The sequence below is a fragment of the Carya illinoinensis genome, chromosome 11, assembly GCF_018687715.1.
Source record: "Carya illinoinensis cultivar Pawnee chromosome 11, C.illinoinensisPawnee_v1, whole genome shotgun sequence".
NCBI lineage: Eukaryota > Viridiplantae > Streptophyta > Magnoliopsida > Fagales > Juglandaceae > Carya > Carya illinoinensis.
This window is the reverse complement of record NC_056762.1, coordinates 22,830,938-22,903,026: the sequence shown is the minus strand read 5'-3', so window position 1 is coordinate 22,903,026 and position 72,089 is coordinate 22,830,938. Positions and strand designations below refer to the sequence as shown.

Below are 72,089 nucleotides of genomic sequence, written 5' to 3'. Positions count from 1 at the left end.
CAAGTGCTTGCTTGGCCAATTTTCTCCCCAACGTAGCCCAATCGATTGACACAAAGAGAGGCACACTTGAAAAACCATTACCCAATTCGCCCCTTTCATTTTATGCTCTAGCATGGTCGCTTGGAAGCTACTCATGCCACTCTTCCTCACCTGTAAAAGCCTTCAAATGATGGTCATAAAGCCTCCAAATCATACCAAAAGGATGGGACAAAAGACGATAAAAAATTTGGACAGCTTTGAAGGAAACCCAAAACCTTTGGCTATGACTTGCTTGCCTTGTAGATTTTTGTTTCAAAAATCAGAATAAAGCAACCCCTACACCCATGGATGTCTTCTAGCCCTCTTAAATGATGAATTATGACACTTTAGACCACTATTGAACTGAACCAAGTGATGTCACCCTTGACATTTGCACTCAAGCACTCCACCTCCCACCTCCACCACTCACATTCACTTCCTTGTAGCCAAAACCAACGTCCTCCTTCCCTCTTGAAGCCAATAAACACCTCCCTCACTTTCTTATTTCTTCTCACCTCTCGTCCAAGACTTCTCTTCAATCTTGAAAGTATTTTTCTCTGTTGGTGAGCAATAGAGTGAAACTGAGTGAAGTTTTTGAGTATTCTTGAGTGAAGTTGTTTTGAGAGCTTTAAGGGCCACAAAAATTGTAAGCTTTCTTGCCTTAGATCTTAGTTTTCATGTCAAGTCTTTTAAGTGTTGAAGTGAAATTTGGTTAAGTTTAGAAAAAGGTTACTATGCTTAATTCAAAGTGCTTTAAGATGATAGGGCTGAAATAAAGCTTGAGTGATGGTCTTTCTTACCTAATTAAATACAAGAAAATCACCCAAGATATTTCCTATAAGTGAAGTGTAGTCCGTGAGTGATAAGATTGGCTATGTTGACAGACTAAGAACGATGTGAGTGGTTGATTCCTGAAAACTTACGGGGATGTTATGAGATTCCTAAAGCCTATAGAAATTCCACTCTAGAATCTGTAGCGGGTTGTTACAAAATTAAAAGGAAGGAAATGAAAAAAATTACGTAGTGATCAGTTGACATTCATATGCTACTTGAGAAAAAAAAAAAAAGATCTAAGAGTTGAAAGTTTCATTAAGAGTTAAAAGGCCATAAAATCATTCTCAATAAGGGAACAAGAATAACACCACCACAAAAAAAAAAAAAATTATTATCAATAAAAATAATATTGTATAATACATCTGTAAAACATTTACAGCTGCATCTATCCCAGTTAACAAAACTCAGCTAACATGAGATCACAATTTATGGTTTCTAAAACTCAGATAACCACTTTTACCTATGCTTCTTAGTTTCTCTAAATTTCCTCACAACAGTGCTAGGGAAATATCAATCGTCAATTGTAGAAATTCATGTAACTTGAGTAAATCTCCAATTGAACAATTACCTTGTAATAGCACCTGAAATATCACTTTCTAAATTTATCAATAACCACTTAATCAAATTCATACTGTCGAAAATGATAGAATAAATATTATGTTTAACACGAAAATCGTAGAATACAGATATGGTAAATTATTTAAAAAGACTAATAACATATAATAAATAATAGAATACTTTGGCTACTTTAAATTCTACATGCTAAAGAAATTTGATACAAGTTTACAAAATGTAATTTGATAGAAGTTTCGAAAATGAAGTGAACTTTAGAAAATCATACTATACTACCGACAGATCAGCATGTTTAATATTTTTTTGTAGAATCAATTTATAGATATTAAAATTCTTAGGACGCTATTTTTCATTTGGTCTATATATGCGCCAACCTGGATTATCAACTCTTTTTGCGAGGTTTCTTTGGCTATATTTTCCAAGAATGGTAGATGGTTCTACAAAGAAATAAAAAATCTAAATGTATAATATTGAAGGTTCAAAATATTCTAAATAGGAATATTTAGTTATTATAAAAATTCATACTTTGATTTATAATTCTATCATTTGAATTGAAAGAGTTAAAAAAAATGTGATTTTATGTTACCTCGCCAATATGATTCATAAAATCAATTGCTGAATAACCCAGTGCTTCTTCTACAATTCCATCAAATATCACTACAACTAGTTGTCCTGTACCATCATTGACTTCAACATATGCTCGACAACTATTAGCAACAAAAATCTAGTTATTTGTTAGGATGCATAGAAAGGATATGTTAAATGTTTTAAGTGAGTGATGTAAACTCAAGATTTAGAAAGAAAGTACATATCGTGGTAGTGCAATGCTTGTGTGTTTACAATGGTAATACATAAAAGTTTCATTGTATTTATAGCCTGTTCATTTATTACATCCTATGCAATAGATATAAAAGAAGATTTGTTGGAGGTTGAGCACATTTATCCTCCCTTTTACCCAAAATTTTGGTTTCTACATGATATGTATATCTACGTGAGGCTTGTCTATTTTTTCATGTATGCTTATGGTTCTAGGAAGATTTGCATGATAAATTATGCAAAAGAGCCTAGGTAATATGTGTTTCAGTTGATCTAGCATGTCATTCTAAGGTTTGATGCGTTATTTCTATTAGTTTTATACTCTTATAGTGCTAATCATTTTAGTGTACTTTATTTATTGCATCATATGTAAATTTTATTCTTAAAACTCCAATATGTTGGTTAATAGAGTAAAATGGCCTTATGTAGTTGCTAGATTGGTCATTTGTTTCTTTATTTTGTGGTTTATACAGATGGATCGCCATAATGAGTATGTGAAAGTTGTCTACCATGGATTCAAGGAGTTGTCAAAGGAAGAAAAAGTGGGGACTGATGGAAACAAATTGTACAGGACCGGAAGGACCTCGATGATGGAGAGCATTTGCTCCAAGAATTCGTCGTGGGAAATCTGGACTTGGTGGTGAATCTTATAGCTTTGGATCTGTGACTGTTGTTGTTGGTCATGATTGAATAGATATATTTGAAATTATGAGTATAAAATTAGTTGACGAGGTACTGTGTTGTTGGATCATAATCAAAGTACATAAATTTTTATTGAACTTAAAGTGCTGGTTGCACTCACGTATCGGTAATCCTTTTTTTTTTTTTTGTGTTAGTTTATTTGCAACGGTGCCCAAAAAAAACAGTAAGATGGATGCAAACTGGTAATTCTAGTCCAACTAGGAGCTTATATTACAATAATGTGGAAACTGCTTTTGTTAACAGAAAATTTCAACTTAAAAGACAATAATAAAATTCTTACAACAAAGAGGAGGTAAATTTCAACAACGAAAGGGAAAATCATATAAAGACATCAATGAAGCTTACACCAAGCAACATAAGAGAATCCCCAATTAGAAATCTAGCTCCAAAATGTTTGGCAAGCACCTTTACCAAAGTATCTTGGTATATCAAAGAACCAATAAAATTCCTTTGGAAATATCTCATAGCACTGTTCAATCGGGCCAAGTAATTCAGAACCCAGGAAACCAGATTCTGGTTCTGGGTTCTGGCCACAGATAAAACCCAGGCCAAATTCCAAATTACAAAACCACACAAAACCCGGACCTACTTGGTCCGGGTCTGGGTTTAAAACTCAAGTGCCGATTTTAAAACCGAGTACCTGGCTTCCATTTTTAAAAATAAGTTGCAACTCAGTAAACTCACACACTCTCTCTCTCTCAACTTCTTCACGATAAACGCAAACATATGACGAATAACCTAAATCTACTTCTAAACCTGGCAAACAAAGCAAACTTAGAAGTTAGATCCTATTACCCCATCATTCTAATAGACAAACCAAAACAAGTTTTGTAATTAAGACACATTCTGCCATAAGTTTATAGCATAACTAAAGCGAACCTCATATTTAGAGGAGGAATTTATTGAACAAACTCACCGGTCAAAACTTCAAGATTATGAAGCTTTTGAAATATAGAACTTAAAAAAAACAAAAACAAAAAAACAAAAATTATGGCGTCTTAAGATTGAAACGAAAATTCAATCAGTGCATGACCGTGGCTCTTTGAATGGAAACCCAGAAAATTATAGCTCCATTTATGTCCCAGAAACCCTAAAAAATGGTTAACACAAAAATGTTTCATTATATTCATAGCATGTTCCTTTATTACATCCACAAGACATATAAAAGAAGATTTGCTGGAGATTGAGCACATTTATCTTCCCTTTCATCCAAATTTTGGTTTTTGCATGATATTTATAACAAGTATTAAAATTATTGTGTCGTAATATTTGATAATTAGCAAAGTATTGTTAAGAATATAATTTTACTACCATCGGTTGTTGTAACACCCCACCTAAAATGCTCCTAAGGCATTGACTTTAGTAGCCTTAATCCTAGTTAATTAGGAGTTGGGCTATTGGGAAAAAGAACATTTTTAGATTTTTTTAGTTGGTAAGATGACCATATACACTGGGTTTAGTTAGAATTATTAAGGTTCTAGTGCAATATTGATTTTCAGGAAAATGCAATTTTTGGATATTGATTGGTTTAATAGTATTATTTCGAAGAACTTTTAGTGCTTAATTAATTTTGAGAAAATGTGTCAAGAGGTCAATGTTAGAATGACAAGTGGCATATTGGACATTTTGCCACCTTATTGGGCTAAATAATTTGGGTTAAACCTTTTATGTATTTAGGAAGAACCAAGAGATTGGTTTATTAAGGGCCCAAGCTTTTTGGGTACAAAGGTTTAGGAGAGACACTAAGGCCTTAGGCCCAACTTGATGGATGTATGACTTTAGGCACTACTAGATGGACATAAGACTTGAGACCTTACTTGATGGACATAAGACTTTATGGCTCTAATTCAAAAAGGATGTGATGGGCTAAGGATAAGATGTTAAAATGCCTTAGGCCCAATTTGGAAGATATAAAGTTGTAAGCCTTTCTTGGAAGACACTAGAAAATAGATCCAATGTAAAGGACATAACATCATTGGGCCTAACTTAGTAAGAGTGAAGGCCTTAGGCCCAACTAGGAAGACATAAGATTTTAGGCCTCACTTATTGGATACAATAATATTGGCCTAACGTATTAGGCACGTGCTATTAGGCTCAACTTATTAAATACAATGCCATTGCGCCTAACTTAGTAAGACTCAAGACTTTGGCCCAATTGAGAAAAGACCCAAATTTTAGGGCCCAACCTAGTACGTCTTTAAGGCCATAGATAGGCCCCACAAATCTAGACATACGGTTCATATAATAGTCCACTCCAAAGCCCACATCAAGGTTTGCACTTTCGGCCCAACCAAAGCCCAACCCTTGGAGCCCAACGCCTTGTCTTTTATATCATACATCCAATCAGAGCCCACATACACCATTCCATTGGTTTTTCTCATGTCCAAGATGTGCCACACACCCCTAGGGTTTCCACTTGACTATGATTAAGCTTCTAACTTTAGTTAAAAAGCATTAATCATCTCACACTTGATTAGTAACCTCTAAACCATGTTTCTAACTTAATTTTTCTTTGATTTATTTTTCCACTTTTATAATCTGAAATTTTGGTTTTTATTATTGATTTTCAATATTTTTAGACTAATTTAGAAGTTTAACCTTGACCCAATACATGTCAATAAAAGCAAAGCCATGTCAATGCCCCAAGTCACCACCAATCGGCACCTAGGTGCACCTTCATGTGCATTGCAACAAATCACTCCTTAGCACACACCTTTTACACCATTTTGTCAAGAAAAATTTCATCATTTACACCTCACCTTAACCCTCCTAGTTCAGTTCTAGAATTTGGTGAAGAACCTCCAAGAAACCAAACCAAAATCTAACCATTTCCTTAGGAAATCTAGTTGGAATCAAACCAAGTGCCTTTTGCTTCTTCAAGGATTTTTCTGCACCAAAACCAGCCACTCCCACACGCCACCACCCTTGTATTTTTGTCTCTTGGAAGTGCTTCAAATCACTCAAGTGCTTGCTTGGCCAATTTCCTCCCCAACGCAGCCCAACCAATTGACACAAAGAGAGGCACACTTGAAACACCATCACCCCTTTTGCCCCTTTCATTTTATGCTTAAGCATGATCACTTGGAAGCTACTCATGCCTCTAATCCTCACCTGAAAAAGCCTTCAAATGATGGTCATAAAGCCTCCAAATCAGACCAAAAGAGGATAAAAAATCTGGACAACTTTGAAGGAAACCCAAAACCGTTGGCTGACTTGCTTGTCTTGTAGATTTTTGTTTCAAAAATCAGAATAAAGCAACCCCTACACCCATGGAGGTCTTCTAGCCCTATTAAATGATTAATTATGACACTTTAGATCACTATTGAACTGAACCAAGTGATGTCACCCTTATACAATACTAACAGCAATGTCCACAATCTATTAACTAATATATATCATACATAATGAGAGATAGTAGGTTATACCATCGACAGAATAACCTATATGTTGCTTGTTGCCTGTCACGATCAAGGCGTCGAAGGAGTCATGCGTGGCAGTTAAACTATGTACGGTGGTTGTTTGGGCTACTAGAGGTGGCTACGGGTGTGGATCTAAGCGGGGAAAGGTTTGGTCGTGGTCCTAGTGTGGTGGCCTTAAGGCGGTGCTAAGGTGGCACACGGAGAAGGCACGGTGATCCGTGGAGGTGTTTTGGGCCATATATTTCAAAGCATGGAGAAAGGAAAGAGAGAGTTGGTTGGCAAGGAGGAGCCATGGTGGTCAAGGGAAACCGTTGGTGGGGCTAGAACCCACACATGACAGCGCTAAGGCTATCGGTGGTGGTGACACAGTGTAGGAGACCCATTTATGGGTCATGTGCATGTGTGCTATGGAGAGAGAGAGAGGAGGTGAGTTCGGTGAGGGTTGGTCACCAGTGAAAGGGGAGGTTGCTGGTGAGGTGCGGCAGCCTGAGCTACCGTATACGGTGGTGTAAGGGTGGTAAACCTATGCATGAGGAGCTGCGTGTGTGAGGTGGACCAGTGTAGAGAGAGAGAGAGAGAAAGAGAGAGCTGGGTGGAACAGAGACCATGGAAAGGGAGCCCATGGAGTGGGGATGTCACGTACGGTGGTGCTAGGAGGAGATAAATGGGTTTTCATGCCCATTTAGTTGAAGGGAGGAGGAGAGAGAGTGGGTTGCTGGTAGGATTTACTATCGGTGGGGATGGACTTGCCAGCAAGAGGGGGAGCTGTCGGTGATGGAGGTGAGGTTGGGTGGCATGTGGTGGTTCTAGCTGGAAGAGAGAAGCCACACGGTGAGAGGAAGAAGGGGCACGTCGAGCTGGGAGAGAGGGAGAGGAGAGAGAGAGAGAGAGGAAATAGAAAAATGAGGAGAAAAAGAAAGGGGCTTGGGTATTTAATACAGGTCATTCATTTCGAGATCTACAAAACGATCTAACGGTTAGTTTAAATACTTATTTGAAAATGCGTAAGCATTTTATTTAATTTAAAACACTGAGGAATTAAGACAAAAAATTATTTTATAAACTATATTTTATAAAATAATATTCCTTCATCATTAATTAAAATGATGAAGTCTCGTTAATCACTTAAAAAGAATAAAACCATTTAAATTAATTTAGAGTTTTCAACATTAATTTAAATCTCGTAATATTTTTAAATAACTAAAATATTTTAATTAAATAATTTTTCACAATAACACTAGAAATATCACATATAAATATTTTCAGAATATTTAAAATATCCATAATCTTTAAAATATCGAACTTGTTTTAAAATCTGTTTTATATCTTTTAAAACAAGCCATCGAGATACGACACGTAGATCGAAATTCATAATTAAAAAAGAAAGAATGAGCGGGTTATTACAAAGAGTGTGTGTGAAGTGACAAAAAAGTGTAAGAGTAGCACAACGGAAACATGACGGGCGTCGTGACGTGACTCGGGATTTGTCTCGAGCTACATGACATGACATAGGTGCATTTGTGGATGCAGTCCTCTTGTTAAGTATCGAAATGAACTTGTACAAGGCCGAGAAGTAAGAAGAGTCATATCGACCCAGTCTGAGCAAGTTGGTATCGAAATATGGTGCTTATTAATATAAGCAAGCTACCAATGAACTGTGTTGTAGCCTTAAGTGATAAAGGGATAAGGTACATGTGCCTCTGGCGAGACACATGCCGAATAGGCTTACCATATATAATGTGTAATTTATCCTCAGCATGGTTGCATGATATTTAAGCCTCAGAGTTGGCTTAAAGTCATGTGGCCTGTATGGATGGGAATGAGGATTGAGTATGGGCTAGGATACATGAAGGTATTAATGGGTAAGTTGTCTAGGATTGAGATGCGTGACTTAGTCAGTCTGAGTCATGCGTCAATATGTGGTTGATAGAAGAATAAGATGAAAGTCTTAGTGTCTTAACTTTAGGGTGAATTACGGAAGTTCACTTTAAGGAATAAGACTCTGAAGGTTTTAGCATAGTAAATGGCACGTAACAGCCTAGGGATAGATGGAGAGTGTTCCAAGGGAAGTATAGTTCTATTTCTAGTATAGTTGTTTATGCATTAGATAGATAATGACGTAAGGTTATGTGTATGCATGTAGGTTGCCATCTGATATGCACACAAATGGATTGCATGGAATGAGTACGGCATGAAGTCCCGGTAAGTATTGCATTCATACTCTTCTAGAGTTTTTCTAAATAAATGAAAATGAAACGCTTTTCCTTTAAGATGCTTTACGAACTGACATGAAACATTATTTTAAGAAAGAATGCTAAGCATAAGTTTTTACATTTAGGTACGTAATGGCCCTCCTTGGCAGCCCCTTTTCACGCATCCAAAGTACGCAAGTATATGTATGTGGATGGATGCTATATGTGGTACGTATTATATATATTTTTTGAAACGAAATGAGAGGCCTTAGCCCTATACTTTAAACGACGCGAAGAAAGTGTTTTAAAATATCCATATGAAAGATGATGTTTTAAATGATGCCATAAAAGATATTTAAGCCTATGCTTTTTAAATAACTTTTATGAATGAAATGACTGAAGGACTGTAAAAATTGTAAAGAACTGTAAGGACTGAAATAAATGAATGGACTGAAAAGAAATGAAAGAATTGAAATGAATAAATGGACTGAAGGCTTTGTTGTATGAAAATACGTAACGACGACATAAACGAAAATGAAAAGGAACCGAAGGACTTGACTGGGCAGATTACAATGCAAGGTAAGCAGTATTGGTGGTGCACTCAGTGCTCCACCCTGACGGAATGGATTCCCAACTCGTGGCCATGGGCAGAGTCAGGTCCAAAAGACTGTTAACCCTAGCACATGGGCGCAACAGTGTGCAATGGCCAATGAAAGTGATAAGAAAGAATGTATGCATATTAAAAAAGAATGCATGTATGTATGAAAAGATGTATGTATGAGAAGACACTTTAAGAAATGAAGGCAGCGAGACGTGTGGAACTATTTTACGAGAAGAAAACATTTTAAAAGAAAAACTCCACCTTGCAATGTTTTAAAATGAATTGAATGTCTATGTATGATATGTATAGAGTGATGAATGCATGATTGAAAACTTATGTTGTTATATTTTAACTGTATGAAGTAATGCTTACGAGTCATTGACTCATTTTAATTTTTATGTGTGCCCTCCCAGTGACAAGATGAGCATGACGCATCAGGATGGGCACAGCTCAAGAGAAAGAGCACGAAAGCCTAAATATGCTATTTTGTACGAGAGATTTGAATTATAAAAATTTAATATTTTTCGTTGTAATGTTTTAAATTAAGAAAACAAGTCTTATTTATAAACCTGGAGTCTTTTGTATCATGGCATGAAAGGAAAAGAAAATTTCAAAATAAACCGTAATTCTCGTTTATTTTTTTTAAATCATTTTCTAAAGGATCCACCATATAGACGAGTGTTACAACGACTTCCAATGTGCACTATGAAATTTGAATCCAACTATCATTAATAGTGACCTGATGACATAACAGACAAGGAGTAATATTGATAACCTCTAGCGTGATACTCTTCCACTATATTTGCTCGTCATATTAATTCCCCTCATCACAGTACTCGCCACACAAGCGGATGTGAAGCACTAACAGTCCATAGTCCAACAAGGATTAGCAAGGATTGGGTCGTAAGGCAAGTCCAACGAGGTCAAAACACATATCAAAGGTAACTTCACAATCTAAAAATTGAAATGTTATGTATACGCAATTCTCACTAACTTATGCATCGGAAGTGTCCCTCACCACAATGAGCCGCTCTTATCTTTTTTGTGCAAGTTGCAAAGGCCATTTCTAGGGATATGAAACACTTCCACAATATGCATTTTCATGTTTTTACAAATTGATGCTACAATTTCAACTTTTGCAATAACAAAAGAATAAAGAAATTCAAATTTTGGTATTCCTTCACTCTTCCGTTAGAAAATTAAAGATAGAATTTTCATATGACATACTAATACTGTGACATCAATATTTTTAAATTCTTAATTGATTGCTGATATAGCATAATGATGCCTGTTGTTAATAAATCGAAGTTTGACATGTTGTAGATTAGAATCCTTTTCTTAGTTTTCTAGCGAGAGATTGACATAAGTAATTTTTCTTTTTTCTTTTTTACAAAGAAAGAAATTTCATTCTTAAGCAAAACAATACGTAATCAATGAAGTCATAATTGGAACCAAATCAGGATGAAAACCAAGACCACATGTAGCCTCTACAACGACATTACTCGAAAGAAAAAGGAAGTTGATGCCACCATTGGAGTGTATCATCCACTACTCTATCATGTCTTGCCAAGAAATGTGTTGCTTTACCACCAAAATGAACAACCTTTAGGTATTTGAAATTGGATAACAAAGATTTAGGTGCAGTTTGAATAGTGAGATGGGATGAGATGATTTTAGATGAAAGTTAAATAAAATATTGTTAAATATTATTTTTTTATATTATTATTGTTTTAATATTTGAAAAAGTTGAATTTTTTATTATATTTTGTGTCTAAATTTGGTAAAATTGTAATGATGAGATCAAATGAAATACTTTCACTATACAAATGGAGCCTTAAAAACTTATTCTCATTAGAACTTTTCCTCCTTGATCAAATGGCTATAGTTTAAAAACTTTTCCTCATTAGAACACATATCTTCCACCAGAAATTCACAATTTGACAATCACCTTCTAAGATCAAGTTTGAAACAGCTATAGAAATATGGCACAACACTATTGAAAACACGAGGGGCGAGTGTGTCGAAGCATGAATTGACCTACAAACTTGATGTAGCAAGAGCCTCAATATCTTCCACTTCATGAGATACCTCATCTTTTCTACACATAGCTAGCACTGTTCATCTGGTATCCAGATCGGAAACTCGCATATACTCGGATTTTAAATCTGGGTTGGAACCCAGACCAGGTTAGCTGGTTATGACTCAGTTTAGAACCTGGCTTGCATTCGGATTAGCCCCCCCTCTAAACAGCCTATATGTTATGAATTTTTTTTTTCAATAAAATGAAAAAACATAATGTTGGAAAGCATAACTTTTATACATAAAAGTCTATATTTTATTTAAGTTTTTTCAAGAAGAAAATGATGTTAAAAAGCATAATTATATATATATATATATAAGCCTAAACTTTATTAAAGTTTTATCAAGAAAAAAAACCATGCTGAAAACCATAATTATATATAAGCCTATATATTATTATATTTTTCAAGAAGTATAATACTAATGCATTGAATATTGTACATAATAATAAAAATATATCAAATGGAAAAACTAAATTTATGTACGAAATAACTAAAGCTAGAAACAATTAATTAACATTTTAACTAAATACATGTAAAATAAAAAATAAAATAAAATATTCATCATGTGAAATGCATACAACATTACATTGTTTGGTATCTATACATTAGATTACAAAATACAAAATTACAATATGAGTTACAACAGCAGCACCAACATGTTCATATGATACATTCCCTTGTCTAGATCTCCAAATCAACCATGCCCCAGAAATTGATAGTTCAAGAACCTGGGTAGCCAAAACTCCAACAGCCACTACCCAATAACGTTGTTGCCACCATGTCCTGCAATGCTTCAAAGGATTCCAATTGTGAATATGAAAGGAAAACGAAGGAAAGATTTATTAAAACCCAAACTAGTCAAAAGAGAGGTGAACGAATATATAATATTCCATAAAGAGTGTCAATATAATTGCAGATATGGCAAGCATATAGAAGACTAGTTACCAAAAGCTTGATTAAACAAATTAGCATATAGAAGACTAATCACCAAAATGATGCAATCCACACACTCAGAGAAGCATCTCCACCATATCAATCAAGGGGTCATATACCTACCCATTAGTGGGTGGAAGTGGAAGAGATATAGAGAATGAGAAGAAGAGACAAGTTTACACTGAGCTACAAGAAGTAAAGGAAAGTCACAATTTAAGATGAGAATATTCAGTTCACTGAGTGAAGGATAGCACAGAAGCAGCAGGGAGTAAAATATTGGTTGATTTTCTTCGCCCTTTGTATTGTATTGTATTCATATCTCCCTAATGTGGCCATAAACAAAATCTCCTTTTCAGACCAAGATGTTTTATTAAGGCATAAAACATTTGGATATTCGGAAATATCTAACAAAAACAATTCAACTGTTCTAGTATATCAGGGAAAAAAGGAATGAAAATGAAAAGCATAAGAGACTCAAGGGTATTTGTTGTTGTTGTTATTGTTATTATTGTTTCTAATATGAGAGCATTGACTTTGAGGGTTAAACCTGGCTCATTTGGATAGTGAGGTGAAATGAGATAGATGAAAGTTAAAAGTTGAATAAAATATTATTAGAATATTATTTTTTTAATATTATTATTATTTTAAAATTTAAAAAAGTTGAATTAAGATTTGAAAAAGTTGAATTGTTTATTATATTTTATATAAAAATTTAGAAAAGTTATAATAATGAAATGAGATGAGATACACTCTGAATCTAAACTGCTCCTAATTGTTGTCCAATAATTTGAGGATGCCATAAAGTTTCCCTAAGGAGAATTTTCTTTGGCTCATTTTATGCAAAGACACAAATAGAAGAACAACATAACCACACTCAACATCATATTATTTATCATTTGAATAATGCTACTCATCATCTCAATTTTCATTATCTTTTCATCACCTTATTATATAGCATTAGATGATTAGAGATTATTTATTTTATTTCACTTATAAACCTACTATCTAATACTACACCATGGGATGATGAGAAGATGATAAGAAAATTGATGATGAATAGATTTTTTTCTTCTCATTTAATGTCTCTAATTATTGCATCCATGACTCATCTTTTGTCTCATTGTCTATTATGATTTCAATTGGTAATAAATCATTATCACCATCATAAGGTTAGAACTCGAGATCATTTAGAGCATGTTTAAAATTCGGCATGTAATAAAATATTTTCCTTCTATTTTTCTAAACTCAAAATTTTCTTTAGATAGTAGATCCAAGTGATGAATATATCTTTGGCTGGCTTCCATTGCACATGAACCATGTTGCCAGTTATGAAATTAGCATTTCAAAAATTGCAAGCCCACCCAAACGTATTTACCGGTTTTAAAAACTTTGCAGTTTATAAGTGGGTTTAACAAGAAGAAAAGAACAAAACAAGATGGCCTTAAACAATAAAACTACTTCAATTCAGGTATCTCATCCAAGATTAACACCAGACAAGATGTGTAAAAGCCCAGGGTAAAAAGTCTAGATTCTAAATTTTTTTTTTTTCTAAACCGGTATCCAGATTTTAAATCTAGAATCCAAGTTTAAATTTGATACTCAGACATGGTATACCCGAGTCTTTTTATGTGGGCTGGACCCGTAACTAGAATATGGTTATCTAGATTTTAGATTGGACCAAAAAAATAAAAAATCCGCAATCTTACACATAGCCATAATCGGAAAATATTTCCCATACCAAATTTATTCGAAGGCTGAGGACAATCCATTGAAATTGAGTTTCCAGTTTCCAGATGGAGGTTCCTAGCATAGCAAATGTTGCTTCTTGTTAACCATATGGTGTAAGACAGTTATCTACTATCTCTTTTGTGACAATATTAACATTTTGAAATAGTCTTGAATTTTCGTTTTTTCACACTCCTCAGGCAATTGACAACATTCTCGAATCATGTTGCATACTTTTCCAAACCAGCATATCAAAGTTAACTACATTGATAAAATTACTTAATTGATTTTTTTTTTTTTTTTTTTTTTTTAGCTATCAATATTATGACAATTAAAAACTATAACCTTGATTTATAAAAGGTGAAAATTCAAATATTGATTTTGTAATTAAGTCTTATTAGGTTTATATTCATCTATCTTCTTACCAAAGGCATAACCACACTCGCCACTAATTTTAAAACAACGTTAATTTTAAAATTAGTATTTGAGTTTTCATACTTTCACAAAACGAGACGTAAATTTTTAACTTTTGCAAAATTAATACATTAATTAAAAAAAAATCTAATTAAATGCTTACGTCAATCTTCGATTAGAGCTAATGATACGCTATCATGTGCCTTTAATATGCCATGTGATGCCTCATGCTAGGAAATCAAGGATTAACACGTAGTTATAAGAAGATGAAAAAATTTAGTTATAAGCGATTCTACACATTAATATGCGTATTTATCTAATATAATTAGTCAAAAAGTCAAACTTTAATGAAAATAATATCAATTTAAATTTTAAATATAGATGTAGCAGGATTGGTATACGGATCAGTATGCGAATTCATTTGTATTTAGCAAAACTCTCATTTAAAAAAATTCAAAATTAAAAATATGTAAAATTTAAACAATTATTCTATAATTAAGTTGGTATGTAGAGCATAATATAATTTACATCACTTAAATTGTAAGTTTTGATTTTTAATATTCATATTTCAATATTTATATTTTAAATCAAATTATGCTATGTAAGTATTTTTCTAAATGTGTTTTATATAATGACTTGAGAATATAATTTTTCTAATAAATAGTAATATAAAAACTAAGGAATTGTTTGGATAATTAGAATATATCAGATTATTTGTGAATAGTAATGAAATGATTTGTGAATAATTATGAAATAATCTGATTTAAGATATTTTATTATATTTTAAAAAATGAGATAGAAAAAGTTAAATAAAAAAATTATAAAGTTAAAAAATAATTAGAATATATCAAATTATTTGTGAATAGTAATGAAATTATCAGATTTAAGATATTTTATTATATTTTGATAAATGAGATAGAAAAAGTTAAATAAAAAAATTATAAATTTAATTCTCATTTCATGATCCAATTTTATTTTATTTTAAGGAAAGAAAGAAGAAGTGGTGGACAATGTGATAGAGAAGGTGGATAATCATTTTGTAGTGTAAAAATTTGTAGACTTTCTGGCTGATTTACAATCTATTCTAAGTAAAAACTTTTGATTCAATAAATCAACTTGAAATTTGGAAATACATAATATAATAGCTAAATTTTTTTTAATAGTACTATAATTCTTTTAAGCAGGATTCCAACATCCTGAATGAAATCTAATAATTTGTTCTAAGTTATTTGATAGAGAAGGTGGATAATCATTTTGTAGTGTAAAAATTTTTAGACTTTCTGGCTGATTTACAATCTATTCTAAGTAAAAAATTTTGATTCAATAAATCAACTTGAAATTTAGAAATACATAATATAATAGCTAATTTTTTTTAATAGTACTATAATTCTTTTAAGCAGGATTCCAACATCCTGAATGAAATCTAATAATTTGTTCTAAGTTATTTGATAATTTTTGTTTCATAATTCCTCCATAACCAAGATCAGAAGCATCTGTTTCAACAATTTTAAAAGTATGAGAAGATGAAAGTCCTGAGCATGGTAGTTTCTTAATATGAGCTTTTATTTGTTTTATAATATATGTATGTTTTTTTGCCCACGGTGGTGGATCTTTTTTTAATCTTTTAAATAATGGCTTGCATAATAGTCTGAGAGATTGATAAAAATCTGCAACATAATTAAGACTTCCCAAAAATTTTTGTAATTGTCGCTTATCTTTTATTTCATCATAAAATTGATTAGCAAATTCTATTGCACTACTAATTGGGGTAATAGTTTCTTGGTAGATATTATGTCCAAAAAATCTAATTTTGTTATGGAATAATTTTATTTTTATTGCTGAGACAACTAATATATTTTTTTAATAATTTGGACAAAAGTATTTAAATGTTTCCAATATTGTTTAATGGATGAAGAAAATATTAATACATCATCTATATAAACTATTGAAAAGTAAGTAAATGAGGTGAATATTTCATTCATCATACTTTGAAATTCACCAGGAGTATTTTTTTAATCCAAATGGCATAATATTTCATTCATAATATTCAAATGGAATTGTAAATGCAGTTTTATACCTATCTTTTTTCAGTAATTTGGATTGCCAAAATCCACTTTTCATGTCAAATTTTGAAAACATAATAGCATTATAAAGTCGAGATAATAAGTCCTTTTTATTGGGAATCTAGTACCTTATCCATTGTAATACTTTATTTAATGGCTTATAATTTATGACTAATCTAGGAACATATCTTTCTAATTCTACTTGTTTTTGTACATAGAAAGCAGCATAACTCATTGGTGATCTACTTTTTCTAATTAATCATTTTAATATTAAATCATTAATTTCTTTTTTATAAAATTCTAATAATTCATTATTCATTTGTATTAACCTAGCTTTAGTAGAAATATTTTTTTAGAAAAATCTTTTTCATAAGGTAATTTATCTATGTGTTGTTTTCTATTCCAAAAAGTATTAGGTAAATTAGAGCCTACTTTCTTTTCAATTATAATTTTAAAATTATTAATTTTTTGAATTAATAATGGATCTTTTAATTGTTTTTCAATTCTTTTATATTTTAGTTATTGTTTTAGAAAATTTATCTGTTTTTCTTTTCTTTTGATCTTGTTCATAGTTAAAAGATTAATTTCTTTAACTAATGAAATTTTTTTAAAGAATTAATTTCTTTTGAAACTAGGGAAAATAAAAATTTAAATTGAACTTCTTTGCCTAATATTTTTGTAGAAATTCCTTCATCTGTTACAGAAAAAGGATAGAGTAAGGCAAAAAAATGATTTCTTAATATTACTCAAATGTTGATATTTTTTATTAGAATAAATGTTATTTTAAAGCAAATTTCATTATTACAAACATGTGCATTTGATAATTTATAATTTATGTTTAATTTTACTTTATTAGCTCGAGATAATATTTTCTTTGCTTTTTCAAAACATTTAAAATGTATTATCCCTTCTTGTATACAGTTTAGATCGTGTATTTAATAAAGAAATTATTGTAAAGGAAAATTCTTTGTTAATAAAGATGGTTACTTCAATATACCATTTTTGAAAATTTATTTTATTAAGAATATTAATAAAGTTATATGGTCATTCTTTAACAACTATTTCTGAGCTTTCTCCTTAATTTTTTTAGGAGAATTAGTTTTATTATCAATTTTTAATAGAATTATTTCCTGTATTAATTTGCATTTGAAACTTCTAATCTAGTATTAGAGGCTTTAAGATTTCTAATTTATTTATTTATTTCATTAATTTTTTGTTGTAAGTCTTTTAAAGTGATTTTTTGTGTTTCTGTTTTAAATCTATTTACTATTTTTGAGAAATTATATGATGAAAGTATTGGGGTAGATGCTAAAGTAGATTGATTAGTAAAGTTTCTTTTAAATTTTCTAAATATTCTTTTCTTTTTTGTAGATTACTAATTTTATCTATTAGTTCTAATATAATATTTTCATATGTTGATAATACATTAATGGTTTTACAGATATAATTATTTTTCTCTAAATAATCACAAACATGTGTCTCATTTTCTTCTGATTCATTGTCAGAAGATTGTTCTAAGGGGCTTGATTCTTTTAATTGATAAATTTCTTCTTCTTCTGAAGAATTTTCTTATTCTTCGCTTGAAAGTATTATAAAAATATTTAATAATTTTTCTATTACCGTTTCAGGTAAATCTAATTAATTAATTTGTTTTTTAACCTTACAATTTGATAAATAATGTCCAACTTTTCCACATTTATAACAAACAATTTGTTTTTTTTATTTTTATTAATATTTTTTGGATTTTTTATAGGTTTATTGTATATTGGTTTATTATATGTTTGCTTATCTTTCATATTTTTATAAGGTCTTTTATATTTTAATTTTTTATTTAGATAATTTTTATAATTTCTTTTAACCTTTTTCTATCTTCTAGATGGTGCTAATAATAAAGTATAACCAAACTATTCACAAAACGTACCTAACTCTTTCTTAGCAAAATTTTTTTTCTTTATCCATTTGTTTTTTTAATCTTAGATCATTACACATAATTAGACCAGTTCTATTAATAGTAGTTATTATGTTACCATATGTGAGATTAATAAAATCAATAGTACTATCTAGTTTTATTAATGATTCGCGTACCTTTTGAAAAAAGTAATATGGAAGTCTGACTATGAACTTTTTCTTTCAGTATGATTGTTGGCAATCATTTCTGATCATAACTTTAGTTAGAAATACATCTTTATACCATTTAAAATCAAATAATTGAGGATATCTTAAATTGATGAATAAATCACTAGTCATTTCTTTAAATTGAATAGGATTACCAACAAAATATTTGGTTAATATAAATATTAAAGTATTAACAGCATTTTATGACTTGAGAATATAATTTTTCAAATAAATAGTAATTTAAAAACTAAGAAATTGTTTGAATAATTAGAATATATCAGATTATTTGTGAATAGTAATGAAATGATTTGTGAATATTAATGAAATAATCTGATTCAAGATATTTTATTATATTTTAAAAAATGAGGTAGAAAAAGTTAAATAAAAAAATTATAAAGTTAAAAAATAATTAGAATATATTAAATTATTTGTGAATAGTAATGAAATGATTTGTGAATAGTAATGAAATAATTTGATTTAAAATATTTTATTATATATTAAAAAATAAGATAGAAAAAGTTAAATAAAAGAATTATAAAATTATAAAATGATTTAAATATTATTTTTATTTTGAAATTTGAAAAAAAGTTAGTATTGATTTTTTATTTTATTTAAAAATTTGAGAAACTTATTAAAATTTTGCATTTGAATAGTAATAATTAAAAGAAAAATTCAAAAGTCTAAAATTAAAAATTATTTTATTTTTAAGTGATATTGTTTGAAAAGTAAATTATAAATATCGGATATATAACCGTCCAGACGAGCGATAGTACTTTATCACACTACAGTGAACCGGTAAAGCAAGGTTGAGCAGCTGGAAGTAGATGGAGACTGGAGGGCTTCCAGTGCACTGAGACGATAAGTAACGAACGGTACGGTATAGATTGTCAAGAAGCACAAAGAAAAAGAGCAAGAAGATGAGCGTCGACAACGACGACGCTACAAATACTAACTTCCAACACCAACACCAAGATCTGGACCACTCCTCCGACTACCTATCTAACGCTCTCCCCCAAACCCTCGACTCTCACTCTCAGCCTCAGCCCCAGGCGCGGCGCCCCCGCGGCTTTGCAGCCACTGCGGCTGCTGCAGCCATGGGCCCCGCCACAACAGGAAAGGGGAAGAAGGAGAGAGAGAAAGAGAAAGAGCGGACCAAGCTGCGGGAGCGCCACCGCCGAGCCATCACCAGCCGGATGCTCGCCGGCCTCCGGCAGTACGGTAATTTTCCTCTCCCCGCGCGCGCAGATATGAACGATGTGCTTGCAGCCCTCGCTCGTGAGGCCGGCTGGGTCGTTGAGGCAGATGGGACGACCTACAGACAGTCGCCGCCTCCTTCCCATTTGGTTTGTGATTAGCCCCAATTTTTGAGATTTCTGTTATGAGTTCTCTTTGAGCCTCTTTTTTAATTTGTTTTGTTTTTGTTTTTTTTTGTTTTTGGGGTGGGGGGATTGGGGCCCACAATTTTGTAACAGAACCTATGGTGGTTGTGTTATGTTTGGTTGCTTCGAAAATGTGAGAAGGGAGAAAACTGAGGAGAAAAAAGAAAAAAAGTTAAAAGACTTTTTTGCTTTTCCATTACGAAGAAAGCTTAACAATCTTAGAGATACGGGTCAATGGAAAATGGAGGGTCCAAATTATTTGTGGTAGTCCATCCTCCCCATTAGTTAGAAAATAGAAAAAGAGCAACTGGGAAAATTCTTTTTTGATCGGTAAAGAAGAACTTTATTAATGAGGAGAGTAGGTATAGCCTAAGTACATGGGACATATACAAGATCAACACCTATGCATTATAGTCTAAAGATGCAAGTCATGAATGTTCATACCATTAAAATCTATTACAACCGATGAATGGAATAAGTTATTAAGAAAAAACGTTCTAAGTTCGTCCATTTTTTGTTCACAATCCTCAAAACTCCATTCATTCCTCTCTCTCCATATGCACCACCATTCACTGACTAGACCATCTTCCACATAGCTACTATTTGAGAGTTACCCTAGATGCCTCTCCAACTTGCTAGTAAATCAACCATCCTTCATGGCATCACCCGAAGTAGCCACACTCTAGCAAAGATATCATTCCATAAGCTCATGGCCACATCACAATGCAATAATAAGTGGTCCACGGACTCCCCATTTTTGTTGCACATGTAGCAACAATCCAACATAATGATTTGGCGTTTCCTTTGAATTTTCTAAGTTGAGAATATTATCTGATGAAACTGTCCATACAAAGAAGCTTTTAGGGGGGCCTGTAGTCTTCCATATATTCTTCTATGATAATGGATCTTATTTTGTATCATAAGGGACTTGTAGAACAAACGAACAGTGAATCTCCCTGTCTTGGATGGATACCAAAGTATCTTGTCAGCTCCATTCACTCTACTAGCATACACGCGATTGAAGAAATTCATAAATGTTTCAATTTCCCAATCTTGTGCTGCTTTAAGGAAGATGACATTCCATTGAGGGGAGTCACAAGATAGGTCCAGAAGGTCTGCAAACAAAAAAAAATGTAAATTGAAAAAAAGTGTTGTTAAGAGTATATTTTTTGGTTTGAGTGTTATTCCTTACCAAGGGATCAAATTAATTATTGGGCAGGTTTTTTTTCATGATAGCTAGTTATTGGACAGTAAAAGTTGTACCATGTGGAAGCTATTCCTGTGATAGGATCATCTTGGTATAATTATTAGGCTGAAATGGTAGTGTAGGATTGGACTTACGTGGTGTCAATACATAATCATATTGCAAATGTTAGATTTTTGAAAACCCATGGGCATGGGGCAGTTGATACTGGATGTGAACATGATATCATTGCTAGATTCTCGAGAAAGAGAAAAGACACAATTTTGCCGGATATAGTTGTCCTGGCCTTGGTTATGTTTAAAGGGAACATTATTAGGCAGCTAGTGGTTATATTTCCCTTTTGAACATTCATGTTGCTTTTTATTCACGTGATGTTTTAGTGTAGGACCTTCCTATGGCGTGTTTATTTAATATTTGTTTCTTATTACTCTTGATATAAACTCCATTGAGTGGAATGATTTCCCATGGAAATTATGTAAAGCATAAAAATATAATGTGCAATGCCTTGAAGGCTCTCAATTTTTGAGTTAGGCCTGAAGTAAACTTGAGTTGGCTTAAAAAGTCCATGTTTATTTGTGTTAGTTTAGTAAATGTAGGACGTTCATACAATGTTTACATAATTATTAGGGTTGAATACATAATTAGTCTACCTGGTTTGCCTTGAAATCAAGTTACTCCCCGAGTTTTTTAATTGAATATTTTACTCCTTATGGTTTTAAGATTGGTCAAATTCATCCATCCATTAAAAATCAGTTTTTAAACCTTTAGCAATATTGACGTGGTGTGTCACACCATGAATCAGAAAAAATGTTAGCCTTTATGCTGCCCTTCGCAGCTCTTAGCCTTTAGCAAGGCTCTTTGTATACCCCCTGTGTACTCGGGCCTTGCCCTTTTCTTGTTCTAATATATCTTCTTTTACTTATCAAAAAAAAATTAAAAATTCATCCCCTCACAATTTTTTTAATCATTTTTTTTGTTTATGATATTTTTTTTGTTTTAAATATTTTTTAACATTTGTTTTTATTTATTTATTTATTTTGACACATGTAGTGTAACGTTAACAAAATTAACGGTTTAGTAACTGATTTTTAACTGAGGACCAGTTTGGAAGATCTTAAAAGCACAAGGAGTAAAAATTTTCAATTAAGAAACTCGGAGTAATTTGAGAAAAATCTCATGGACTAATTTTATATTCAATCCTAGTTATTATTTCTTGATTGTTTATCAACACAAGTTATTGTCTCTTACTATTATTGAAATCCCAATTGGTGGAATGATTTCCAAAGGAAATTATGTAAAGAATGAAATACAATGTTTTTTTTTTTATAGGTAAAAGTAAATATTATTCATAAAGAGGCATAGCCTGAGTACACTAGAGGTATAAAAAGAACATGCCAGGTTACAACTAAGAACTAGTGAGGGTTACAAGCAAAGTATGGAGATCATCTGTATTACAAATAATGGCCGAAGCCCAGGAAAGCAAAGTATAGTAAAAGAAACGTTTCAGTTCAGCCATAGAGAGCTCCATATCTTCGAAACACCTCTTGTTTCTCTCCAACCACACACACCACATAATGCAGTGAGGTATCATTTTCCATACAGCAGCGATTTGAGCATTTCCCCGTATACCTTTCCAACAGCACATAAGATCCCTAACACTTCTAGGCATGACCCATGCCACCCCTACCCTACTAAAAACATCATGCCATAAGCTCCGAGCTACTTCACAGTGTAATAAGAGATGATCAACAGATTCCCCATCACACTTACACATATAACACCAATCTGAAATAATGAACCCACGTTTTCTCAAATTATCCGAGGTAAGAATCCGCCCAATAGATGCTGTCCAGACAAAGAAAGCAATTTTGGAAGGTACCTTGCACTTCCAAATAGCTTTCCAAGGATATCTATGACCATGGTGTAGGCCCAAGAGGGCCGAATAAAAGGACCTCACTGAGAATTTTTTATTACCACTTGGTTTCCACACCAGCCTATCCCTCATCACATTTCCAAAAGATGTAGCATATAGAGAGTCAAAAAAACCAGACAACATGTCCAGCTCCCAATCTTGAGCCGCTCTTGAAAAAATCACATTCCAATGAACAGCACCATTAGAGCGTGTCAATAAATCAGCCACAGTAGCCTCCTTGTCGCATGCGATTTGGTAAAGCATAGGAAACGCCTGCTTAAGAGCCATGTCCCCGCACCAAACATCATGCCAAAATGAAACATTGTTGCCGCTGCCAATTATAAATCTGAAAAAATGAGAAAATCTGTCCCAGCCAGCTCTTATGTTTTTCCACAAGCCCACTCCATGTGCTCCCCTGACTTCGTTAGAGCACCACCCCCCCCTTAGGCTCCCATACTTAGACTTTATCACTTCTCTCCACAAGCCCTCTCCTTCACTATGATACCCCCATAACCATTTCCCCAATAGTGCTTTGTTGAATACCCTTACATTATGCACTCCCAAACCCCCCCATTGAATTGGAGAACAAACTTTATCCCAACCCACAAGGTGGATTCTAGCTTCGTCCCCCAAACCTCCCCAAAGAAAGTTGCGAAAGGTTTTTTCGATGCGAGAAGCAACACTTGCGGGTATCGGAAATAAGGAAAGAAAATACGTGGGGAGGTTAGATAGTGTACTCTTAATAAGAGTCCATTTACCACCCTTGGATAGGTATAACCGTTTCCATCCAGCCAATCTTCTTTCAATTTTTTCTATCACTCCATCCCAAATAGACTTAGTCTTGAACGCTGCCCCCAATGGAAGGCCAAGGTATTGCAAAGGCAAAGAAGAAATCTGACAGCCCAATATAGAAGCCAAGTCTTGAATATTGTTCACACTACCCACAGGGACCATTTCAGACTTTGAAAGGTTTACCTTCAGACCTGAAACCGCTTCAAAGCACAGCAAAACAGCTCTCAAATACTGCATATGAACACTGTCAGGCTCACAAAACAGCAGTGTATCATCAGCAAATAAAAGGTGAGAGATGGAAAGCCCTCCCACCGAGAAACCAGCAATAAAACCTCCACTAACCGCTGCACTCAACATGCGACTCAAAGCATCCATAACAAAAACAAACAGTAGAGGGGATAGGGGATCCCCTTGTCTTAATCCCCTGGAGCTGGTAAAGAATCCCTCCGGTGTTCCATTCACCAACACCGAATAGCGGACCGTAGATATACAATGTCGAATCCAAGATAACCATCTCTCCCCAAAACCACATCTCGCAAGTAAGTAGCACAAAAAATCCCAATTTACATGATCATAGGCCTTCTCCATGTCCAGCTTACACAAAAGACCTGGTTTACCCTCCTTGAGTCTACAATCCAAACATTCATTGGCAATTAAAACTGAATCCAGAATTTGTCTCCCCTTTACAAACGCGTTTTGGGGTTTGTTATAATATTATTCAAAACCTTGCTCATGCGATTGGCCAACACCTTTGCAATAATCTTGTATAAACCATTAATGAGGCTAATCGGTCTAAAGTCTTTCATCTCCCTTGCCCCAACTTTCTTAGGGATTAGAGCAATAAAGGATGCATTAATACTTTTTCAAATTTACCAAAAAAGTATAGCTCCTGAAAAACCTTGAAAACATCCTCCCCCAGCACATCCCAACATTCATAATAGAAGGCTATTGAGAACCCATCCGGCCCCGGTGCTTTGTCCTTAGCCATCCCACGAAGCACCCGAAGAACCTCATCAGCTTCAAAAGGTCTCTCCAGCCACTCCGAACTAGCGTGATCAATGGTCTCAAAGTGCATACCATCCAATTTGGGCCGCCACCTGAAACTTTCTGTGAATAGAGTTTCATAAAAGTTAACAATGTGGTTCTTAATGTCCACATGATTAGAGAAAACTTGGCCCTCCACCTGAATCACATCAATAGCATTATTCCTACGGTGTGAATTGGCCACCCGATGAAAGAATTTCGTACAACGGTCTCCTTCCTTCAGCCAAAGAGCTCTCGACTTTTGTCTCCATGAAATTTCCTCCATAAGTAGCGCCCTTTCCAATTCCGACGAAGTAGCTAATTTCTTGCGGGAGTCTTCTTTAGATAAAGGTGCACTCACCTCCCTTTCCTTGAAGACCTTTATCTCCTCCATAAGGGACCTTTTTTGATCATTAAGATGCCCAAAAACTTCTGAGTTCCACCTCTTCAAATCCCCCTTCAAAGCTTTCAATTTCCCAGCCAATATGAAGCTTGGTGAACCCACAAAAGAGTAAGAAGTCCACCACGACCTCACTTTATCCACAAAACCATCAACTTTCAGCCACATATTTTCAAACTTAAAGTATCGTTTACCCTCCTGAATACCTCCACAATCTAGGACAACGGGGAAATGGTCTGAACAAATTCTGTCCATTCTTTTCTGCAGCATTGTAGGGTAATGTGCCTCCCACGATGGGGATACCAAAAATCTGTCTAAACGAGACCGCAACCGATTATTAGACCAAGTTACTCACCACCAACAAGTGGTAGATCCACCAAGTCCATATCGAAGATAAAGTCAGAAAAATCCTGCATAGCTTGATTAAGCCTCACATCTCCCGATCGTTCGCTAGGAAATCTGGTGACATTAAAATCACCTCCAATGCACCATGGCAAGTTCCACCAGCTGCCCAAACCAGCTAACTCCTCCCATAGGACCTTCCTATGATTGTCCATGTTCGGCCCATACACACCAACAAAAACCATCCTCCACATTTCTAAACGAACACGCAGCCGTAAAATTTCCAACACACTCCTCAATCGACTCAACCACCCTTGAATCCCACATAATGAGAATACCCCCGGAGGCTCCCCTTGACGCAAGAAAGACCCATCTCACAAATGGACAGCCCCAAATGCTATTAATGAAGTTACGATCTACAAATTCCAATTTTGTTTCCTGCAAACAAACAATATCCAGCTTCCAATGACGTAAAAGATTCTTCACCCTCAACCGCTTTTTGGGATCATTGAGACCCCTAATATTCCAAGAAAGGATTCTAGGCTTCATGGGGAACAACAACCTTACCCTTGAATCTTCCCTTGCTAGTGCTCCCCTCCCTTTTGTCATAATTGATTGAGCAAGAGAGACGTTTCAGTTCCCTCTTTTTCCTAGTAGTATTTTTAGGAGTTTGGAGCCGTCCCTCCTGAAGAGCGATAATTAAATCTCTAAATTGCTCCTCATAACCCACACAAGAGATCCCCATACATTCCTGAAGTTCCTTCACTTTCTGGACCAACCAATCTGAATGTGAATCTCCCATAGAAAACAAGGGAGATAATGTACGTAGAGGCTCCACCTCCTCCTCCCCCTGAGTAAACAGAAGCATGGATTGTATAGGATCTGACCCCCCTCCTTCCACTTCTACACGTTCATTAGATGCTGGAGAAATTAAACTCAGATCCTCCTCCCTGAAATACAATGTTAATGTCTTCAAGTCTCTTAATGTTTGAATTAGGCCTGGATAATAAAGTTGAGTTGACTTCAACTCAAAAAACCCATGTTTTTTTGTTGTTGTTTGTAATGACCCAAGGAAATCCTGAGTCACATTTGAGCTTATATTCCAATAGGGCCAGTAAAGTTTATAATTGAAATTTCTTAAAATTGTTATTGATCATAAGAACATCCCTTTAGGTAACGTTAGATCCCATGCACGACTCCCCTATACTCAATTCGGGGTATTGCTGTCTCCTTCCTTGAATGGTTGATGTCCTTTTTAGGCCATTTCATTGTAGGTGGTATGGCTCAAGTCCTACACTTCTGGCTAGGGATTGACTCTGATGCAGTTTATAACATCAAAGGAAAGCCCAAGTCACATTTAGGTTTGTCTGTGACATCAAGGGTCTATATTACATCAAGGAAAGTCCAAGTCCAAGTAACATCAAGGGTCTATATTACATTTTTATGTCTTGGGAAGTTGTTGTGCCTTGTATGTGCTTGAGACATGCCACTATTGTTGAAATGAGGTTGAGACACTTGAAGACATCTTTCTTCACGAAGTGCATTTGAAAATGACAGATGAAGTTTCAGATTCACTATGTTCTTGAGTAATTAAAGATGCCAATGCAATGGTCCTTGATTATTATTTTTGTGCCTACAAGTTAGATGCATATTATATCCATGATTTAATGATAAGTGAGTTTTGTATGCATTGACAGGCAGCATTTCCTGTGAGGTCAGTTGAGAGCCCACTATCTTCTAGTTCGTTGAGAAATTGCTCTGTCAAAGCAGCGTTAGACCATCAGCCATCAGTTCTGAGAATTGATGAGAGCTTGTCACCTGCATCTCTTGATTCAGTGGTAATTGCAGAAAGGGATACTAAGAGTGAGAAATATCCCAGTGCCAGCCCCATCAATTCAGTTGAATGCCTGGAGGCTGACCAAGTTAGTTCATTTACTAATTCATGTCCCTATGCATAGTGATGCAGGCAGTAAAAAATCAAATTTGTTTTTATTTTGTTTTCTTTAAATCTAGGGGTCAAGGTAATTTCTGTAATTTTATATTTCTGCATGTGGTTTGAAATTTTGGACCATTAGGTCTTTTTTTTTTTTTGATGAGTAAAAATTTTATTCAACGAATGTAATAGGCAAAGCCCAAGTACACAAGAAGTATACAAAAGAAACACCTAAGAACATTCAACTACAAAAGCAGCGAAAACAAAAACTCATTCGGTCTTATCTTGAGCTTTATTATGTATTTAGGGTCTTATTTGTGGGTTTATTAGTTAGGTAGTTTGGGCTTAGTAGAAAAAGCCCATAGAATCTAAGTTTTATTTGGAGTTTAGTTAGGTTTAATTTTCATAAATAAGTTTTATTAGAATTTTACAACATCATGTTCTTTAGGTCTGTGAGATGCAACCCTTCGATGGAGGGTGATGTCAAGAAAAATCTAGGTTCGATGCTTAAGAAAGCTATTTGTGATGCATACATTTGTCTCATTTTTATTCCTCCTAATTTTTTTTTTTTTTTTGTAATTTTGTATCAAAGTCCAGCTAATATTTTTGTATCGGATTCTATGCCTATTATTCCCTAAACTCCAATCTTCAAGAACCCAACTACCTGTTCATCAAATAGATCCCAAATTACCCCCTGAATACCAACATATCATTCTTGGGTAGCTACTCACTGCCTAGAATGACAACATAGAACTTGAGTTTTCCCTTTGTTTTTGCTTTCAAGCCAAATGCCCCTCCTTGTCCTAATTGAAACCCTTAGGGCTCGTTTGGAAAGTGAGGTGAGATGCGAATTTTGTGAATAGTAGTGAAATGGTTTGAATTAATATGCTTTATTGGGTTTTGGAAAAGTAGAGAGAAAAAGTTGAATAAAAATATTCTAATGTTAAAATATTGTTAAAATATAATTTTTTATATTATATTTGTTTTGAAATTTGAAAAAGTAATATTTTTTCTTTTTTTGGAAGTTTGGAAAAGTTGTAATGATTAGGTAATAATTAAATGAAAAAGATGAAAATTTGAAACTGAAAAATATTTTTGTTTGAGTGATGTTTGGGAAGGAAATTATGAGAATTTTTGAGATGAGATGAGCTCATCTTACTTCCCAAACAAGCTCTTAATCCTTAATATCATTCAACCGTTTCCTCCCAAAATCCTAGCCAATCCCTAAAACTAGGTAATTTGTCTCTCTAGTATACATTCCGTGTACCTGGGTTGTGACTTTTGCCCTATATATAAAAATTTTCATTGTCAGTCTTTTGCTAATATCAATTGTAACGCCCCGGTCCCGGAGGGATCGGAGAGTTAGCTCATGAACTCTGATGAGAGAGCATTTTTGTCATGACTGGTGTAGACACGAGTTTATTTTTGACATTTTGTTTCTGTACTATGCAAAAAGAGCAAATATAAAAATTTGTGCATAATTATGTGAAAATGCTCTAGATTTGTTTTGATTCTGAAGATTATATGATTTTATTCAGTACTCTGTTTTGATAAGATATGATTTCTGAAAAACTTTTGGCATGACTTTTTGATTCTGAATTTGATTATGTTTCCTAAAATCAGAGCAAGAATCATGTTTTCCCATTGCGGGAGATCCTACACAGAGTGCATTGATTTTGAAAGAGGGTATAGTGCTTCTTAAAGGAGATCTTTTACAAATCTTTAGGCTGATCCTCTTGATTAATTTTTTACTTTTCAACAAGGTAGTTTGTGTTTGATTGGTTATGAAAGAAAATAATCTTTTAACTGTGGAGTGGTTAAATATGAATGTATGGTTATTGCTTGATCCAAAAGGATAAGACATTTGAAAAGAGATTGCTCATGTTTATAAGATCTTGAAGATGCTATCGGAAAACCTATTTAGTTTTGAGATTTTCATTATATTTCTAGGAAAATTAGCGCCTCTCAACACTGCATATAATTTTGAATTTCCAAATCTGCATGCAAGAAACAGCAGGAAGTGGAAAAGACTAAACAAAAAACGAAAGTGCCATAAAGGGAATTGGGAAAGCCAGAACAGCATGCAAAAAAGATAGTTCATGGGGTGTGTGGTCCTTAGGGCTGGGCAAAACTTCTGCTGGCTCCGATGGTGGGGCTGCAACGGCGTCATTAAGGGACTCATGGTGCACGGCACGACAGCAGTTCAAAGAGAAATAGAGAGAAGAAGAATCAGGAAAGTGGGGGGAGAAGAGGGGAAGCCCAAGTTGGACCCCGTTGAATCAAAGTGGCATTGTTTCACCTGAAATGGAACTACGTTGGAGTCAGAGGTTGGAGCCCTTATGGCTTCTGACTCCGACCAAAAAATGGAGTAACTCCGAAAATTCCAACTTTGTCGGCGCCAGAGTGGATGTTGGCCAAAGTCGGAGCTGGCGGAAGTTTTGCCCAGCCCTATGCAGGGGTGTAATGTTGCATTTGGTTGTGATTGAGCTGCTGGAATGTTGCATTTTTAATTTAGGTTGTGATTGTGATTGTAGTGTAGGGTTGTAATGTAGGTAATTTTCCTCTTTTAGTGATTGTGCTTTTTTCCTCTTTTGTTTTGTAATGTATGTAATTTCCTCATTGTATTTATGTCTTTTTTTTAAAAAGATTTTTTTTTTTGCGGTATTTTTCTGCAATGGGTCGAAAATATATATTTTTTAAAATTATTTTAGTGTATTTTTTTTGCAATGGACTGAAACTGAAGCCCACTGGTTGTTAGTATTTTTTTTTATAAATTTTTTAACAGGGTTTTTGGAAATGGGTTGAAAGTCAACATAAATTGGGCCTTGGGCTGGCCCAACTTCGATCGGAGTTCTGAACTCTGAGCCCACTTCCGAACTCGGATCTGGAGCATGGTTATAGTTCGGAGGTGGGCTTTCCGACTCCGTCGGATTTGGAGCCCACACCTAGTGGTCCTCTCAATTTGTGTTTCAATCTATGCTGTTGTCCTTTTCTGCATGCAAAATAAACTCATCAAAAAATAACCTTAGTAAATCATTGTTCTTTTATATGCAAGATACAATCATATGAAATGGGCAATGCTAACCTTCATCTGAAAGTTGGGAGTTTAATCCTCTCTGTGTGATATGGATCTGCGTGTTTTCATAGGGGTCACTATATTTTGTATGATCTTTTCCTGTCTTTCTGTTGCTCACTTGTGGTGCGTTTGTTAAGTTCAGTGGTATTATTCTCTAGGGGACTTCATTGGTGTTTTAGACTGCTGACTATGGAAGCATCTGATCATGTGCTTATGCAGCTTATGCAAGATATTCGTTCTGGGGAGCATGAGAATGATTTTACTGGCATTCCAAATGTCCCTGTTTTCGTAAAACTTCCAGTAAGTGCTAGCTGCTTACTGCTGTACTCTCTTTTCTTGATATTAATCTTCTGTCAAGCAGGCAATTAGTTATATGCTTTGCTTTAAAATCAATTTACTCCTATGCTTTTAAATTGAACTTTTCACTCCCTGTGCTTTTAGGATTGGTCATATTAGTTACTTATGAAAAATAAATAAAAAAATGATGGATCATATTAGTCCTTTCGTTAAAATACCATTAATAAACTATTAAATATGCTGATGTGGCATTACACTTAGCATGCCATGTGGCATTCTTTTTAAAAGAAAGCAAAACTAAACAAAAGCTTGTATTCGAATTCTCAAAAAATAATAAATGTTAATAAAAAAATTTGAAATTTCTAAAATTTTAATAAATAAAGAATTTCAAAAAACAAAAAAGGCTGTTGGGCCCTTGCCAGCCACCCAATCTAGGCCGCCTAAGAGGTGCCCACTGTCGGTCACCCATAGGCGGTGTGTCCCATCAGGGTCACCCCCGGGTGGCCCTCAATGGATTGGGTGGCCCAAGGGATGGTCACTGTTTGGTGGCCCTAGCAAAGTTGCCCTGGCCCCTGAGGTAGCCAGATTTGGGGCACCATAGGGTTGAGCCCCACCTCCCGTCGGTATTTTTTATTTATCTTTTGCTTTTTCAGTTTGTTTTTTATATTTAAATATATCTATCATCATTATTTATTTTTGTAGTTTAATATTTTTAAGATTTGTAATTATTTTTTTATTTTTTATTTTCATTTTTTTCCCAGTTTTCTGGAATTTAAGATGATATTTATTTCTACATGCATGTGCTTTGTCGATTTGCCCTAGTCGAATACTCATTAGTGCTAATGTGACATCTGTAATGGTTTACTTACGAAATTCTGGCAGAGGGATCAATTTGATCAATATTACAACCATAAGGAATAAAATGTTCAATAAAAAAATACATGGATTTCATTGACCTCATGGAAAAGTACATGGACTACTTTTATATTTAATCCTTCTTTTTATCTTTTGATTTTGTTTTTGTATGTTTTCCTTCTACATTTAACAGATTATATATTATGTGTAATTGTAAATGCTATGAGTTGTAAAATACTATATGATTTTGTAATTGTTACTATGAGTTGTAAAATAATTAAGACTTCTGTGGCAGACTGGTGTTATCAACAATTTCTGCCAATTGGTTGATCCTGGAGGTGTTAGACAGGAGCTTAGTCATTTGAAATCTTTAGATGTAGATGGCATTGTTATAGACTGTTGGTGGGGCATTGTTGAAGGCTGGTGTCCACAAAAATATGTTTGGTCTGGCTATCGCGAGCTTTTCAACATCATCCGAGAATTCAAACTGAAGTTACAGGTAGCTTCTCTGATTTATTTGAGGTGTACATATTGTTCTATTTTCCATAGGTTCACAGGTTTTATGCATGTACAAATTTGTATATATGTACCTGGCAGCAAATTTTTGTGGCATCAAGACTGATGGCAATTGGATACCCTATACGAGAAATATCCAAGTAAAAAGAATAAATTGTCATCATTTTCATGAATACTGAATTTACTTGTTGGTTCTCAAATGCAATGCTGTTATTTAGTTAAGTGTTTTCATTTTGTGAAAATGTCTTCCCATCTTATTTAACATCAGAGTGTTCAAAAAGAAAAAAAATCAGCATCTATCAAAAGAAAAAGCACCAGTGTTCTTATAAGGCCAAGTGTACAGGGCTCACAGGGCTCTTCACCCCTTCTTTATTATTTTCCGGATCAATATATCTGTATGAATTTGTTTTCAAACATTTCTATGTTTTCCGAGTTTCTAACTCTTCTAAGTTTTCATATTGTGCTTGCTACTGAGGTCTTCTTATTGCTCTCTAAACTTTTCCAAGTTTTCTTGAGCCAGAACTAGGAAAGAGTTTCAAAATGCATCGCTACCTAAATTTTCCATATCTTAAATTTTAATCCATGAATCTTTTCTAATAGGAATGAAGGGTTTTGATGAGAAATATTTTTATGATTGCCTTTTTAAGAGTTTCTCTAATTGACACTGAATTTTGCAATTAAGTAAATATTTCTCATAGTTTTTGAGTAGCTTTTGGAATTTCTTAAATTCTGAAGGTTGTAATGGCATTTCATGAGTTTGGAGGAAATGAGTCTGGTGACATGTTGATTACCCTCCCACGTTGGGTTTTGGACATTGGAAAAGAAAATGGGGATATATTCTTCTCAGATCGTGAAGGAAGGAGGAATACTGAATGTCTATCTTGGGGCATTGATAAAGAACGAGTTCTAAAAGGAAGAACTGGCATTGAGGTAGGAAAATTGTTATGCTGGTTCTTTTCTATTTTTTGCTTTCTTACAGAAAATGAAGATGTAACAAAGTTATGCACAGTCGTTTGATTGGACTTTTACTGAGAATTTCTTCTATCTTGGTTTGTTTCTTCCATTTAGTTAATCACAAAAAGGTTGTGTGTTGCTGTCTTATCCATGGTAGTCTCAAATATATGCAGGTCTATTTTGATTTCATGAGAAGCTTCCGGATGGAGTTTGATGACTTGTTTGCAGAGGGTCTCATTTCTGGTATAGAAATTGGACTCGGGGCATCTGGAGAGCTGAAGTATCCATCTTTTCCAGAAAGGATTGGGTGGAGGTATCCGGGTATCGGTGAGTTTCAGGTATCTCTTAAACCTAACTACTACATAAGTATATTCATGCCTACACATGCATGAACACACACACACAGTGACACACATGTACATAGTGATGTGTGTACATAATGGCATATGCATTCACTCGAAAATTTGTGTAACAGTCAGTAACCCCAATTTTTAATTGACTATCAATCTTGCAACTTTGGGAGGGAGTTCCATAATTCTTTTTATAAATGTGTGTGTGCTTGTCTTCCCTATTTTTGCAAGTAAAATAATTTGAGAAATCTATGTACAGCTCAAAATGCATGCCCATTGGAGAAATCTATGTAGAGCTCAAAATGCATGCCCAGCATATAGGACGTATAAAAGAGAAACCTGAAGCTCAGCTCATTAAAGTCTATTATGGTTGTCCAAAGAAATAAACTATTGAAGAAATAAGTTTTTAAGTTCTTCCATTCTCAGCTCCCAGTCTTCAAAATGCCTATCATTCCTTTCCCTCGACACCACACTAGACAGATATTCTTCCATGCTGTTGTGATCTGTGTATTGCCTTCTTGAGAAAAGGGCTATAAAAGTTGTGTTGAGGATTTTTATAATTCTGTCCTTAGCATGAAAGTCATGGAAAACACTCATCAGGTCTTCTTTCACCACCTCCCTAAAATTTTACTATGTATAGATTAACATAAAAGTATTGCAAACATGCATCACAAGTGACACAAACACTGAGAAAGAGAACACAAACATACTAATAGATGAAGGGTACACCTGCTTTCGTTTTTCTGAGCTCGTATGGCGGTTGGAGATTTTTTCTTTACCTGTCATATATGAATATGTGAGATCATGATATCCCATTCAGTTGCTTGTTATAGTTCTGTACATGTTTCTATCTAGTCTCATTAATTCTTCAACAAAAGACGTCATGCATGCTATTTCAAATTCAAAATTATGATCATTGTAATTCCACTCAGCTTATACTGATCACATTTATGGCAGTGCTATGACAAATATTTACAACAAAGTCTGTGCAGAGCAGCTAAATTGCGTGGGCACTCCTTCTGGGCTAAGGGTCCTGATAACGCTGGTGAATACAATTCTAGGCCACATGAGACTGGTTTCTTTTGTGAACGAGGTGATTATGATAGCTACTATGGCCGCTTTTTCCTCAATTGGTATGCGCAGTCATTAATAGAACATGCAGATAATGTATTGTCTCTTGCAAGCCTTGCATTTGAGGAAACAAAAATAATTGTTAAGGTATGTATTGGTGGGCATCTAATCAAAATTTAGTATGTTAAGTTGTGCTTTCTTTTCTCTGTACATATGACTAGCTCAAGTCACTAGATTCTGTTGGTGCTCCTTATGCAATTATAATCAATAATGTTTTATAGATGCCATTGAAATCCAAAAGAAGCATTGGTAATATCTTTCTGGTATTTCAAAAAAAAAAAAAAAAAAAAAGAAGAAGATACCAGTCATTTTAAAAAAAAAAAGTTATCTTACTGGTAGTTCAGGCACTGCCTGTCTTTTCATCCCATGCTTCTCTGCAAATCATGATTCTACTCTGGAGGGACCCTTTCTATAACATCTATCATCACTTTCCAAAAAATCTGTGTGTTGACTCAGTAACTAGATTAGGGAGTTCTATTTGGAATTTAAAATTGGATAAATTGCAGTTATGACTGTTGTACAATTGGCCTTGTTTTTCTGTCTTTCTTCTTATTAACTAGATATTCAAACTTACATGCACATGCTGTACCTGCACTGGCCAATTAGCAATTTAGAAGTATCTCCATCCTTTTAAGAAGAGTGAGCATTTTTTTTGGGTGTCCAAAATTTTTATTAAGGTTAGAGACAAATAATAGGGTTGGCCAATGTCTCAATTTAGTCTTTTTTTATTTTTTTATCTCCTGTATTACCTGTATTACAAGCAATCTGATTTGCATCATATAGTCGGTCTTCTCCTTTATCACCACAAGGCCTCGACCTCTTGCATTGTTAAAAACTGATTCAAGCAATGACCAAGCAGAAGTCTTTATACAAAGAGTTTTTAAGAATATGATATCCTATATAATACTGTTTCTAAATTTAAAATGAATGGGAACCTGAGCATGTTGTGAGATCGGTTTATCCAATATACAGTTTTTTTAATTTTCAGATATTTTTTTTAGTCCTTAATATTTTTGCACTTTTACGTGTTTTTTTCATTTTAATTGACTTTTGTAGATATTTTTTAATTTATTTATTTCAGTCATTTTTTTCCTTTAATTTTAAGTATTTTTTATTTGATCTGGCATGTTCATAGGAAACTTTTTAATTTTAAAAGCTATTACACATTTGCTCTTTTTTTTTTTTTTTTTTTTTTATAAGAAACTTTATTGAATGAAACTAGGTGAAACCCATGTACACAGGAAGTATACAAAAGAAGCACCTAATTACATTCTAGTAACCTGAAAAGAAAACAAAAATCTTGAACATTCCCTCCCATAAGAACAATAGCCGAAAACCACTGCGGCACAGAAGACAAACAATTTCCAAATATCCTCAACAGTTTGCTCCTTGTCCTTGAAGCACCTTTCATTCCTTTCTATCCATAAACACCACATAATACACAAATGAATCATCCTCCAAGCTGCTGCCAACTGAGAGCTTCTGTTCTGCCTATTCGAACATGCTAGTAGATCCACCACTCTCATTGGCATAATCCAACTCAACCCAGCTCTACTAAGAAACCCAACCCATAACTCCCTAGCCACCTCACAATGTAAGAGTAAATGATCAATCGATTTACCCTTTTTCTTACACATGAAGCACCACTCCATAACAACCTTGCCACGTTTCCTCAAATTGTCAACTGTCAAAATCTTTCCAAGTGCGGCTGTCCAAGTAAAAAAAGCATCTTTAGACAGCATGAACGCCCTCCAAATACACTTCCACAGAAAAGGGAATTGCTGCTGAACAGACAACACCTTATAATAAGATTTAACTGAAAACTTTTTGCTCCCCATGTGTTTCCACAACATTTGATCCCTCTCATTTCCTCCTATATTCAGAGAATACAAGAAACTGAAAATCTGCAGTCTCATTAAGTTCCCAGTCCTGTACATTTCTTGTGAAAGAAACATTCCAATGCACAGTCCCATTAGCATGACTCCACCTCTGAAACAGCAGCTTGCTGATTTCCAACCAAGCTGAAAACAACCGGGAAAATAGAATGAAGGGCTCTCTCACCACACCATTCATCGAACCAAAAACAAATTCTTGTACCCTCTCTGACCTCAAACTTAATATGTTTTACAAAACTATCCCACCCCTTTCTAATATATTTCCATAAGCGCACACACCATAAGATCCCTTACCCTCCTTAGAGCTCCATCTCCTCCAATCACTTCCATACTTTCGATCAATAAGCTCGCTCCACAAAGAGTCTCATTCCCTTTGATACTTCCACAGCCACTTCCCTAACAGTGCCTTATTAAAACTACTCAAATTTTGCACCCCCAAACCTCCATTCACAATTGGACAGCACGCCCTATGCCAACTCACAAGATGGAATTTATTCTCCTCTCCCATGCCACCCAACAAAAATGCTCTAAACAACTTCTCAATCCAGTTAGCCACACCAATCGGTAATGGGAATAAAGAAAGATAATAATTGGGAAGATTGGAAAGAGTGCTTATAATAAGGGTTAGTCTTCCCCTTTAGATAGATATAGACGCTTCCAACCTGACAATCTTTTCTCAACCTTTTCTACAACACCATTCTATATACACTTTACTTTGAACGACGCTCCCAATGGAAGCCCAAGATATTTCATTAGAAAAGAAGCAACTTTGAAGACGCTCCCAATGGAAGCCCAAGATATTTCATTAGAAAAGAAGCAACTTTGAAGCCCAACAAATCCGCCAAATGGTTAATATTCCTCACATCTCCCACCGGTACCAATTCCAACTTTGCCCAAATTCACCTTGAGTACCGAGACAGCTTCAAAGCACAATAATACAACACTTAAAGCTTGAATCTGTCCACTGTCAGCATCACAAAAAATGAGAGTATCATCTGCAAATAATAAATAGGAGATTGAAATAGTACCGTTGTTATTATTTCCCACCGAAAAACTAGAGAGGAAACCCCCCCTACAGCAGCCTCCACCATATGACTCAATGCCTCCATCACTAAAACAAAAAGGAAAGGGGATAACGGATCCCCTTGTCTCAAACCCCTCAAACCCTAAAAAAATCACAAAAGTTGCCATTAATTAATACAAAGAACCGAGTGGTCGAAACACAATGTCTAACCCATCCACAACACCTATCCCCAAAGCCACATCTTCTTAGCATATAAGAAAGAAAATCCCAGCACAATTGGTCGTATGCCTTTTCCATGTCAAGCTTGCAAAGAAACCCCGAAATACCTATCCTTATCTGGCTGTCCAAACACTCATTTGCAATAAGAACCGAGTGCAAAATTTGACGTCCCTTAACGAAAGCATTTTGAGGTTTAGAAATGATTTTATCCATCACCGTACTCATATGATTAGCTAACACCTTCAAAATAATTTTATAAATCCCGCCTATCAAACTAATAGGACGGAAATCCTTTAATTCATGGGCACCGACAATCTTAGGGATGAGTGCAAAAAATGTAGCATTTAGGGACTTCTCAAATTTTTTACAAGAATGAAAGTCTTGGAATACTCGCATAACTTCTACTTTCACTATATCACAACACTTGAAAAAAAGCAATAGAGAAACCATCCGGACCCGAAAATACTCGCATAACTTCTACTTTCACTATATCACAACACTTGAAAAAAAGCAATAGAGAAACCATCCGGACCCGAATCTTTATCTTTACACATTCCACTCACCACCTGATACACCTCACTTTCTTAAAAGGGCCTCTCCAACCAGCTGGCTGCACAGAAATACAGCTGGTCAAAATTCAGACCATCCAACTTAGGATGCCACTCCTCAATCTCTTTTAGAAGATCTTCATAATGCTGCACAATGTGATCTTGAATCTCATCAAGGGAGTGAAGCACATTGGTACCAGAATGAAGTACCTCAATGGTGGTATTTTGTCTGTGAATTAGCCATTTACTGTCACAGACTTAGAATTTCCTAACTATCTGTGTGGGTTTAGATGAGCTTTTTCTTTCAAACCCTTTAAGTAAGCCTTCCCAAACACCCTAAGAAGAGAGCACACTTCTAGAGAGAGAGTAGAGGGAGAAGTTTTAAAAACTGTTTAGTTGCTCTATTGTTTGATACCTTGAACAAATGACGCATTCCTTGTTTATAGGGAGCCTTAGTTATAAAGAATGACTAGGATTGTGACACTTATCGCTAATTTAACTGTGGGAACATTCTAGATTTTTTAGAAGAATCTACATGATATTTACAAAATGATAGTTTGTGGATTCTACACTCTTCTAGAGGATCCTATACAATTCTATAGTATTCCACAATATTCTAGAAGAATCTAGGTGGTGACATGGGATGGGTTTTTTCCTCCAAACCCTTAAGTAAGCCTTCCCAAATACCCTAAAGTGAAAATCACTAAGTTTGTTGGTGGAGTAGGATGTTGAAATGGAAACTTGATAAGCTTGGAGAAGCCACCAAAGTGGTAGCCATAATCCACCTTCGATTAAAATGGTGGCAACCGTTGTTGACTATGTTATGAAGTCATTATTTATGTAATAGACGTCCAAATCATATCTATAAATAGAGAGAGAGTTTAGATTGAAAGTGTGTAGAGTGGAAGAGAAGAAAAGAGAGTTAAAAGAAAGATTTGTATGTTTTGAGATTATCTAAGCTTTCTGTGTTTTGTGTTTAAATCTCTCGCCTCAACACCCCTCTAAGTAACAACCTTGATGGCTCTGATACCAACTGTCACGGACTTAAAATTTGCAGGCTATCCGTGCAACCTTAAATTTACTTTTTCCTCCAAACACTTTAAGTAAGCCTTCTTGAACACCCCAAGTAGAGAGCACACTTATAGAGAGAGACTCTAGAGAATGTTTAGTTCTATTGCTTGATACCTTAAACAAATGAGGCATCCATTATTTATAGGGAGCCTTGGTTATAAAGAATGACTAGGATAATGTCTCTTATCACTAATCCAACATTGGGAACATTCTAGATTCCTATTTTAGAATACTCTATAAGATATTTACAAAATGGTAGTTTGGAAATTCTACACTCTTCTAGAAGATCCTATACAATTCTATAGTATTCTACAATATTTTAGAATATTTCACAAGGGTCTAGAAGACTCTACAATTGTGTAGAGTTCTCTAGAGGGTTTGGAGGAAAAAGCCATCTAAGCCTACACGAATAGCTTGAAAATTCTAATTCCGTGATAGTTGGTATCAGAGCTATCAAGGTTGTTGTGGCGGATAAAAGTGATGTCACCATTGAGCCCAAGGAACTTCAGAAGAGCATTAGAACGAAAGAGGTGAATGTCTTTGGAAGCTCGTCTTGACGAGGTCGAGAAGACCATGTCAAAGATGCTTTCCAAGATAGGGAAATGGGAAAAGTCTCACAAGGAGGCGAGCACTCAACAACAGTGTTGCCATGATGGTGGCGGCGGTGGCAGATGTCAAGGATCGGCTTGACATTGTCCAACAAAGTTTGATCATATCCAAAGGTTCCACGAAGAAAATGCGTCGAGGACATCGCGAAATTAGGTTAAGGAGAATTTCAAGGCCTAGGTTTTTCTAGAGAACTCTACACAACTCTAGAGTCTTCTAGAACCTTGTACAATGTTCTAGAATATTGTGGAATACTATAGGATTGCATGGATATTCTAGAAGAGTGTAGAATTCTCAAACAGTAATTTTGTAAATATCTTGTACAGTATTCTAGAATAGAAATCTAGAATGTTCTCACTGTTGGATTAGTGACAAGTGTCACAATCCTAGTCATTCTTTATAACCAAGGTTTCCTATAAATAAGGGATGCCTCATTTATTCAAGGTATTAAGCAATAGAGCAACTAAACATTCTCTAGAGGTTCTCTCTCCACTCTCTTTCTAGAAGTGTGTTCTTTTCTTGGGGTGTTCGGAAAGGCTTACTTAGAGGGTTTGGGGGAAAAAGGTCATCTAAGGGCACACGGATAGTTTGGAAATTTTAAGTCCGTGGCAATTGGTATCAGAGTTATCAAGGTCGTTACTTAGAGGGGTGTTGAGGCTACTTGTGGTGCACCTCGAAGAGAGATTTAAACAACAGGACATACAGAAAACTTACATAATCTCAAAACATACAAATCTTTCTTTTAACTCGTTTCTTTTCTTCCACTCTACACACTTTTAATCTAAAATTTATCTCTATTTATAGATATGATCCATGCAATGGACCTCATAACATGATCAACAATGGCTACTACCATTTTGGTTGAAGGTGGGGATTACGGCTACCCACTTTGGTGGCTTCTCAAAACTTCTCAAGTTTACATTTCAACATCTCACTCTGCGAACAAACTTAGTGAAAACAACTTCGGGGTATTTAGGAAGTCTTAATTAGAAGGTTTGGAGGAAAAAACTCATCCAATGTTACCACGCGGATTTTTCTAGAGAAATCTACACAACTCTAGAGTCTTCTATACCCTTGTAGAATATTGTGGAATACAGTAGAATTGTATGAATCTTCTAGAAGAGTGAAATTCCCAAACTACCCTTTTGTAAATATCTTGTAGTGTCTTCTAGAATGTTCCCACTATTAGATTAGTGACAAGTATCACAATCCTAGTCATTTTTTATAACCAAGGCCCCTATAAATAAGGGATGTCTAATTTGTTTAAGGTATCAAGTAATAGAGCAACTAAACATTATCTAGAGCCTCTCTCTCTAAAAGTGTGCTCTCTTCTTGGGGTATTCGGTAAAGCTTATTTTTAAGGTTTGAAGAAAAAAACCCATCTAAGACTGCACAAATAAGTCCGTGACAATTTGTATCAAAGCCATCAAGGTTGTTATGACGGATAAAAGTGAGGTCACCATCGAGCCTAAGGAATTTCATAAGAGTAAGAGAACGAAAGAGGTGAATTGGTCTTTGGAAGCTCGTCTTGATGAGGTCGAGAAGACTATGTCAAAGATGCTGTCCAAGATGGGGGAATGGGAAAAGTCTCACAACGAGGTGAGCACTCTCAACAACAGTGTTGCCAAGATGGAGGTGGTGGTGGCGGATGTCAAGGATCGGCTTGACATCGTTGAGCAAATTTTGGAGGAGCTAGGATTGGAGGGCCAATCAGAGGTGCTCAAAGTCCATACTAAGCGTAGTCAACCCCACTGTCGAGGCACAGTATGCGGGGAACCTTGCTTTCCAAGACCGGGTTTTGGGTGAGTTAACAAGACTCCAAGAGCATATGGAGGAACATCGGCTAGGTTTGGAGGAAGCCAAGGCCGACTGGGCTATGTGCAAGCAGGCCGTGGCTAATGGGAACTTCAACGGGGTTGGGGTGGGAGCTACTTCAAGGGTGGATACTCCCAAATTGAAGGACTTCGATGGCAAGCAGAATGCCAAAGAGCTAGACAACTACTTGTGGAATATGGAGCTGTATTTTGAAGCTTTAAACATGCAAGACGAGTCAGTTAAGGTATGCACCGCCTCCCTCTATCTTACTAATTGTGCGAGTATTTGGTGGTGGCATAAGCATGGTGAGATAGAGAAAGGCACTTGCACCATTAACATGTGGGATGAGTTCAAGCATGAACTCAAAAGGAATTCTACTAGGAGAAGGTGGCCTTGAGTGCTCGAAAGAAGATGAAGAAGTGGGCCGATCAAAAAAGAAGGCACGTGGAGTACCGAATTGGTGACTTGGTGTTGGTTAAAAATCCTATCAAGCCAACACAAGTTCATTAGGAATCTACACAAGGGACATGTTCGCCGAAATGAAGGACTATTCCTGATTATCAAGAAAGTGGGCAAAGTCACCTACAAGTTAGACTTGCCCCCAAGATTCAAGATACACCCAGTTTTCCATGTGAATTGCTTGAAGCCGTATCAAGAAGATATGGAGGAGCTAGCTTAAGGGGAGTCTAAGCGTGCACCATTGGGCGTCATGACTACCACCTATGAAAAGGAGATTGAAGAGATCTTGGCAAGTTGTGTAGTCCAACGATAAAGTTACCAACCCCACCAAGAATACCTAGTCAAGTGGAAAGGGTTGCCTGCAAGCAAGACAACTTGGGAACCTAAAGGGGCCCTATGGCAGTTTGAAGATCATATCCGAAGGTTCCACGAGGAAAATGCGCCGACGATGTCACGAAATTAGGTGGAGGAGAATATCACCACCCAGATTTTTCTAGAGAACTCGACACGACTCTAGAGTCTTCTAGACCCTTGTAGAATATTCTACAAGGGTCTAGAAGACTCTAGAGTCGTGTCGAGTTCTCTAGAAAAATCTGGGTGGTGATATTCTCCTCCACCTAACTTATAGGGTATTCGGGAAGAGTTCTTTATTTCAAATTTGCTACATGTGGTGTCATTTGATTGCTACCGACATGGTTAGTGTCACGTTACATTTTCTGTCCGAGATTGACGAAAGTTGGACATAGTGACCACTTTAATAGTTGGGCATTACCTTGGGGCCAATTTGAAATGAAGACAAACTCCCTTGACCAATACAATAATTCTTTCTGTTTTTTTGATAAGTTAGATTTATTAAAGAGCAAAAAAGGCTATGTACAAGTACACAAGGATGATGCAAGAGATACATGAAGTAGAACAGGTAAAATAATTAAGAAAATCATGGAAGCTGAAGATAGAAAAAAGGCTAGTCTTGCCACCATCAACTGTAACGTCTCAATGGAAGGCCCAAACCACATGACCTATATTCCAAAAGAACTAGTTAATGATATAATTGAATTGGAGGCCCATCGGAACATTATAAAGAGCAAGAATTTCTCATTCCCAAGCAATATGGGATCCCATACACCATCTATCCTTATCCGTATTATATGGGATTTCACAATTTACCCCCTTTAAATTTCCGACATCCTCATTAGGCATGTCCGTTGTTGGTGTCATAGCTCAAGTCCCACATTTCTTAAGCTCGGATACCATTTGTAACGCCCCAATAGAAGGCCCAACTCACATGACCTATATTTCAAAAGGACTAGTCAATGATACAATTGGAGCTCTATTGGAACATCATAAAGAGCAAGAACTTCTCATTCCCAAGTAATATGGGATCCCATACACCACCTACCTTTATCCTTATCATATGGGATATCTCATCAACAAAGGTGGAACTGGTGAATGAGCAGTCATACATGGCAGTATTGGAGGGGTTGGCATGCGTCTTGACATCCTAGCACATAACGGGGACAAAAGTAGAAACATGGTGGGGGTTGAAGTTACCAATAGGAGTGGAACTGTGCATTACTCAAGGAGACAGCATGTCAGACCATTTGTTGCTTATAATACCAAGGTTTATGCAAGAAGGGCGGTGGAGAAACATGGTTTGGGGGTTAGAAAGTTGAGAACCTTCAATATTGCACTATTAGGAAAATGGTTATGGCAATATCATCGGGAAGGGGATGCTTTTTGGAGGAATGTTATTGATGTTAAATATGGGATTATTTGGGGAGGTTGGTGCTCAAATGAAGTAAGAGGGGCATATGGTATGGGAGTTTTATTTGTAATGGATGGGAAAATCTCTTTAGTAATTTCATATTTGAGGTGGGAAGGGGAACACGAATCAGATTTTGTTACGATATTTGGTGTGGTGATGTTGCATTGAATAATGCTTTCCCTTCTCTTTATAGGATTGCATTGGATAAGGGTGTGTCAGTGGCTAATACCATGGACGGTTCTACTGGTTCTCTTCAATGGTCTATGAGGTTTATTGTCACAGGTTGGAGAGGAATTCGGGGCAATTGTCAAATCACGGTTGTTTAGAAGATGGTGCCTTTATGTTTAATGTGGTGTACCTGAAACAAGAGGAATGACTGCTGTTTTTATAATAGGGAATGTTCGATGGGAGGGATTAGGGATTTTTTCTTACATACATTGTTACTTTAGGCTTTGGCTATTGTATTGATTGAGATTAGTTTTGGTGACTTTTATGCTGTTTTTCACAGCGCTTGGCTTGTAATTAGGTTCATCTCTTGTAAACTTTCTGTGTACTTGGGCTTTGCCTAATTATGTGGATTAATAAATTCTTCTTACTTATAAAACAAGATATTAAATTTGGTCTGGGGGCTGAATGATGCTAATAAATGTCTCCGGATGAAAACTTTGCTCCACTATTGGAACCGACATTGTTTGCTTGCAGGAAAGGAAAATGGAAAGTATCTCTAGAAGCATCATTTAAAGGGGTTTTGGGTGGAGTATTAGTTATTTGGAGTAAAAGGGTGGTGGAGAAATGCAAGGAGTGCATTGGGGAATACATTGTGGCTTGCTCTTTTAACAATGTGAGAGATGGATTCATCTAGGCCTTTTGTGGGAATTTATAGGCCTAATCTGGACAACAAAAGATGTTTACTGTGGAGAGAGATTTTCAGTCTGTGCAGTTTGGATGGTGAGGACTGTAGAGCTCTTTCCGATGAGAAAGCATGAAAAAGCCAAATAGTATCAACTTGAGGGGGTCACTTTGACAGAGGAGATCTCGTGGAGATAGAAATATCAGGCTTTGAGGCTAAGGGAGTGGGATAAATGTATGAAAATCTTCCATCGAAGCTAACTCACATTGGAGGAACACCACTGAGATATTCAACATTGAAGACCTTGTATCTTTCGAAGATTTTGAGATTAAGGACCATGTTGCTGGATTTCATGATCAATTGCCCATTGAATAATTTGCTTGGAGACCAGGAGTTGAGGGTTAGCATTCGAGTTGGACAGCTGGAGAGGCCCTTTTTTGCAATCTGGTTGGGATGTGGTAAAAGGAGAATAATATGATGGTATTCCAAGAGTTTTACTTGTTGGGAAAGTTTGAGAAAAGCCCCAATGCCACCTTTAGTGTGCATCCTCAAGAAAGATGGGGCTTTAGATATGAGAAATGATTTTTGCAGTCTTAGGGCGTGAAAGCCCTGTGCACTCCTTTTGGAAAAAGTGAGTAAATTTGAGACCCACATGAAAAAATCATTTTTTTTTAATGGTGGACCTCACTTTATGATTTATTCATGTGGGTCTCGGATTTACTCACTTTTTTAAAGGGGAGTGTAGGGTTTGTAGTACTGTATCTAGCATTACTTGATAGATATTAAGGGTTGTCGCCCCATCGGTCTCATAAATGGGGTGTATAAAATTCTATCCAAAGTTCTTGCTAATTGTTTGAGTGAGGTTTTAGGACAGATCATTTCAAAGTCTCAAAATGAGTTTTTCAGGGTAGACAAATCCTGGATTTGGTACTCATTGTTAATGAATGCGGATGGTAGAGTAAATTATAATGAAGTACATATTTTATGCAAGCTAGATATGGAGAAGATCTATGTTCATGTCATCAAGGGATTTATACATTACTTGCTCGGGAAGGGTAATTCTCTATATGCTCATTCTATAAAGCATCACTAATCAGGATAACAATCCTTTTCCTTGGAGGAGCATTTGGAGATGTAAGAAGCCAGCTTTCGTTGTATGAACGGTTTCCTTGGAGAAGATTGTGACCATGGTTGTGGAAATGTCAGATCATCGTAATTGACTGACGCTGCACGTGTAGAAAAGATAAGGAAACAGTGGATCACTTGCTACTTCATTATGAGGTTTTCAAAGTCTTTGTGGGATAATTTTTTGTGCAGAGTTAGGTTAGCATAAGTTATGTTTGAGGGGCTCTTGATCTTCTCATCAACTAGAGAAGTCTCAATATGGAAGATCGTCCCCATATGGTTTTTGTGGTGCATTTGGAGGGAAAGAAGTGAGCAGAATTTCAAAGATAAAAGTCTCTTCTTCAATATGTTATAGGCAATAACTAAAGATTTTTAACAGCTCAATTTTCATGATTACTTCATGTTTTTTTTTTTTTGGTTTTTGGCATCTGAAATAGGTGTTCTCTCTTATATATGTCCTGTGTACTTAGGCTATGTCTATTCCTCTATTAGTGTACGTAGGCTATGCCTATTCCTCTATTAGTATTAATAAATTCCTTTTACCTATAAAAAAAGGGTTTTGAAGAAGAAAGGCTTGAGATCCACAATTGTCTTCTCTCAGTTTTTTTATTTTTTATTTTTTATTTTTTATTTTTTATTTTTTTTTTTGCTTTGATGACTGGGAACCACCCCACAGCAAAGCCCTTAGGACTCACCCATGGAACCTAAACCCCCGGGGAGATGTCTTCTCAGTCTTCTAAAGTTGGATCATTTCTTTCCTAATGTGCATCACACTAAGAATGATTTCCACCAAGTTTCTTTTTTATGATAACCAAGCCCTTTTCAACACGCAAAGAGAGGCATGACCCATATTCAAAATTAAAAAAGTTGATTATCTTTTACTCTCACAAACTACTTCCCCTTTGTCATTTACCCTCTTAAACTGACTCAATGCAATTCGGATCCTAGTGTAAAGCTTCATTATTAGTTACCGCATTTTGTTAAAAATAACCATTAAATTTTACAGAAATATGTATAAAAAGACAGGAATGCCCATGACATATAGTTTTTATAAGTAAATACTATAACTAAGCTTTTTCAATGAAGTGAAGGTTAATTACATATTATAGAAGGGGGTAACAAACTTCCCCTCTTTTCAATGAAGTGAAGGTTAATTACATATTATAGAAGGGGGTAACAAACTTCCCCTCATGAGTAGGAGGTTAAAAGGCTCCCCAAAGACGCCAATTTGGGCAAGGAAGGCATCGAAAGGAGACCCTACAGGTGGTTTGCTCCTGGCTGATCTATGGTCCTTGCAAACAAGGCATCACGATGAAGGTGACAAATTTGTTGGCGAAGACATCTTTTTACCTCGTGGATTAGAAAAGAACTATAGCTTTATCTAGGGCAGTGAAAGTTCTTGGATACGTCGTCATAAAAAATAAAAAAATTAAAGAAAAAAGAAAAAAAAGAAAGAAAGAAGGGGGTAACTTTTACAAGAGCACACTTTCTTGCGCTTTAAGCTCAGGAAAAGCATGCTTTTGTAAATATGCTTTGCTTTTTGTTAATCATAGAGCTCTGGTCAATCAAATATCAATCCATCTGGAAAGCCATCTTGGACTGTTATATTGATTTCAAGGCATATACATCATACATGACAACATGAGTGCCATGGTATGCCAAAGATCTTTAACATCAACTAAATACTTACGACTATATGCTTGCATCATTTTTGGGGTATTGAACTGCTATTTAATATTTTTTTAAAAAAACAATTGCAAAAGCACGCTTTCTTGTGCTTTAAGCTTACACAAAAGTGTGTTTTTGAAAGTACACGTTGCTTTTGTTAAGTGAAGTACTTCCTTTACAAACACTGGACATCATGTATGAAAGGGCTTTCTCATCTTTGGAATAGAGCAGAAGTTTGAGAAGCATGTATGAAAAGGATTGGAATTATAAGTAGAGCTGTCATGATGGATTTTGCGGCTTTCCTTGCCTTGCAAACAATTTTACAAGGGTGCGGTTGTTTAAAATTCAAACCTTTTTTGGTGAGTATAGTAGACAATTAGATGTGGGATATGGATCTTGCATTAAGTCAATGTCGAACAATGGTGTGAAAGTACAAGTTTTTCACACACAAACAGCACATCACAACTTGCATAATTCACTAGATGGGATCGAATTCTTCCTGACCTGCACTCTGGATACTTTGATAACTTTTGGATATTCAATTTGGAGCTAAACATATATAGATGCTTGGTGGCAGTGGTTCGTGATAAATATGGTATGATGGACTTCTTGCCAATTAGATAAACAAACAAAGAAATAAATGAAAGATGCTGATGTGCAGGTTCCTGCTGTTCATTGGTGGTACAAGACTGCTAGCCATGCAGCAGAGCTAACGGCAGGATTCTATAACTCTACGAACCAAGATGGATACTCTTCAGTATTTGAGGTTCTGAGAAAACACATGGTGACATTGAAGTTTGTTTGCTTGAGGTTGCACGTTTCTGGTCAGGAAAATGATGAAGCATTGGCTGACCCAGAAGGTTTGAGTTGGCAGGTGATTCCCACTTTTAATGTGTTATGACTTCCCCATTTGCTCTCTATTGGCTATATAAAATTTTCTTTTGTGGGGAATTACTTGGGAGCGTTTGACATACAACCTTCTATTGTATATTGGTGTGCAGGTTTAGTAAAAGAAAAAAAAAAAAAAACATTTTTGCTTATATAGGTGAATGAGTTTATCTCCAGCATAGGTGGCCGATATTAAACACTCTTTCTAACAGGTTTTAAACTCAGCCTGGGATCGAGGATTGACTGTAGCTGGTGAGAATGCACTTCCATGTTATGATAGAGAAGGGTACATGAGCATGGTTGAGACGGCCAAGCCAAGGAATGATCCTGATTGCCGCCACTTTACATTCTTTGTATATCAACAGCCGATCCCTTTGGGTGAAGGAACAATTTGTTTATCAGAGTTGGCTTACTTCATTAAATCTATGCATGGTAAGGATTCTTAAAGTTCAATCTGATTTGTTCTGTGCACGTTTCTACATTTGGAGCTAAAAGTTTAATGCTTCCTTTCTCGAAAGCTTTTTCACTTGTGCATTTTTTTTTTTTAAATAAGTAAAAGAAATTTCATTCATACGAAAGTAGGCACCTAATTATATAACAACCTGGAAAAAGATACAAGAGAATGCACCCAATTAGGAACTGGAAAAAGATACAAGGAAGTCATACAAACTGAGCCTATTAAAATCAATAGCTACAGCCCACATAAACAAAGTCTTGAATTAATTTAAGGCATTGCTAACGGCCATAGAGGCTGGACATATTCAACAGAGAGCAGGATCGAAAAGGAATAGGGAGTTGAAGCGACTTGTTCTATTAACTATGATGGTAAGAAGGGGAGTGCAAGCAGTGATTGGGGAAAAGGAAGGGCTGGTATAGTTGATAAATGCAGCCCTAAATACTGATTTGGAATGTTAGGGGGCTGAATGAGATTAACAAGCGCCTCCGGATCCGAGCTTTGTTAAGACATTGGAAGATGGATATTATTTGTTTGCAGGAAACTAAGATGAAGCTTATCACAAGAAGAACTATATGGAGCATATGGAGTTGTCAATATGTAGGATGGTCATACCTATCTTCGAAAGGGGCCTTGGGTGGAGTTTTGGTTATGTGGGATAAAAGGATGGTGGAAAATATTGATGGATTTATAGGAGAATATTCGGTGGGATGTTCTTTTAAAATATAGAGGTTGGATTTGTATGGGCTTTTGCAGGGGTTTATGGTCCTAATTTGGATGGTGAATGGCGGTTGCTTTGGGATGAGCTTGGGGGCTTGTGTTCTTAGTGGGAGGTCCCATGGTGTATTGGTGGAGATTTTAACGCTACAAGATTCTCCAACGAAAGGTCGGGGGAGGGACGACAAGATTCTATGCGAGAATTTTCAGATCTAATTCCAGAGTTGGAACTTATGGACATACCGTTAATAGGAGGTGATTTTACTTGGTCTTCTAACCAAGCCTGGTCAAGACTGGACAGATTCCTTATATCTCCTTCATGGGAGGCACATTTGCCAGATTTATGTTAGAAGAGATTCCCTAGGGTATGCTCGGACCATTGTACCATAATGTTAGATTGTGGAGGTATCCCAAGGGGCAGAAGGCCTTTTAAATTTGAGAATATGTGGTTGAAATATGAGGGGTTTGTAGAGCTGGTGGGGCAATGGTGGAGCTCATATCAATTACAGGGCAACCCGAGTAATGTATTGGCTGGAAAGTTAAAAGCTTTGAAAAGGATTTGAAGATATGGAATGAACAAATATTTGGTGATGTAACGATGCAAAAAATGGATTTATTTCAAGAGTTACAAAGCTTGGAGGGGGTAGGAGAAAAGAACAACTGCAAAGGGCAAGTAGTTGTTGAATTCGAAAGAGTGATTATTATGGAGGAAATTTCGTGGCGACAAAAGTCAAGGTCATTGTGGCTGAGGGAGGGGGATAGGTGCACAAATTTTTTTCTTTGTATTGCAAATTCGCATAGGAGGTTTAATACTATTGAGTCTTTGAACATTGATGGGGACGCATCTACAGATCAAGCAGAAATAAAGGACCATGTGGCTGGACACTTTGAACACTTGCTATCATAACCTCATGATTGGAGACCTACCGTAGATGGGTTGGCTTTTGAGTCCATTGACCAAAGTAGGATGGCTTGCTTGGAGAGACCATTTGAAGAGGGAGAGGTACATCTAGTAATCAGAAAAATGAATAAAGACAGCTCCGGGCCCGGATGACTTTACTATGGCCTTTTTTCAGATTTGCTGGGAGGTGGTGAGAGAAGATGTTATGCAGGTCTTCCAGGAATTCTTCACGTATGGTAAATTTGAGAAGAGCTTGAATGCTACTTTTATTGCACTTGTTCCAAAAAAGAAGGGTGTGATAGAGGTGCAAGATTTCAGACCTATTAGTCTTGTGGGAAGCATATACAAGATAATATCCAAAGTCCTGACTAATAGAATGAGCACAGTTATGGATAAGATTATATCTTACTCAAAATGCTTTTGTGTGAGGGCGACAAATTCTGGATTCGGTTCTTATAGCAAATGAATGCTTGGATAGCAGGATTAAGTCGGGAGTGCCAGGTATTTTATGCAAATTAAACATGGAAAAGGCCTATGATCACGTCAATTGGGACTTCTTGTTATACATGTTGAGTAGTTATGGTTTTGGGGAAGGATGGAGAAAGTAGATGAGGCATTGTATGTCAACAGCTCGTTTCTCGGTTTTGGTAAATGGGGATCCGGTGGGTTTCTTTAATAGCTCGCAGGGATTACAACAAGGTGATCCACTATCACCTCTATTATTTGTCATCATAATGGAGGCTCTAAGTAGAATGGTGTCGGCTGCAGTTGAGCAGGGATTCTTTTCTGGATTTTCAGTGGGAAATACCAACATTTCACATCTATTGTTTGCGGATGATACATTGCTGTTTTGTGAGGCAAATGTAGGACATTTACAATCCTTGAAGGCCATTTTACTGTGTTTTGAAGTGGTATCTGGTTTAAAGATTAATCTTGCGAAGATGGAGATGGTTGCGGTTGGTGAGGTGAGGAACATTAGGGGGTTGTCCAACATTTTGGGATGTGCAGTCTCTTCGTTGCCATTGAAGCATCTTGGCCTTCTTTTGGGGGCTACCTTCAAAGCCAAGGCAATTTGGGAGGAGGTGGTGGAGAAATTAGAGAATAGATTGGCTGGTGGAAAAGGTTGTATTTAACTAAAGGGGGGCGGATCACTCTTATTAATAGTACTTTATTCAACCTTCCTACATACTACTTGTCTCTATTCCCTCTTCCTGCCAGTATTGCAACGAGAATAGAGAAACTTCAACGTGACTTTTTGTGGAGCGATTTAGGTGAGGAACTCAAATTTCACCTAGTGGGGTGGAATAAGGTGTGTACTCCTTTGTGAGATGGAGGCTTGGGGATCCGTAATGTGAGGGCATTTAATGAGGCATTACTAGGAAAATAGTTGTGGCATTATAATAAGGAAAGGGGAGCTTTATGGAGAGGGGTTATCGACATGAAGTATGGAAGTACATGGGGGGGTTGGTGTTCTAGGGAAGGGAGGGGGGCATATGGGGTGGGATTATGGAAGTACATAAGGAAAGGTTGGTGTTCCTTTGCCAGAAATTCTAGACTGTGTGGGGGGGATGGAAGTAGGGTCAGCTTTTGGCATGATGTGTGGGTGCGAGACATGGTCCTGAAGGATGCTTATCCTACTATTTTCAGAATTGCTCAGGATAAAGAACCTATGGTGGCTGATTTGCGGGTAATAATCGATGACACACAGGAGTGGAACATAAGTCTTACTCGGGATGCACATGATTGGGAATTGATTGGGCTGGTGGAGTTTCTCAGCCTGCTGTATAACACTGTCATTGATGCCATAAATGAAGATAAGATGGTATGGAGACCTTCTAGGAAATGAGATTTTTCTGTGTGCTCCTTTTATGACACAATTACTATGCATCAAAGACACAATAATTTTCCTTGGAAGAGCATTTGGAGGAGCAAAGCACCTACTAAGGTTGTATTCTTTGTATGGACAGCAGCATTAGGGAAGATTCCTACTATGGACAACCAAAGAAGACGAGGACTTATCATAACAGAATGGTGTTGTATGTGCAAAAAGAATGTTGAATTGGTGGACCATCTACTTTTACATTGTGAGTTTGCTCGGGAAACATGAAATTATTTCTTAAGCAGAATGGGTATAGCACAGGTCATGCTGGGAAGGGTGGTAGAACTATTAGCAAGTTGGAGAGGAATCACGGGGGCATCACAGATTGTGGCCGTATGGAAGATGGCTCCTCTTTGTATTCTTTGGTGTATTTGGAGTGAAAGAAACGACAGACTTGTTGAGGATCAGGAATGCTCTCTAGAAGAGTTTAGGAGGGTTTTTTTGAAGACTTTATTTATGTGGGCCATAGCTTTAGAGTTGAATGGTCTCAGCTTCCATGATTTTCTTGTATCAGTTACTAGTTCCTAAATAGGTGTATTCACATGTATACTTCCAGAGTACTTGGCCTATGCCTATCTTTTCATCAATAAAATATCTTATTACTTGTCAAAAAATAAATAAACAAAGTCTTGGAAAAGAAATTTCTAAATCCACCACAGGAGACAAATGGGTGCCATCCTCGACACTGCTGCAATCTGTGGGATACCCTTAAGACCTCTCCAACTAATCATATGATCAACCACCTTCCTAGGCATAATCCATGCTAATCCCACCCTGTTGAAGTCATTCCATAAGGCTCTTGCAATCTCACAATGGAGAAGCAAGTGATCCACTGTTTCACCACTGTTTTCTCATATGCAGCACCAATAAGTAATAATAATCCTGCATTTCCATGAGTTGTCCGTGGTCAAAATCTTCCCTAAGGAAGCAGTCTAGACAAAAAAGGCGGCCTTACGAGGCGCATTCGACATCCAAATACTCTTCCAAGGATGGTGTTTGTTATCCTGAGTGGTCCAGATAAAAAAGTCAGCCTTAAGAGGTGCCTTTGACTTCCAAATACTCTTCCAAGGAAAGTGATTGTTATCCTAAGTGGTGGGATGCTTATAGAATGAGCGTACAGAGAAAGGCCTCCAAACAATCTTATCCACCTTTTCATTACCAACTTTAAAAGAATTCTATAAACACAACCTTCCAATCATGGGCCTCCCTCGTGAAGTTTTTTTTTTTTTTTTTTTTTTTTTTGACGAGTCCTCATGAAGTTGACACTCCACTGTTGTGAGCCAGAAGAGATTTTTTAGTGTTAAATACTAAAATTGTCTATGGGGTTTACCTTTCGGACAGATTGGTCCTTATGTTCTAATCTTGAACTTTTCGCTCCCTATACTTTCAATTTTGATCATTTTAGTCATTTTCTTAGTATGCTTTTTGCTCCCTGTCCAATAAAAGGCCTCGTTAGCACTAATGACTAAGTTCTGTGTAAAACTGGGGGGAAAAAAAATAATAAAATAATAATAAAAAATCTTATAGAAACAAAAATTTAGGGGAAAAAACCTAGGAGAACCAAGCACAACCAAGGCAATGCCCGGGTCGTGCCCAAGCCATGTGAACCAGGCGTGGCCTGGGCTTGAGACCAAAGTGCTGCCTAGCAGCTAGAGTGTGACCAAGATGGCGCTCCCTTGATCGCACACCAGGAGACAGCGCCTGAGTTGTGCAACCCAGGTAGCGCCACCTCGGTCGTGCTCTTGTGACCTAGGCATTGCCTTGTAGGAGCTACCTGGGAGGCACCAAGGCAGCACCGGCTGCGTCATGTGATCTAGCAACCCAGCCTGGAACTGCTTAGGTAGTCCCAAGAAGTGCCTAGTTGCCTGGTCTCCCTACTCTCTCTCTCTCTCTCTCTCTCTTTAAATTTTGTTTTTTAAGAAGAATTTATTTTTCTTTTCATTTTTATTCATTACCATGATTGAAATGTATCCAACGAATGAGGGGTACGATTTGCACAAAATAAAAGTTGAAAGAGTTGGTCAAGGATCCACTTCTCTGCTGTGGATGACTAGAGGAAATGAATATTGGCAATACCTTTTCTCACTGCAATTTTTTTCCACTGGCCAGTATGTTAATGCCAAAAGCTACCTCCTTATGATGTATATATCTATTTTTTTTATAGGTTCTTCATGATGTATATGTACTACATATATATATGAATGCATATTTTATAGGTAGAATAAGCTTTTATTGAAACATGTAAATAGGTGTTGTCCAAGTGCACAGGCAGTATACAAAAGAAAACACCAGTTACAAATTAGGAACCTGAAAATGATACTAGGAAGTCATGAACGCTAGTTCCATCAGGTATAATAACAGAAACCCAAAGAAATGCACAAAATAAAAGTTGAAAGAGTTGGTCAAGGATCCACTTCTCTGCTGTGGATGACTAGAGGAAATGAATATTGGCAATACCTTTTCTCACTGCAATTTTTTTCCACTGGCCAGTATGTTAATGCCAAAAGCTACCTCCTTATGATGTATATATCTATGTTTTTTATAGGTTCTTCATGATGTATATTTACTACATATATATATGAATGCATATTTTATAGGTAGAATAAGCTTTTATTGAAACATGTAAATAGGTGTTGTCCAAGTGCACAGGCAGCATACAAAAGAAAACACCAGTTACAAATTAGGAACTTGAAAATGATACTAGGAAGTCATGAACGCTAGTTCCATCAGGTATAATAACAGAAACCCAAAGAAATGAGTTGCGTAAAAAGAAACTTTTAAGTTGGTCAAAGAGCGATCCCTATCTTCAAAGCTCCTATCATTCCTTTTAAGCCAAATACACCACATAAGACAAAGGAATCATTCTCCATACAACAGTCACATGGGGATTGCCTTGAAGACCTTCCAACTAGCAGAAAGATCCACCACCCTCCTAGGCATCGTCATCATGTTTATTCTCATGAAAATGTAATGATACTTTCTTTGTCAATTATTCCTATTAAATACTCATTGTCAATAATCCTTTACAGGTGAGACAGCAGGCAATCTAATGCCCTGATCAGTTGTATCACGTTCTTTTTCGAAGGATATTGCGAAAACAAGTGCTGGCTTCAACTAAGGCCATTGATTTTATTATGGCTCAAGGCACGAGTTTCTTGATCGAATTACTGGAATTTTGTTTTATTTCATTGACTTGTAGTTCGGTACTTCATATTATAATTAATTTCCGATCATGTAGCTACTTGCCATAGCTAGGGCAGAGCTTGTTTGAAAACTCAACTTAAGAATTTAGATGTTCAACCCGTTTCAGATGCTGTAAATAAAGCCTCTTAATTACTAAGGGTAAGTTTCTTTATGCATGAGCGGCTAGGAGGAAGGCATAGTTTGATAAGACAGTTGATCATGATTAGGCCTTGAAGAAGTAAAGTAGTGCTTAAAAATTTGAAGGTGTGGATTTTTGCAACTGCAATCTTCAGTGGGACTCAGAATGTCAATGGCATTCACATCTTCTATTCACAGATCCCCCGATCTAGGGAAGCAAATCCTGAGCATATGCATTTCTTGTGCTGTTTTGCCCTGTTTTGAAGGTTAATTTAGTTTGCCGGGCATTCTTGCTTGTAAGGTCGCTTTGTGGGTGCTTATTTTAAGGTCAAACCCATTTGTGGGGGCATTCATGAGAAGATGGACAGGAGATTGGCAGGGTGGAAGAGATCATATTTTTCGTAGAATACTTTTCCACTCACTATGTCTTTGTTTTCCATCCTGCAGGCATCGCAACTCACATAACATTGCATATGGGATTGTTTATAACTTTATGGGGAGGTGTGCTGGAGAAGCTGAAATTCATCTTGTGAAGTGGTCCAAGGTTGGTTCATCCATAATAAAATGGGGCTTGGGGATTGGAAAAATGATCCTTATTGACGAAGCTATTTTAGGGAAATGGTTTAGTGTGTTTCGGGTGGGGCGCTACCAGGGGTGGGGTGGAGCATGGTTTTAAATTCCGTTTTGTTCTAGCCATTTTAGTTGGAATTTTCCATTCCGGTCTAGTGTCCGGTATACTATACCTCTTTGTTTCGTTTCGTTTCAAACTCTAGCCCGTGTCTACCATTTCGATTAAATTTCGGCCGAATTTGGCATTTTGAGTCTTATTCCATTTCAAACTGTTTTTGTATTTTTTTTTTTTTTTTATGTTCGGAAGAAATTTTTGTAAATTTTAAATATAGAAGGTATTTAATTAATTCTTGAATATAAAATATATTTGTATAGTTTTTATTTTTGTAGCTTTAAAATATGTTCACGAAGTCCTTTTTTTTTTAAATATTATTTTTAATAATTTGTCTATTCTTTTATTTTTTTTTACTTTTATGTCTCAACTCAAGTTTGTGATTTTCTCAATGTGTATTCATTTTATAAATCTTTAATTGTTACATATATACACAGTGACATATACATGATATACACTTACATATATATATATATATATATGTATTTATTATATTAGTTAGTTTATATAAACATAAATATTTATATATAATATATAGTTAATTTCGAAACGGTACACTAAAATGTATTGGTACGGAAATTTTCTGTTTCAATAATTAAACCGGAGTGATCACTAATAAATGAATAATTATGTTGTTTTAATACTCTTAATATAGTAGGTTAAGTGAACTTTATTTGTTAAATAAAGGGTATTAAATTAATAATGTGATTAACTGTTTTTGGCATGTGAAATGACATTTTTTTACCCCTAATTAAATTCAAATGGGCTCATGTTGCTTATGGTGTAATAACTCGCTCATTTCTTCTATAATTATGAGTTTTGAACTACGTATTGTACCTCGATGACGTATTTTAAAAGATACCAATCGGATGTTAAAACTTACGAATATTTTAAACATTCTGGAAATATTTATATGTAATATTTCTAATGTTATTGGATTAAACTTGTTTTTAAATAATACAATTATATTATTTTTGAAGAGTTTTAAAAATATTATAATTGTGAAAAATTATTTAATTAAAATATTTTAGTCATTTAAAATATTATGAAATTTAAATTTATGTTGAAAACTTTAAATTAATTTAAATGGTTTTATTCTCTTCAAGTGATTAACGAGACTTCATCATTTTAATTAATGATGAAGTAATATTTAGTTTATAAAATACTATTATATCTTAATTCTTCTTAGTGTTCTAATTTAAATAAAACGTTTACGTATTTTCAGATCAGTATTTAAACTCACCGTTAGATTTTTTAATAGATCTTGAAACGAAAAATCTAGATTAAATACCCAAGCCCTTCTTTTTCTCCTCACTTTTCTCTTTTCTCTCTCTCTCTCTCTCTCTCCCTCCCAGCCCGACGTGCACGGCTTCTTCCTCACTGTGCTCTTCCTTCCTCCAGCTTCACCTCCACCATCGATAACACCCCCTCAAGTCGGCGAGTCCACCGATGGTCACATGGCTGCCTCCTCCTCCTCTCACGACAGCTCATCCAAAATGGGTTTCAAGTCCATTTCTCCTCCTAGCTCCGCCGTACACGATCAGGTTGGCACCTGACCACCACCAACGGCATCTCCACTCCATGGGCTTCTCTATGGTCTTCTTTCCCCTACCTCCCTGTCTCTCCGATGAGTTGCTACACGGTTTCTCTACCGTGCTACCCACGCCATCTTACCACTACCACCATGATCCCCTTACCACCGTGACCCCCCTTAGCCATTTTCATGTCCAACCAAAGTCCCTACAACTCTCACTCTCCTCCATTCTCTCATGCACGATTTGCACTACTCGGCCAAATTCGCCGTCGTAAGCCACCATCCAACCACCACCTTGCCACCATAGCTCTAACACACCTCCCTCAAGCTCTTCCATGCTTATCCATAACGTCTAGCCCCTCCCTTGCCTCACACACTCTCACACTCTCGGATGCTCTGTTCATGGCGAGATGCCGCCGTGCTCTGCCTTTCACCACCATTTCAAGGCCACCTCGAGCCTTTCCATGACCACGCCTAACTATTCCTAAGCCTAAACCACCACCTTATGTGGTGGACAACCACCATGCAAGGTGGATATTTGCTTTAACCGCCACATACGACCCCTCCTACGTCTTGATCATGATGGGCAGCGAGCGACGCACAGGTTATCCCATCGATGGTATAATCCTCTATCTCTCATTATTTATGATATATGTTAAATAATAGGTTGTGGACTGTGCTGTTAGTATTATGGAGTTTGTTGTGAAGTGTGGCTGTGTAGTGAAGTATTGGCATAATTGTGTAGTATTATGGATTGTGCTATGAAGTATGGGTGTGAGGTATATGTCGTGGTTGTGATGTGACATAGTGTGTGAAGGGAGTACACATAGAGTGTATTTCATGTAGTGCAGGGATGCATCGTGTAACGTGCATTGTAGTGACGTGTGGCATAGAGTGAAGAGAGTACACATGGCGTGTCGCTAATAAAAGAATGGTTGTATAGTGGAGGAGCGTAGAGTGTATTGTGTAGTGTCAGGAATTGTGTAACAGTATCCCGAAATAGTTGTGACGTAGCCTATAGTCCGAGGTGTCAGGTGTCACCTTGTGGTTGACTTGTATGTGCGAAGTGGTGGAAAAGTGTTAAGAGTAGTGCAGTGGAAGCATGACGGGCCTCATGCCATGACTTGGGATTTGTCTCGAGTTATGTGACGTGACAGAGATGCATTTATGGATGCAGTCCTCTTGTTAAGTGTCGGGATGAACAGGGTCGGGAAGTAAGAAGAGTCCTATAGCCCGGATCTGAGCAAGTTGGTATCGGAATATGGTGCTTGTTCATATAAGCAAGCTACCAATGGACTATGTGTAGCCTTAAGCAATAAAGGGATAAGGTACATGTGCCTCTGACGAGACATGTGTGCCAGACAGGTTTACCATATGTAATGGGTAACTTTCATCAACATGGTTACGCAATATTTAAGCCTTAGAGTTGGCTTAAAGCCATGTGGCATATGTGGATGAGAATGAGGATTGAGCATGAGTTAGGATACATGAAGGTAGTAATGGGTAAATTGTCTAGGATTGTGATGCGTTACTTAGTCAGTTTGAGTCATGTGTCGACATGTGATTGATAGAAGAATAATACAAAAGTCTTAGTGTCTTTAACCCTAAGGTGAATTACAGAGGTTCACTTTAAATAATAAGATTCCGAAGATTTTAGTATAGTAAATGGCACGAAAGGGCCCAAGGATGGACGAAGAGTGTCTCAAGTAAAGCATAGGTCTATTCTAGTATAATTGCTTATGCATTAGATAGAGAATGACATAAGGTTATGTGTATGCATGTAGGTTGCTATCTGATATGCACACGAATGGACTGCATGAAATGAGTATGTCATGAAGTTCAGGTAAGTATTGTATTCATACTCTTCTAGAGTTTTCTAAATAAAAGAAGATGAAAATGAAACACTTTTCTTTACGAAACACGCTTTACGAAAGAATGCTTTTTTAAGAAAGAATGCTAAGCATAAGTTTTTAAGTATATGTACGTAACGACCCTCCTTGGCAACCCCTTTTCACGCACCCAAAGTACGTAAGTGTATGCATGTAGATGGATGCTATACGTAGTATGTATTGTATGTATGTTCACGAAATGAAATGAGAGGCCTCGGCCCGAAGAAAGTGTTTTAAAATGACTTCTATGAATGAAAGGATTGAAGGACTATAAGAACTGAATGAAAGAACTATAAAGGACTGAAAATGAATGAAAGGATTGAAATGAATGAATGGAATGAATGCTTAAATGTATGAAAATACGTAACGGCCACATGAATGGAATGGAAAATGTATAGAAGGAATGGATTGGACAGATTGCAATGCCGAGTAAGTACAACTGGTAGTGCACCCAGTACTGCACCATGACAGAATGGATTCCCAACCCGTGGCTACGGGCGGAATCAGGTCCAAAAGACTGCTAACCCTAGCACACGGGGCGCAACAGTGTGCAACAGCCAAAGAAAGCAATAAGAAAAAATGTATGCATGTTAAGAAAGAATGCATGTATATATGAAAAGATGTATGCATAAAGAGACTATTTAAGGAATGAAGGCAGCGAGGCATGGGAAATTGTTTTAAGAGAAGAAAATAATTTGAAAATTTAAGAGAAGAAAATAATTTGAAAAGAAAAACCCTATCTCGCAACATTTTAAAATGAACTAAATGTTTGTGTATGATATGTATGGAGTGATGAATGTATGACTGAAAACTTATGTTGTTATATTTTAACTGTATGAAGTAATGCGTACGAGTTATCAACTAATTTTAGTTTTAATGTGTGTCCTCCCAGGGACAAGATGAGCATGACGCGTTAAGACGGGCACAGCCCAATGGGAAGAGCACGAAAGCCTAGGCATACTATTTTGTATAAGAGATTTTAATTACGAAATATAATTTTTTCCGCTGTAACTTTTTAATTAAGAAAACAAATTTTATTTATAAACATGGAGTCTTTTGTAATTCCTAGCACAAAAGGAAAGAAAATTTCAAAAGAAATCGTAATTCCCGTCTATTTTTATTCAAATCATTTTCTAAAGGATTCACCACATGGACAGGCGTTACATATAGTGTTCTAGGACTGATAATGTAATAGAAGGCCACGTGAAAAAATAAAATAAGGAATCCCACATCCATAGTTGAAGCCCATGTATGGTGAAGAAACCATATGAAGAAGGTAACTTGAGAAGGACCGTAGCCCTTGATTTAATTCAAAGGCCAAGTGAAGAAATGAAATAAGAGGCCCATGTTGTGAGCTTGCTGAGGAAGATTTAAGTGCAACCCGTGACTAACTATTCAACCTGAGAGAGGAATAACCCAGCGATTGATTTGGAAACCTGGGGACCACGAGAAGCAAAGGGAGAGAGATGGTGACGCACAATGGAGAAGGTGGAAACCGTGGCAATGAAAGAGAAAATTTGGGGAAAATGGGAGTATAAGATTAGAGGAAAATTTTGGAAAAGAGTTAGTTTTTCATTTTTATTTTTGGCAATTTCTTGCTACATTTCGGAAGACAGTTTTGCATTTTCTAGCGTTTTTCATTTGGGTATATTTCTGATTGACAATGTTGATGTTAGGCTAATTCTGAAGGCTTGGGTTGCAGTAAAACTTTCTATTGATTTCCATTATTTGTTGGATTTTCTGTAACTTTGATTTTCATACCTTACTCTGTGTGAAACCGAATTCTTAAAAGGGAAAGTTGAAGAAATCTCTTACTCTTATTCTTGTTTTGTTGTTGACACAAGGCACAATAGAACCTTGAATTTAATCAAGGATTTTTATCAGCCGAGTGTTACATTAATTTTGGTTGATGTTAGTGAGGGTCTCTTGTTTTGCGAACTGACATGTTTACTTGAACTTATATTCCTCATATTTTGTTTTATTAACACCTTGATTAGGTTAGTAAAAGAATAGTGCCCAGAAATCTTGTGAGTTGTGGAAGTAAAGGAGGTCCTAAGCCATAACCTAAGTGTTTGTCAAATTTCTTTTGTGAATTTTGTTAACTTTTAGTTGTTGAGTTGCAATTCTGTTTGTGCTTTGATAAAACCAAAATTACATTTTAACATCTTTCGCACCATCGAATCTTTAGAAAGCAATAGTTTATGATTTAGTTCATCTTTCAAAACAAAAATCATAGATCTAAGACACCTCAAGCACAACCATACATTCCATTCTTAATTAATCTTTCACTGTGAATACAATACTTTCAATTTTGCTTACTGTTTTCATAAATATAAAAATCCAAAAAGAATTTTACATAGCATTTTACATCATCATATTTTATAATAAACCTTCACAAATATTTTGAAAATCATTTGTCCCTGTAGAAAATGATCGTGGACTTATCCTTAATACAATTTTACACTTCTACATTTGGAAGTACATATGAGAACACGTCAATCACCGGAGCAGAATTTAAAACATTGGGGTGGAGGGGGAGGGATTGATGCTCGCACATCGTTAATGTGATGTTTGGATTTGGTTTATGTAAAAACATCTGCATGGGTTGAAGGGAGTTCACCAGACTTCTTGTGGTCCCTGTCTCTTTCAATATTGCATATTTTAAGGATGCTTTGGCTATGGACAAATTGCAAATCTCAAAAGGTTTTGTTCAATGGGAAGTGTAATTTATTAGAGCAAAACTGAAACTTCGCGCCTAATTACCCATTAGGATTAACCTTTAATCGTCCTTAGTACAAACTTATAACTTTGGGCTTTATATATACATATTTATAAGAATTATTATTATATCATTTATTTTATTTTATTTTATTGGAGATAGTTAGACTTATTTAGACCATGGCACTTAGTGTTATTAATGGTTAAGCTTGAGGGTTAAGACTAAATGGTTTAGTAAGCAAGCCTATTAGTGATTCATTTAAGGCCCTTAGAACTTTTAAAAAGTTATAGGCCAAGACTAAAAGGCCTTTTTAGAAAGTTCACTTTCATGCTAGTAAAAACCCTATCTCGCTCTCCCCCCTTTTCTCTCTAGCCAACCGCCCCCTTAAAAAACCTAGACCAGCGGAGGGGGGTTGGAGCTTTGGCTCCTCCTTCCCTCCCTCCTCCTTTCCTCCCTCATCCCTTCTCCCTATTCTCTCTAGTTTTTTCTTGTATTTTTTTCTAGTTTTGTTTGTTTTTCTTGTTCTAAGTAGGGCGAAAGAGACTGTGAGAGACCAGGAGAGGCTTTTGACGGATTGGGGTGCCGGACAGCTCTTGGCAACTATTTTTGTGGTGGAGTCTCTATGAGAGTGGCTTGCAACACTTCAAGATGGAGAAGCCTACACTCTATTTTCGAGAGTGAGGAACAAAGCTTTGCTGTGTGCTGATGGTTGCAGAAACACCATGGGTTCTAAAGGCGTGATGGTGTCTTGGGTCGATTTTTGTGTTGAATGATGTTGATACGCTGGGTGCTCCTAAGTCGCAACGTTGGTTAGTGTTGCTAGATGTCGTGCGGGGGGTTTTACAAGGTGGCTGTGTAGGAGGTGCTATGGTGGAGTTGGGTGACAGCTGGACCCCACGTAGAGTGGTGATGGCCGTGAAGACTCCAAGGCGAAGTGTTTCCCTCACACGTCATCACATTCTCTGTGTTTGCATTTTTTATTTCCTGGTTGAAAATGCAGAACTATAGCTTTGCAAGCTTTAATTCTCTATTTTCCCAAGTATCTTTTACGTTTTTGTTATTCTTTGTGTTTTAGGTTAATAAAAAATAGTCTCTTAGATTTTTGTCCATAGAGTGTGTCATCTACTCCATCTTAGATAGAGTGTGGGGTTGTTTTAATTATGTCTTAGGACAAAATGTAGCGTTTGTGAAATCTGTCTTAGAACAGAGTGCTGGTTCTCAGGTGGTTTGTCTGTAGAGAGTTATATCAATGGACTAGACCATGTCAATCATAAAGAAATTTGTGTATTGGGGAGTTTTGAAAACAATAGTTGGCTTGTATTATGTATGTCTCAGGTCAAAGTTGTAACGTCCCTTTATGAATAAATGGAATTTGTTCTACCTTCAAAAAATTATATATATATATATATATATATAAAAGAAAGAAAAGAAAGAGAAGAAAAGAAAAGAAAAGAGAGATAACTTTTAAAAAGTTATGGGCCAAGACTTAGAAGCCTTATAAGAGTTTAAGTCTTGGTGTGTAGCATTTGAAAGGATTGGCCCAAGTATGAGGAATGCGTAAGCCCCTTTAGGTCTAGCTTGGTGTTACGTTTAACCTATAACCCATTCATGATAAGGCAAGCCTTTTGATTGAGCTATAATATTGTGATTATTTTGCACTTAAATTTGAATCAATCACACTTTTCCTACTAGTAATTGAATGAGTTGAGTTTCGATAAATCAATTCTAACTCAGTTGATAATAGCCTAATTTTATGATCTTAATTTCTAAGTTATTACATGAAATTGAGGAAGTTAAATGTTGTGCATATATGTAGATGGCCATGTGGAAATTTCAAATTAATTCACAGCATTTTTAATCTCATTTTTTGGATTTGACGAAAGAGGCACGTAGCCCCTGTGTGACGCCCCCAAATCCCCATGCACGGACACGGGAAAATCGAGACGTCCGGATGATGACATCACGGATCACCACCCTATCAACGTGTGCCAAGTGTGTGTAAAAGCAACAAATGTATAAAAAGAAACACGCAACGGATAACGAAAGTCACACTAAGTGCCAGAATTTTTCTTAGTTTAATACAAAGCTGTTCAAAACATACATATTAAAATATTACAAAACATAAGTATTATTCAAATCCAACAACAAGACATTAACTTCCACTCAAAACTCCGGCGGAGCCACATCCTCGGGCTCAGCCTCCTCCTTTTCCTCAAACTCTGCACAAAAATCTACGAAACCAAAAATGGTACCGCAGGTAAGTAAAATCCAAACACCAATAGATAAAAACATATAAAACTCAAACAATATGCATGAAAGAAAAGCCAATGCACATGTCCCGTAAAACCTCATTTTTCCACGCACGTCAAAAATCCCATTTAGCTCCAAAAACATATTATTTTCCAAACCTCGCCAAAAGTCTCATTTGGCTCATATCCAACTCATATCCATTAACCAATTAATCCGTATGCACCATGACCTCCCCTAGGGGTCATCCGTACACCTTGGCTCCTGTGCCATATCGCGGGTAAAGACCACGCGTATGACACCTAAACGAGCGATGCTCAGTTCCGCGCCCCGCCCGTTCGAAGGGCCACGGAGTCGGTGCGTAGAGCGTTACCATCCCGCCTGCTCCCGTTGTCGCCCAACAAAAACTCAGGGGACATCACTCAGTATTTTACGCTCCTGAGTGAACAGAGGAGCTCCACTGAGATAATAACCCATCCCGGCTTGAGCTCATGAGACACATGCACCAGAAAATCCATTTACGCCAACAAAATAGAATTTTCTCAATTTAAATAAAATGCTCGTGCATGCACCATGTAAATGCAACCTCAATGCACAAAACAACCAACCAAGCACAAACAGCCAAACTAAGCAACTCCGTCCTCATCCATCCGACCCCCGAACTCCTCGGATTCAGTCCGGAATCAACCAACCAACAACAAATATTTATTGTAAGAGAAAAATATATTTAAATCTAAAAGTAAAGTTTGGAAAATACTTACAGCGCTATACGGTATTTTTTGAAAGCTCGCGGTATTGCAAAAGGCGGAGGAAAAGTAACATAATAGTGTAATTTACACTGTGGCCATGGGTAATAAATTACTTCGAACGGGGACAAACTAAGACACGAAATTGATAGGGAAAGACCTAGGAATGTTTATGAAGCTAATGGAAGTGAGCTTTGGCCGTGGGTGGTGGTAGAAACGGCGATGGAAGGCCAAAAATGGGTTGAACGGAGATGAGCATGTGGGAGCTGCTCCGGCAACTGATCGGGGCCGAAATTAGGTGGGTTAAGTCAGCAAGAGGTAGAGGAAGAAGTTGTGAAGAGATGGTGGCCGGAGGAGGTGCGACGGCGCTGGAATCGGTGAAAATCCGTGTGGCTTAGATGTGGCGTAAGAGGCTAACAACTGGCTGGATGGGGGAGATATTTGGTGGGGTGGTGCGCCGGCCAGAGGGGGTTCGAACGCCCATGGCTGTGATGGCCACGTCGCCGGGTCTGGGCTGGTCAACGGCGACAACGGGAAATGGGAGAAATGGAGCTGTTCGGGCGTGCGGGGAAAGAGAAGAAGAAAGAAGAAGAAAAAAGAAAAAGAAAGAAAAGGAAAGAAAAAGAAAAGGGAAAAAGAAAAGATGAGGGAAAAGAAATGAGGTCTAGTCCTCACTCCGGAAACCAAAAACTGATCCGCCGAAAACGATTTCAAAAACATAAAACGACTAAAATAAATTAAACACCACATCAAATAAAATAAAAACTAATTTAAAATAAAATAATTTAAAATGAAAGAACTACTATATTAATTAAATTAAAAACAACTCCTTCAATGAAAATACACGTAAAAAGGGGTCATCACATCCTCCCCCCCTTAAAAACAAATTTCGTCCTCGAAATTTGCAAGATCAAACACCAGCACCAAAAGATATAAGATACAACTCTGAACATAATTGAGAGATACATATCATCGACAACTCCCAACAAATCCAATGGTTATTATCTTCACACCATAAATTACTAATATCAACGACGTCTCTGCTTTACCTTCCAAACTTTCATCCCATTACAACTTTGGTAACCTAATAGCCACTTCCAAAGTTAACCATCCATAAACCAAATTGCACGACCAAATGATTAATCTCCCATTAAAACTTTGAATCACTACTAATTCTTCAAAGTCGATACAAAATTTGAACTTCTAATTATCTCCAAAAATCATGTTTTTGCGCGCACTCTGATAACTTACCAAAACACATAAAGGCTATATCCTCAAAAATAATATCCTGAAGTACAAGCTCAATCCACACCTAATCACAAGAAAATCTTTACCACATTTCCATAGAAAATCATATACCTCCAACACCCACAAATCTCTATTCATTCCTCAGTTGGCCATCGTTGCCCTAAATAAAAACCAACATTTCGCAAAAATACATACATTGATTGATGACAGAAATCAATACTAATCAACCTCCAGGCTTCAATTTGAAAACACATAACATCATCCCAAAATACACCTGTCTCTTCTAAAGATAAGGAACATCTCCAAAAGGCCCAAGTCCTTTCCGGCCAACCAACGAGAGCGCCTATAACCTCTATCCGATATCCCACGCTTCGAGCTCATTACCTATATTTTGAATAACATCTAATCTTGCAATAACTAACTCACTATAAATTACCATTGACTTCACCTAGACATAATCGAGATGCTCTTGGTAACTCACCCACCTACTTGTACTCTCAAAAACTCTAGTTTTAGCACAACTAATTCCTTCAATAGCACTTCACATATAAATCTCAAGATAGGCCATACTGTTTAAATCTTCAATCCATCAAAAACTATTAAACAACACTCATGGATCCTAATGCTTTATTACTTCACACATATGATTATGCTACCCACCGTTGGTGCATAAGTTTCAACTTCCAAGATTTCCAAGATTACATACCACACATGGTGACCTAACAACTCTTTTCAAGTTAATTAACAATATCCCAAATTCTCCCAACTGGATACTTGATCTCCAAAGAATAGTATAGCCTAAAAAATTTAAATTCCTATGACTTCAAGTCGCAATTAATTCTCAAGATAAACACAACAGTCATTTCAAACCATCATCCCAATGGGTAACCCGCTTCGACTGCACATTCCGTTCAACTTACCAAACGACTCAAAGTCAAAATCTCTTGAATTTAATATTACCACACAGATTCCTCTTCAACTCCTACCAAGCCAAAAATAGATGAGACTAGGACCAGCGCTCCCTGAAATCCATACGCACTTACCATTACTACTCATCGATCTCATGCACTCTTAGCCAACACCAAAAATCATTCAAACGTACAAGTGATTCATTATCACATTTCCATCACCTGGACTTATATCCTCAACTCAACAAGAATCCTTCCTGAATCTACTCAACTTATATCCTTAAATAAGCAACTAGCCATTGCTTAAAGTTTGGTACCGAGAGTGACCTTAAACCTGCTAAGAATCCATTCCCAAAAGTCTACGGATCGTATAGCCTCAAATTCAATCATATTCAATACCAACACAAAATCTACTATTTCCAACACCCTGATGGACCTATATCTTTCGAATAGATAGAATCATTTTCTAAAATCTGCCACTACAACCTCGGGTTAACAATAATTATTTTCTAAACTAGCTCGATATCTTCAATCCTCAAAGAAATCTACTCTAGAAAAATTCTCATATCAATAACTCAACTCCAATCACCCCCATTTTAATGGTTACAAACTAATCACTCACTAGAGTAGATCAAGCTACAACACTAAATCTGTAAAACTAAGAACTCAATTCTTATTATAAATCAGTCCTTCAACTCTGCAATTCTAAAACCTTAAATCAAATAAGAATCATCTTCCGGAACTTCTAAAATCAAGGAACTTACATCCCATAAAGAAAAAATCGACTCCCAAATCTTTCAAATTCTAAAACATTACTAGATAATAAATCATGTTCTGAATTGCTGGCTTTAATCCAAAACATTCGCCTTAAAAGCTTGTCAAATCTAAAGCCCCAATTGCCACCAATTTACCCATCCGAATCACGAAATCTAAAACTTGAAATTTAATTATTCCCCCCCCCCCCCAAAGCTTATCGAACCTAACACCTTAATTACCATAAACTTATTTTCCTAAAATCTATAAGGCCCCAAACTTTAAAGCTTTGCTGAAACTTCATAAAATCTAACATCGAAATTTGTTGAACTTATAACCTACTATGTTATACACCATTTTCATAAACTCCACGGAACCAAAGAACTCAATTATTCTACTTCCCTAAAAGATCACCCAGATCATGCCACTCTCTCCAAGCTTCGATAATATATAAACAAAAAACAAACCACACAAGGCGTTCATCACTAAAGATTAGATTAGACCCCTACCTGCCATGACTCCAGCATTCTGAGTCTCTGTAACCTCGCCTCCAATGGTACCAAGAGTCACTGCGTACATTCGAGCCCAAGCTAATTGCCTCTGGTTAGTTCTACCACTGCGATGAGCTCCACGGCTTCCTTGAACTCTAACGGGGCACTCACGAGCGAAATGTCCCACTTGGCCACATCGGTAACAATGGATTCCACCGCTTAGCTGACACTCGCCTTCATGAGCTCTGTTACAAATTTTGCAAATTGACACCCATCCTCCCATACGTACACCTGAGGACGCTTGTGGTCGAGTCCCGGTCCACTGAACAAATTTCTGAGGCGAATCCGAACTACTTCCTTTACCAGAAAAACTCCGCCTCTTATGTCCTAGAGGGGAGCCCATGCTCAAATTATTCTCTCGCTCTACAAGAGTGGCCACATCCATTAAATCCTGAAAAGTGGGTATCCGGTGGCTGACCACCATCAGCGTATATCAGGACGTAGACCCTCCTGGAAACGCTTGGCCTGTATCTCCTCCGAGGCGATGAGGTGGGGAGCAAATCGCCCAAGTTCTATAAATCTCCGGGCATACTGTTCCACGGTGATGCTCCCTTGGACGAAGCTTGAGAACTCTCTTGCTTTTTGCCGCCTCACGGAAGCGGGAAAGAAGTGATCATTAAATTCTTTCTTAAAGCGCTACCAGGTCACAGCAGCAAAAGACCCCAAACCTTAAATAAAATTCCATTAAACATATCCTTAACGTTCGTTGAACCTACACTCTCCTATACTATAGCCTCGTTACATAAATTCTACAAAACCTTGACCTCAATCATCTTAAGCAACTTAAAGCTAATTCCTCTCCTCATTGCTACGTGAGTTCCCACCTTACAAAGATTGCCTAAACCATGACATTCCTTCTAGACCTCAACATCATACAAGCAAACCACATCGCTAAAAATTCAAACCTACTACACCAAATGTTCGTGCCTAATAATAGTATCCTCGATTATAATGCCTTCCTGCCACAACACAACCTTTGACTCCCTTTAAGAAACGAATAAAACCAACAACATAAAACCAAAACCAAAACCGAAACCACACAACAAGAAAACGAAAAGAAACCAGCATGCAATAACATAACTAAATAAATAAAAACAAGCAAACCAGCTCAAATAAATTCAAAACAACTCAAATAGCAACTATACTTAAAATAAATTTTAAAGCACAACTTTAAAAACATTCTGGTACTACCTACGGGACATGTGGTTTTACCCAGAACCAAACCGCTCTGATACCACCTATGATGTCCCTAAATTCCCACGCACGGACACGGGAAAATCGAGACGTTCGGATGATGACATCACGGGTCACCACCCTATCGACGTGTGCCAAGTGTGTGTAAAAGCAACAAATGTGCAAAAAGGAACACACAACAGATAACGAAAGTCACACTAAGTACTAGAATTTTTCTTAGTTTAATACAAAACTGTTCAAAACATATATATTAAAATATTACAAAACACAAATATTATTCAAATCCAACAACAAGACATTAACTTCCACTCAAAACTCCGGCGGAGCCGCATCCTCGGGCTCAGCCTCCTCCTCTTCCTTTAACTTTGCACAAAAATCTACGGAATCAAAATTGGTGCCCCAGGTAAGTAAAATCTAAACACTAATAGATAAAAACATATAAAACTCAAACAATATGCATGAAAGAAAAGCCAATGCACATGTCCCGTAAAAACTCATTTTTCCACGCACGCCAAAAATCTCATTTGGCCCCAAAAACATATTATTTTCCAAACCTCGCCAAAAGTCTCATTTGGCTCATATCCAACTCATATCCATTAACCAATTAATTCGTATGCACCATGACCTCCCCTAGGGGTCATCCGCACATCCTGGCTCCTGTGCCACACCGCACGTTCGTAGCCAAGCATCCTCTAGCCCTCGGCAGCGAAGGGCCACAGAGTCGATGCGTAGAGCGTTACCATCCTGCCCGCTCCCGTTGTCGCCCAGCAACAACTCAGGGAACATCACTCAGTATTTTACGCTCCCGAGTGCACAGAGGAGCTCCACCAACATAATAACCCATCCCAACTTGGGCTCGTGAGACACACGCACCCGAAAATCCATTTACGTCAATAAAACTGGATTTTCTCAATTTAAATAAAATGCTCGTGCATGCACCATGTAAATGCAACCTCAATGCACAAAACAACCAACCAAGCACAAACAGCCAAACCAAGCAACTCCATCCTCATCCATCCGACCCTCGAACTCCTCGGACTCAGTCCGGAATCAACCAACCAATAGCAAATATTTATTGTAAGAGAAAAATATATTTAAATCTAAAAGTAAAGTTTGAAAAATTATTTTTGAAAGCTCGCGGCATTGTAAAAAGCGGAGAAAAAACAACGTAACAGTGTAATTTACATTGTGGCCGTGGGTAATAAATTACCCACTTTCGAACGGGGACAAACTAAGACACGAAATTGATAGGGAAAGGCCTATGGATGTTTATGAAGCTAATGGAAGTGAGCTTTGGCCGTGGGTGGTGGTGGAAACAGCGGTGGAAGGCTAAAAATGGGCTGAACGAAGATGAGCTCGTGGGAGCTGCTCCGGCAACGGATTGGGGCCGAAACTAGGTGGGTTAGGTCGGCAAGAGGTAGAGAAAGAAGCTGTGAAGAGATGGTGGCCGGAGGTGGTGCGACGGTGTCGAAATCGGTGAAAATCCGTGTGGCTTAGATGTGGCGTAGGAGGCTAACGGCTGGCCGGATGGGGAAGATATTTGGTGGGGTGGTGCGCCAGCCGGAGGGGGGTTCGAACGCCGGTGGCTGTGACTACCATGTTGTCGGTGAGCAGCAGGTTTGGACTAGTCAACGGCGGCGACGGGAAATGGGAGAAATGGAGCTGTTCAGGCGTGCGGGGAAAGAGAAGAAGAAAGAAGAAGAAGAAAAAAGAAAAAGAAAGAAAAGGAAAGAAAAAGAAAAGGGAAAAAGAAAAGATAAGGG

The 72,089-nt window shown here is 36.6% G+C and overlaps 1 protein-coding gene across 3 annotated transcripts; it reads left to right on the top strand.

The window, feature by feature from the left end:
• The first annotated feature begins 19,248 nt into the window (after positions 1–19,248).
• LOC122281073 (beta-amylase 8) lies at positions 19,249–56,682 on the top strand. 3 transcript variants are annotated; one of them, XR_006230129.1, is made up of 11 exons: positions 19,250–19,829; positions 27,236–27,460; positions 30,767–30,847; positions 31,995–32,198; positions 32,951–33,145; positions 33,343–33,507; positions 34,477–34,737; positions 48,357–48,569; positions 48,796–49,015; positions 55,564–55,678; positions 56,303–56,682. XR_006230129.1 is itself a non-coding variant. In XM_043092325.1 (10 exons), exons 1-10 carry the CDS (start codon positions 19,404–19,406, stop codon positions 56,386–56,388), a joined length of 2,076 nt encoding a protein of 691 aa, XP_042948259.1. In that variant the 5' UTR covers positions 19,249–19,403; the 3' UTR covers positions 56,389–56,682. The 3 variants fall into 3 exon arrangements, 2 of the variants coding, with proteins under 2 accessions (XP_042948259.1, XP_042948260.1); XM_043092325.1 differs by lacking the exon at positions 55,564–55,678 and having other exon boundaries at positions 19,249–19,829; XM_043092326.1 differs by lacking the exon at positions 56,303–56,682 and having other exon boundaries at positions 55,564–55,889.
• Positions 56,683–72,089: the final 15,407 nt, after the last annotated feature.

What these genes read in the sequence shown, in the direction of transcription:
- LOC122281073 (XM_043092325.1), top strand. Translation starts at nt 19,404, where the DNA reads ATGAGCGTCGACAACGACGACGCTACAAATACTAACTTCCAACACCAA. An exon ending in CGCCGCCTCCTTCCCATTTG is followed by an intron (nt 19,830 to 27,235) that starts GTTTGTGATTAG and finishes ATGCATTGACAG; the next exon opens with GCAGCATTTCCTGTGAGGTC. An exon ending in CTTCATTAAATCTATGCATG is followed by an intron (nt 49,016 to 56,302) that starts GTAAGGATTCTT and finishes TCCATCCTGCAG; the next exon opens with GCATCGCAACTCACATAACA.